The 72089-nt window shown below is 35.8% G+C and overlaps 1 protein-coding gene and 1 pseudogene across 1 annotated transcript; both read left to right on the plus strand.

Annotated features, from left to right (window-relative positions):
• The first annotated feature begins 24849 nt into the window (after positions 1-24849).
• On the plus strand, positions 24850-25772 carry LOC122478913 (annotated as a pseudogene).
• Positions 25773-67710: 41938 nt separating this feature from the next.
• On the plus strand, positions 67711-68637 carry LOC122478921 (olfactory receptor 2H1-like). The gene has a single exon (XM_043572733.1). It carries the CDS (start codon positions 67711-67713, stop codon positions 68635-68637), a length of 927 nt encoding a protein of 308 aa, XP_043428668.1.
• The last annotated feature ends 3452 nt before the right edge of the window (positions 68638-72089 follow it).

A 72089-nucleotide genomic window follows, 5' to 3' on the forward strand; every position in this document is an offset into this window, starting at 1 on the left:
TATGGGGAAACAGGAAAATAAAAACATAATGTTTCAAAACTTGGGGATGCAGCAAAAGAAGTTCTAAAAGGGAAGTTTATACCAACACAGGGCTGTCTCAAGAAGCACAAAAAAATCTCTAATAAACAACCTAACTTTACACCTAATGGAGCTAGAAAAAGAGCAACAAAGGAAGCCTAAAGCCAGGAAAAGGAAGGGAATAATAAAGAGTATAGTAGAAAAAAAAAAGATTAGAGAAGAAATAAATGGTATAGAACTTAAACGCACATACAGACATATACACACACTAGAACAGATCAATGAAGATAGGACTTATTCTTTTCAAAAATCAACAAAATTTATAAAACTTGAGCCAGACTCATTAGAAAGGAGAGATAGAAAGAGTGAGAGAGAGAACAAGAGAAACACAGAGAGAGGAAGTAAACAAACTCACAAATGAAAGAGAATAAATAACAATAGACAACACATAAATACTTACAAGTAAGAACATATAAAAATTATATGCAAACAAATTTTACAACCTAGAAAAACATGGATAAATTCCTAGAATTATAACCTACAAAAACCGCAGTAGAAAGAAATAGAAACTTTGGACAGACAGATTATCAGGAATAAAATTGTATAAGTAACCCCCAAAAACTCCTGATACAAAAAAGTCCAGTATCAGATAACTTCACGAGTGAATTCTAACAAATGTTTCAAGAAGAGTTAATACTTATTCTTCTAAAACTATTCCATAACTGGAAAAAGAAGGAAAACTTCCAATCTCATTAGATAAAGTCAGAATTACCCTAATAAATGAGAGAGAGAGAGAGAGAGAGAGAGAGGTCACAAAGCCAGAGAACCACAGTTCAAATCCTCAACAAAACACTAACAAAAATGAATGCAAGAAAACATTAATATTATCATTCAACACAAATGGAATTTATTCCTGTGAAGCAAGGGTGGTACAATATTCTCAAATCAATCATCATGATATATCACATCAATACAAGAAAAAAGAAAAAAAAACATGACTATTTCAAAATGCAATAAAAGCATTTGACAAGCTACAATCATTCATGTTTAAAAAACGTCAAAACATAGGTTTAGAGGGAAAATACCTCAATATAATAAAGGCCTTATATGATAACCTACATCATACTCAATGGAAAAACTGGAGATTATTTAGCTAGGGACAGGAACAAGACAAAGATCATTCCTCTCATTACTTTTATTCAGCATAGTACTGGAATTCATAGCAACAATCAGACAATAAGAAGAAATAAAAGACAATCAAATTGGTAAGAAAGAAGCAAATCTTCCAGTATTTGCAGATGAGATGATCCTATATATAGAAAACCCTGACGACTCTACCCAAAAAACCTACTAGAATTTGAGTAAACAAATTACTCATTTACAAAATATAATTTGCGAAAGAAATAATAAAATACCTAAGAATAATCTTAGGAGGTGAAATAAGAGATGAAAGACTTATACTCTGAAAAGTGTAAAACATTGATGAAACAAATTGAAAAGGACAGAGAAAAATGGAAAGGCATTCCCTGCTTATGGGTTAAAAGAATGATTATTGTTAAATTGTCTTTACTACCCAAAGCAGTTTACAGATTTAAGGCAATCTCTGTCAATATACCAACATCATTTTTCACAAAACTAGAACAAAACAGTCTTTTATGTTGTATTGAAACATAAAAGAACCTGATTAGCCAAACCAATCTTAGAAAAGAAAAAAATAAAACTGGTGGTATCATAATTCTAGATTCAAGATATCCTACTCAGCTGCAGTAATAAAAATAGTACAGTGCTAACACAAATATAGATACATAGATCAATAGACACAACAGAAAACCTAACAATATACCCATAGGTGTATGGTCAATTAATCTTTGACATAGCAGGACAAAATATCGAATGAGAAAAGGACAGTCTTTTCAAATTGTGTTGGGAAAACAGGCCAGCTACAAGCAAAAGAATGAAACCAGGTCATTGGATTATCATACACAAAAATAAACTCAAAATAGATTAAATACCTAAATATGAGGCATGATTGGGTGGTTCAGTTGGTTAAACATCCAACTCTTGGTTTAGGCCTGGGTCATGATTTCACAGTTCATGGGTTTGAGCCCTGCATTTAGATTTGTGCTGACAGTATGGAACCTGCTTGGGATTCTCTCTCTCTCCTCTCTCTGCCCCTCCCCCAACTCTAAATAAATATATAAAACTTAAAAAAAAGAGACCTAAATATTAGATCTGAAAACCATAAAAATCTTAGAAAAGAACAAAAGCAGTAATTTCTCTGACATCAACTGTAGCAATATTTTTATCAATATATGCCCTGAGGCAAGGGAAACAAAATAAAATATATATATATATTTGGACTACATTAAAATAAAAAGCTTCTGTACATCCAAAGAAATAATTAAAGCCAAAATGCAACTGAATGAATGAGAGAAGATATTTTCAGATGACACATCTGTTAATAGCTAGTAACCAATATATAAAGAACTTATAAAACTCAATGCTCAAGAATCAAATAATCAAGTTAAAACGGGCAAAATACATGAACACATATTTCTCCAAAGAAGACATATAGATGGCTAACAGACACAAGAGAAGATGTTTAACATCATGCATCGTCAGGGAAATACAAATCACAACTGCAATGAGTTATCACTTCACACCTATCAGAATGGCTAAAATTAACAACACAAGAAACAATAGGTGTTGGTGAGGATGTGGGGAAAAAGGAGCATACTTGCATCCTTTGAAAATGAGACCTGGTGCTGTCACTGCAGAAAACAGAAAGGAAGTTTCTGAAAAAAATAAAATTAAAATGACCATATGATCCAGTAATCACACACTACATGGAATTTATCCCAAACATACAAAAACACTAATTCAAAGGGATACATGCACCCCTCTGTTTATTTCAGCATTATCTACAATAGCCAAACTATGGAAACAACTTAAATGTCCATTGACTGAAAAATGAAGAAAGATTTGGTATATATATATATAGTGTAATTATATATATTATATAATTATATATATTAATACACCAAATCTTTCTTCATTTTTCAGTGAAAAATATATATATATATATAACTCAATCATAAATAAGAATGAAATCTGGCCACTTACAATGATGTGGATGGAAGTAGAGAGCATTATACTATGTGAAATAAGTCAGCCAGAGAAAAACAAATACCAAATGATATCACTCATATGTGGAATTTAAGAAACAAAACAAATGAATAAAGGGGAAGAAAGAAAGAGAGGGCATTCCAAGAAACAGATACATAATTATAGAGAATAAACTGCTAGTTATCAGAAGGAAGGTGATAGGAGAATGAGTTAAATAGGTGATGAGGATTAAGGAGTACACTTGTGATGAGCACCGGATATTATACGTAAGCATTGAATCACTAAATCGTACACCCGAAACTAACCTTGCACTGTATATTAACTAACTGGAATTTAAATAAAAACTTACAAACTAAAACAAAATAAAACAAAACAAAATAAGAAAAGACAAAATAAAATAAAATAAAATAAAATAAAATAAATTAAATTATTGGGATTTAAAAAAAAGAAAAAATATAAATACATACAAAACAAATTGTAACATGGCAAAATTATGTCTTTTCTTACTCGAAATTACCTAAAATTCTAACGGATTAAATTATCAAATTACAAATTAGAGATGGCAGAATGGATTAAAAAGGTCCAAATATATACTATCAATAACATGGATCATTTTGGATTGAAAGACACAAAGAGATTGAAAGTAAAAGATGGAAGAAATATTTCATGCAAGTAGTAACTAATGTTACAGGATCACAAAAATAATATCAGAAAAAATATATAATTTAAGCCAAGCATTGTTACAAGAAACAAATAATAGTATGTGCAGATAAAATTATCAATGATGAAGAAAATATAATTATTTGCACATGCATATCTACTAAGAGATACATAAAATGTGTTGAGAAAAATGTACAGATGAAAAGGGAGAAGGGAAAAATACACAGTTCTACAATAAGAGATGGAGACTTTAATAACATGACTTTCAAAAAGATAGATAACAACTATGAAAAAATCAATAAACAAAAGAGATTCTCAACATTATTGATTTATGGCAACTAACATATATACCACCTTCAGCCTCAAAACAGCACAAACTTCTCCAGTTCAATTAGAATAACATTCTCCAGGATAAGTCATATAATAGACCACAAGCTAGACTACAATTTTTTGAAGGACTGGAGTTATATGCAGTTTTTTACAATAATGAAATTAAATAGCAGGAAAAAAAATAATTACAAATATATGGAAATTAAACAATGCATTTTTAAAAACACTGTGTCAAATGAAAATTAGGAGGTAAAATGGAAAGTAACTTTAGATAAATGATGGTGAAACATAAATATCAGTACTTATCAGTTGCAATGACTGCAGTGTTCAGAGGAAAATTTAAAACTCTAAATATTTATGTTAAAAAGAAAGATGGCAAGTTAATCATTTAACATGTCACTTTCCAGAACTTGAAAAATAACAAACTAAATGAAAAGCTATTGAAGGAATAAAACAATAAAAGCTAGTGTGGAGAAAAAAAGAGAGAATAGAGAAAAATGATAGAATCATCAAAACCAAATTCTGGTATCTTGAGATCACAAAATTGACAAATCGTTATGGAAATTGACTTTTAAAAAGTTAAACAAAAGAAATCATTGAAATCATAAATTAAAATGGAGACATACTACTGAAATGAATTTTTTAATGTTTATTTTTGAGAGAGAGAGACAGAGAGAGAGAGAGAGACAAAGAGATAGAGTGCAGGGGAGGGGCAGAAACAGGACGGGGGGGAGAGGGACAGAGGACAAGAAGCAGGCTGGCACTGATGGCAGGGAACCCAACGCAGGGCTTGAACTGTGAGATCATGACCTGAACAAAGTCAGATGCCTGACTGACTGCGCCACCCAGGAGCCCTGAAATGAATTTAAAAAAAAAAGATTATTACAGAGAACCATTAATTAAACAAGATTAAATGGGGAATTTCTTCTTACACATAATCTATCAAAGTCATTTAAAGAAGAGTTAATACCTATTCTTTTGAAGCTATTCCAAAAAAAATAGAAGTAGAAGGAAAACTTTCAAACTCATTCTATGACACCAGTATTACTTTGATTTCAAAAGCAGATAAAGACCTCACTAAAAAGAAAATTACAGACCAATTTCCCTGATGGACATACATACAAATATTCTCAACAAGATACTAGCAAATCAAATCCAAAAATGTATTGAAAGAATTATTTACCATGATAACTGGGATTTATTCCTGGGCTGCAGGGCTGGTTCAATATCTACAACTCAATCAATGTGATACATGATATTAATAAAAGAAAGGATAAGAACCATATGATCCTTTCAATACATGCAGGAAAAGCAATTGACAAAATACAGTATTCTTTCTTGATAAACAGCAATAAAGAAAGTAGGTATAGAAGAAACATACTCAGTATCATAAAGACCATATATGAAAGACCCACAGCTAATACCATCTTTAATGTGGAAAAACTGAGAGCTTTCCCACTAAGGTCACGAACACAACACGGATGCCCACTGTCACCACTGTTGTTCAACATAGTACTGGAAGTCCTGGCCCCAGCAGACAACAAAAAGAAATAAAATGCATACAAATTGGCAAAGAAGAAGTCAAACATTCACTCTTTTCAGATGATATGATACTCTACTTGGAACACCTGATAGAATCCACCCAAAAAACTGCTACAACTGATAGGTGAATTTGGGAAAGTCACAGGGTATAAAATCAGCTTAGAGAAATCAGTTACATTTCTATACACCAATAATGAAGCAGCAGAAAGAGAAATCAAGGAATTTATCCCATTTACAATTGCACCAAAACCTTTAAGATACCTAGGAATAAACCTAACCAGAGGTAAATGATCTTTACACTGAAAACTACAGAAGTCGTATGAAAGAAATTGAAAAAGACACAAAGAAATGGCAAAACATTCCCTGCTCATTAATTCAAAATATATATACTAATCAAAGCAACCTACACATTCAATGCAATCCCTATCAAACTAAAACCAGCATTCTTTACAGAGCTAGAACAAACAGTCCTACAATTTTTTTGGAACCAGTAAAGACCCAGAACAGCCAAAGTAATGTTTAAAAAGAAAAGCAAAGCAGGAGGCATCACATTTCTGGACTTTAGTCTGTTTTTACAAAACTGTAATCATCAGGACAGTATGGTACCAGCACAAACACAGACACATAGATTAATGGAATAGAATAAAGAATCCAGAACTGGACCCACAAATGTATGGCCAACTAATCTTTGACAAAGCAGGAAAGAATATCCAATGGAAAAAAGACAGTCTCGTCAACAAATTATGGAGTCACTCAGTTCCCTAAGTCTATACACTTCCATAATTTTTCTTTGTCTCTTTAGTTTAGCTTCCTTATGTTCCATTATTTTCTCCTCTATATCACTAATTTATCTTGCTGCTTTTTACAGCCTACTATTCATTATAGGAAGCGTATTTACAGTCTCAGTTATTGCATTCTTTATGTATAACTGATCCTTTTTTAACTAGGGTATAGCCCAGAAGGCATTGCACTGGTCCTGGAGAGAAGACAGGCAATGAAACCAGGGGAATACAGTGTGGAAACTTAGATTTCAAGAGTGCCTTGGGCACAAAGTGGGAGATTATTTGCTCTTCTTGGAGTGTATACTTGAGAAGCAGCATTCACAGAGATACCTCTCAGTAAACAAAGGAGCCAGTTGGTCCCATATTCCCACCTTCACTCCTCAGTATAATACAGAGCCACCTGCAGGAAGCAGAGAAATTGCTACACTGGATGGCTAACTTGCTTATACCAAGCCTGACATTTTTTTAGTCTGTCTTGCCATAGCCAGGGAGGCATGCCCATTCTCCAAAAGATCGGTAGAAACCCTTTCCCACATTACATCCCCTGACCAGAGTTTTGCAGGGCCTTTGTTCGGATGGAGGTAATGACAAGTCTCTTCCTAAGCAGCAAAGCACACCTATTTAAAACTCAACACATGTGGGGGATAGGCTTAGGAATCCCCTGGGCTTACACCAATGGGTTAACAAGGCATAAAGAAATACAAAGCCGTAGAATGATCACACCTGAGTTTGGGTAACCCATATTGGCACCCCAAGAATAGGGAGGTGCAAAGGTGCCCCAGAATAGAAACGGGATGCAAAGACACCCAAAAATAGAAAGGGGGTGCAGCACCCCCAGAACAGAGAGGGAGGGGCAAAGTCTCAAAATAGGAATAGGTGCAAAGGCTCCCAATACAAAGGGATATGAAGTAAGCAAGATCAGGCATGCAGGGCAAAAATGCCCCACAATTTAGTACTATAGCAGAAAAGCTGCTTCCACAGGAGGAGAGAGCCAAGTTAGGTAAATTGGTGAATTAGACTATGGACCGCTGCACTGCAGGCAAAGCAGCCCAGAGTAGAGATGGTTAACAAAATAAAAGATGCCTTGTTAACCCTGAGGTTATTCCCTCTCTGTCTCATCCCCTAGGCTAGCTAAGTTAAACATACATGGCACCTCCTGTCTGCCATTAAACATACACGGCACCTCCTGTCTGCCCATCTGCCCAGCATCAGGTTTTTGTTTTATATTGACCCAAACTACTTTATATTTTGTTTTATATTGACCACAAATACTATATGTCTCCAAAATCCCCCTCTTCCCTCATGTCCCCATGTTAATGTTAACAATTTATTTCTCTCTTTGTGCACACCCATCACGTTTATAAGCCTTCTGATCTTAATAAATATGGGACAAGGACCCTTATTTGGGGCTCTTTTCTTTTCCTGGACATTAGCCATCTCTGCATGGCTAATCCTGCATCCCACTGTTTTGCTGGCCAAATTAGAACTTCAGACTTAGAGTTTACAACAATCACATTCAGGTCAGGGACCAAATACTTCTCAATTCAGGTAAGCGAACTCTACAGGCAACTGGCTTGTAAGATAGAGGTGTCAAACCCAGCAGCAGAATACACGCAGCACATACCAGAGTCACTCACTGAATTGCCAGGCCCTGGACACAACATGACATCTTTTTCAAAATGCCATTAATTTCAGTATCAGGAAACATAACTGGCTTTTCTATCACAGAGAAAAAGAATACAGAGATATAGAGAAAATGAGAAAACAGAAGATTTAATCCCAAATTAAAGAATAAGATAAGGCCATAGCCAGAGATCTAAGCTAAACAGACATAAGGAACAATTCTTATGGAGCATTTAAAGCAACGGCATTAAGGGTACTCTCAGTGGGCTTGATAAAATAATGGAAAACATCAAGGAAATTCTTACCACAGAGATAAAAGTATTAAAAATAATCAATCAGAGATGAGTATTGCAAGAAACAAGGTTAGAAACAATGTTGATGTAATGAGCAGAATGAACATAATTCAGAGGAAGCAGAGGAATGAATGATATGGAAGACAAAGTAACAGGAAGCAAAGAGCTGAACAAATTAAAGAGGAAGTATGGAGCTCTAGAATAAACATAGGGTACTCAGTGTCTTCTTCAAATATAATAACATTCATAATGTAGACTTAACAGATAATCAGAACATTCTATTCTAAAACAGCAGAATAAACATCTTCCCAAGTGCATATTAGGGTAGATCCAGGATAGATCACATATTAGGACACAAATCAAGTCCCAAGAGATACTAAAAGTTAAAATTACATCATGCATCTTTTTTGGCCACAATACTATGAAATTTGAAGTCAAACACAAGAAAAAAAATTGAAAGTCCACAAATACATGGAGGTTGAACAACATGCTACTAAACAATGAATGGGTCAACCAGGAAATCAAAGAAAAAATTTTAAAAAGTTACATGGTAACAAAAAAACAGAAACACAATATGCATTGTAAGTGGCAAGATTTCATTGTTTTTTATGGCTGAGTAATATTCCTTCTATTTATATATCACATCTTTATCCACTCATCATTTGATGAACATTTGGACTCTTCATAGATAGGCTATTGCTGATAATGTTGCTGTAAACACTGGGGTGCATGTGGATGGAGCTAGAGTGTATTATGCTAAGCAAAACAAGTCAGTCACAGAAAAACAAATATCACATGATTTCCCTTATGTGGAACATAAGAAACAAAACATAAATATAGGGGAAGACTAAAAAAAAGAGGTAGGCAAACAATAAGGGACTATGAACTATAGAGAACATTCTGAAAGTTGCTTGAGGTGAAGTGGGCAGGGTATTGGAAAAATGCATGATGAGTGTTAAGGAGGGAAATTGTGATGAGCACTGGGTATTTTATGTAAGTGATGAATCACTAAATTCTAATGTTATGTCATATGTAAACCAACTCACATTTAAATATAAACTTGAAACTAACTAACAAGCAAAAAAAGAAACACATGGGTAAAAAACATTGGGATGTAGCAAAAATGGTCCTAAGAGGGAAGTATATAGTATATATATAGTATATAGGCATACCTCAAGACCTCAAATAAAAAACATAACCTTACACCTAAAAAAGTTAGTAAAAGAACAAGTGAAGTCTAAACCCAGAAAAAAGAAGTAAATAATAATTATTAGAGCAGAAATAAGTGATATAGAAATTTAAAAAATAGATCAGATAAATGAATCCAGGAGCTGGTTCTTTGAAAAAATTAATAAAATTGATTAACCTCTAGGCACACTTATCAAAATCAGACCAGAAATGATCCAAATGAATAAAAAGACAAATAAAAGAAGAGAAACAACAACCAACACCACCGAAACACATGGAATTATAAGAGAATATAATGAAAAATTATATATCAACAAATTAGACAAACTGGAAGAAATGGATAATTCCTACAAATACATAAATTACCAAAACTGAAACAGGAAGAAATAGAAAACCTGAATAGATAGTAAAACAGTAAAGAAATTGACTCAGTAATAGATAAACTCAAAACATACAAAATCCAGAGCCACATGACTTCACAGGCAAATTCTATTAAACATTAAGGAAGAGGTAATATCTATACTTTTAAAACTATTCCAAAAAAACACAAACAGAAGAAAACTTCTAAATTCATTCTATTAGACCACAGTAATCCTGATACAAAATTTAAATGAAGACTAAAATGAACATTGTAGGCCAATATCTCTGATAAACATGGATGAAAAATTCTCAATAAAATATTAGCAAACCAAATCTAACAGTACATTAAAAAAATCACTCATCATGATCAAGTGGGATTTATCCATGGGTTGCAAGGGAAGTTTAATATTCACAAATCAATCAGCATGATACACCACATAAATAAAAGAAAGAATAAGAACCATATCATCATTTCAAAATGAAGAAAAACCTTTTAACAAAATACAACATCACTTCATGATAAAAACTCTCAACAAAGTAGGTTTAGAGGGCACATAACTCAACATAATAAAGACCATATACAAAAAACCCACAGATAATATCATCCACCTGGGGAACACTGTGACCTTTTCCTCCATAGTCAGGAACAAGTCAGAGATGTCCTCTCTCCACCGTTATTTAACAGTACTGGAAATCGTAGCCTCAGCAATCAAACAACAAAAAGAAATAAAATTTTCAAGAAAGAAAGAAAACATGCACTATTGCAATGACATTATACTTGATATAGAAAACCCTAAAGACGATCAGACTGGGGGGAAGATGGCTGTGTAGGAGGACGCTGGGCTCACCGCGCGTCCTGCTGATCACTTAGATTCCACCTACACCTGCCTAACTAACCCAGAAAACCACCAGAAGACTAGCAGGACGGAGTATCCGGAGCCCAGCGCAGATGAGAGGCACACGGAAGAGGGTAGGAAGGGCAGAGAGGCAGTGCGCACTGCAGGGACTGGCAGGAGGGAGCCGGGGCGGAGGGGCGGCCCAACGGCCAACCAGAGCCCCTGAGTCTGGCTTGCAAAAGCGGAGGGGCCTGACAGAGTGTGTTCGATAGCAAGCGGGACTTAGCATCTGGGAGGTCATAAGTTAACAACTCTGCTCAGAAAGCGGGAAGGCTGGAGGACAAAGGGAGGGAGAGCTGCTGAGCCCCAGGACTACAGAGCTCAGTTTGGTGGGGAACAAGGGCGCTCGCCCGCGCCATCTCCCTCGCCCATTCCCCAGCCAAAATCCCAAAGGGAACCGGTTCCTGCCAGGGAGCTTGCTCCCTCCGCGCAAATACCCAACTCTGCGCTTCTGTGGAGCCACCCCTCTGGCAGCAGGTCTGACTCCCTCCAGCTGCCACAGGGCCCCTCGTGAAGTGGATCACCTAAGGAGAAGCAAGCTAAGCCTGCCCTTCCTGCCCCTGTGCACCTTGCCTACCCACCCCAACTAATAAGCCAGATCCCCAGCACTACAAGCCTGGCAGTGTGCAAGTAGCCCAGATGGACCACGCCACCCTACAGTGAATCCCGCCCCTAGGAGAGGGGAAGAGAAGGCACACACCAGTCTGACTGTGGCCCCAGCAGTGGGCTGCGTGCAGACATCAGGTCTGACTGCGGCCCCGCCCATCAACTCCAGTTATACACCACAGCACAGGGGAAGTTCCCCAAAGTCCCGCACCAGTCCAGGGACTATCCAAAATGACCAAACGGAAGAATTCCCCTCAGAAGAATCTCCAGGAAATAACAACAGCTAATGAGCTGATCAAAAAGGATTTAAATAATATAACAGAAAATGAATTTAGAATAATAGTCATAACATTAATCGCTGGGCTTGAAAACAGTATACAGGACAGCAGAGAATCTCTTGCTACAGAGATCAAGGGACTAAGGAACAGTCATGAGGAGCTGAAAAGCACTTTAAACGAAATGCAAAACAAAATGGAAGTGATGACAGCTCGGATTGAAGAGGCAGAGGAGAGAATAGGTGAACTAGAAGATAAAGTTATGGAAAAAGAGGAAGCTGAGAAAAAGAGAGATAAAAAAAATCCAGGAGTATGAGGGGAAAATTAGAGAACTAAGTGATACACTAAAAAGAAATAATGTACGGGTAATTGGTATCCCAGAGGAGGAAGAGAGAGAGAAAGGGGCTGAAGGGGAACTTGAAGAAATTATAGCTGAGAACTTCCCTGAACTGGGGAAGGAAAAAGGCATTGAAATCCAAGAGGCACAGAGAATTCCCTTCAGACGTAACTTGAATCGATCTTCTGCATGACATATCATAGTGAAACTGGAAAAATACAAGGATAAAGAGAAAATTCTGAAAGCAGCAAGGGGTAAACGTGCCCTAACATATAAAGGGAGACCTATAAGACTCGTGACTGATCTCTCTTTTGAAACTTGGCAGGCCAGAAAGAATTGGCACGAGATCTTCAATGTGGTAAACAGGAAAAATATGCAGCCAAGAATCCTTTATCCAGCAAGTCTGTCATTTAGAATAGAAGGAGAGATAAAGGTCTTCCCAAACAAACAAAAACTGAAGGAATTTGTCACCACTAAACCATCCCTACAAGAGATCCTAAGGGGGATCCTGTGAGACAAAGTACCAGAGATATCACTACAAGCATAAATCATACAGACATCGCAATGACTCTAAACCCGTATCTTTCTATAATAACACTGAATGTAAATGGATTAAATGCACCAACCAAAAGACATAGGGTATCAGAATGGATAAAAAAACAAGACCCATCTATTTGCTGTCTAGAAGAGACTCATTTTAGATCTGAGGACACCTTTAGATTGAGAGTGAGGGGATGGAGAACTATTTATCATGCGACTGGAAGCCAAAAGAAAGCTGGAGTAGCCATACTTATATCAGACAAACTAGACTTTAAATTAAAGGCTGTAACAAGAGATGAAGAAGGGCATTATATAATAATGACAGGTTCTATCCACCAGGAAGAGCTAACAAATATAAATGTCTATGCGCCGAATACCAGAGCCCCCAAATATATAAAAGAATTACTCATAAACATAAGCAACCTTATTCATAAGAATGTGGTAATTGCAGGGGACTTTAACACTCCACTTACAGAAATGGATAGATCATCTAGACACACGGTCAATAAAGAAACAAGGGCCCTGAATGGCACATTGGATCAGATGGACTTGACAGATATATTTAGAACTCTGCATCCCAAAGCAACAGAATATACTTTCTTCTCGAGTGCACATGGAACATTCTCCAAGATAGATCATATACTGGGTCACAAAACAGCCCTTCATAAGTATACAAGAATTGAAATTATACCATGCCTACTTTCAGACCACAATGCTATGAAGCTTGAAATCAACCACAGGAAAAAGTCTGGAAAACCTCCAAAAGCATGGAGGTTAAAGAACATCCTCCTAAAGAATGAGTGGGTCAACCAGGCAATTAGAGAAGAAATTAAAAAATATATGGAAGCAAACGAAAATGAAAATACAACAATCCAAATGCTTTGGGATGCAGCAAAGGCAGTTCTGAGAGTAAAATACATCGCATTCCAGGCCTATCTCAAGAAACAAGAAAAATCCCAAATACAAAATCTAACAGCACACCTAAAGGAAATAGAAGCAATAGAACAGCAAAGACAGCCTAAACCCAGCAGAAGAAGAGAAATAATAAAGATCAGAGCATAAATAAACAATATAGAATCTAAAAAAACTGTAGAGCAGATCAACGAAACCAAGAGTTGGTTTTTTGAAAAAATAAACAAAATTGAAAAACCTCTAACCAGGCTTCTCAAAAAGAAAAGGGAGATGATCCCAAATAGATAAAATCATGAATGAAAATGGAATTATGACAACCAATCCCTCAGAGATACAAACAATTATCAGGGAATACTATGAAAAATTATATGCCAACAAATTGGACAACCTGGAAGAAATGGACAAATTTCTAAATACCCACACACTTCCAAAACTCAATCAGGAGGAAATAGAAAGCTTGAACAGACCCATAACCAGCAAAGAAATTGAATCGGTTATCAAAAATCTCCCAACAAATAAGAGTCCAGGACCAGATGGCTTCCCAGGGGAGTTCTACCAGACGTTTAAAGCAGAGATAATACCTATCCTTCTCAAGCTATTCCAAGAAATAGAAAGGGAAGGAAAACTTCCAGACTCATTCTATGAAGCCAGTATTACTTTGATTCCTAAACCAGACAGAGACCCAGTAAAAAAAGAGAACTACAGGCCAATATCCCTGATGAATATGGATGCAAAAATTCTCAACAAGATACTAGCAATTCGAATTCAACAGCATATAAAAAGAATTATTCACCATGATCAAGTGGGATTCATTCCTGGGATGCAGGGCTGGTTCAACATTCGCAAATCAATCAACGTGATACATCACATTAATAAAAGAAAAGAGAAGAACCATATGATCCTGTCAATCGATGCAGAAAAGGCCTTTGACAAAATCCAGCACCCTTTCTTAATAAAAACCCTTGAGAAATTCGGGATAGAAGGAACATACTTAAACATCATAAAAACCATTTATGAAAAGCCCACAGCTAACATCATCCTCAATGGGGAAAAACTGAGAGCTTTTTCCCTGAGTTCAGGAACACGACTGGGATGCCCACTCTCACCGCTGCTGTTTAACATAGTGTTGGAAGTGCTAGCATCAGCAATCAGACAACAAAAGGAAATCAAAGGCATCAAAATTGGCAAAGATGAAGTCAAGCTTTCACTTTTTGCAGATGACATCATATTATACATGGAAAATCCGATAGACTCCACCAAAAGTCTTCTAGAACTGATACAGGAATTCAGCAAAGTTGCAGGATACAAAATCAATGTACAGAAATCATTTGCATTCTTATACACTAACAATGAAGCAACAGAAAGACAAATAAAGAAACTGAGCCAATTCACAATTGCACCAAGAAGCATAAAATACCTAGGAATAAATCTAACCAAAGATGTAAAAGGTCTGTATGCTGAGAACTATAGAAAGCTTCTGAAGGAAATTGAAGAAGATATAAAGAAATGGAAAGACATTCCCTGCTCATGGATTGGAAGAATAAATATTGTCAAAATGTCAATACTACCCAAAGCTATCTACACATTCAATGCAATCCCAATCAAAATTGCACCAGCATTCTTCTCAAAACTAGAACAAGCAATCCTAAAATTCATATGGAACCACAAAGGCCTTGAATAGCCAAAGTAATTTCGAAGAAGACCAAAGCAGGAGGCATCACAAGCCCAGACTTTAGCCTCTAGTACAAAACTGTAATCCTCAAGACAGCATGGTATTGGCACTAAAACAGACACACAAACCAATGGAATAGAATAGAAACCCCAGAACTAGACCCACAAACATATGGCCAACTAATTTTTGACAAAGCAGGAAATAACATCCAATGGAAAAAAGACAGTCTCTTTAACAAATGGTGTTGGGAGAACTGGACAGCAACATGCAGAAGGTTGAAACTAGACCACTTTCTCACACCATTCCCAAAAATAAACTCAAAATGGATAAAGGACCTGAATGTGAGACAGGAAACCATCAAAACCCTAGAGGAGAAAGCAGGAAAAGCCCTCTCTGACCTCAGCTGCAACAATTTCTTACTTGACACATCCCCAAAGGCAAGGGAATTAAAAGCAAAAGTGAACTACTGGGACCTTATGAAGATAAAAAGCTTCTGCACAGCAAAGGAAACAACCAACAAAACTAAAAGGCAACCAATGGAATGGGAAAAGATATTTGCAAATGACATATCGGACAAAGGGCTAGTATCCAAAATCTATAAAGAGCTCACCAAACTCCATACCCGGAAAACAAATAACCCAGTGAAGAAATGGGCAGAAAACATGAATAGACACTTCTCTAAAGAAGACATCCGGATGGCCAACAGGCACATGAAAAGATGCTTAACGTCGCTCCTTATCAGGGAAATACAAATCAAAACCACACTCAGATATCACCTCACGCCAGTCAGAGTGGCCAAAATGAACCAATCAGGAGACTATAGATGCTGGCGAGGATGTGGAGAAACGGGAACACTCTTGCACTGTTGGTGGGAATGCAAATTGGTTCAGCCATTCTGGAAAGCAGTGTGGACGTTCCTCAGAAAATTTAAAAATAGACCTACCCTATGACCAGCAATAGCACTGCTAGGAATTTATCCAAGGGATACAGGAGTACTGATGCATAGGGGCACTTGTACCCCAATGTTTATAGCAGCACTCTCAACAATAGCCAAATTATGGAAAGAGCCTAAATGTCCATCAACTGATGAATGGATAAAGAAATTGTGGTTTATATGCACAATGGAGTACTACATGGCAATGAGAAAGAACGAAATATGGCCATTTGTAGCAACATGGATGGAACTGGAGTGTGCTGCTAAGTGAAATAAGTCATACAGAGAAAGACAGATACCATATGGTTTCACTCTTATGTGGATCCTGAGAAACTTAACAGAAACCCATGGAGGAGGGGAAGGAAAAAAAAAGGAGATTAGAGTGGAAGAGAGCCAAAGCATAAGAGACTCTTAAAAACTGAGAACAAACTGACGGTTGATGGGGGGTGGGAGGGTGGGAGGGTGGGTGATGGGTATTGAGGAGGGTACCTTTTGGGATGAGCACTGGGTGTTGTATGGAAACCAATTTGACAATAAATTTCATATATTGAAAAAAAAAAGAAAACCCTAAAGACTGCCCCTGCAAAAAAAAAAAATGGTAGAAGTAATAAAGGAATTCAGCAAAATTGCATGACACGAAACGCACCTGAGTGGCTCAGTCGGTTAAGCATCAGACTTGATTTTGGCTCATGTCAAGATCACGGTTTTGTGGGTTTGAGCCTTGCATTGGACTCTGTGCTGGCAGCACAAAACCTACTTGGAATGATCTCTCTCTCCCTCTGCCCCTCCCCCACTTGCATTGTCTCTGGCTCCCTCAAAATAAGTAAATAAAGTTTTTTAAAAAGTTGCATGACACAAAATCAAAGTACAGATTACTGTTGTATTTCTAAACACCAGTAATAAAGCAACAGAAAGAAAAATTAAGGAATCAATGCTATTCATAATTGCACCCAAGCAATACAGTATCTAGGAATAAGCCTAGCCAAAGTTTTGAAAGACCTTTACTCTGAAAACTTATAAAACAATTATGAAAGAAATTGAAGAAGCCAGTAAGAAATGCAAAAGAATTCCATGCTCATGGATTGGAAGAATAAGCATTGTTAAAATGTCTATACTACCCAAAGTAATCTACACATTAAATATAATCCCCATCAAAATAAAAACAGCATTTTTAACATAGATAGAACAAAGTATCCTAAAATTTGTATAGCATCACAAAAGACTCCAAATAGCCAAAGCAAAGCTGAAAATGAAAAACAAAACAAACAAAAAAAAAAACAAAGACGAAAACAAAAACAAAAGAAAACAAAGTTGGAGGCATCACGATTCCAGATTTCAAGCTATATTATAAAGCTGTAATCATCAAGATAATATGGTACTGGGAGAAAAACAGACACATCAATCAATAGAAGAGAATAGAAAAGCCAGAAATGGACTCACAACCATATAATCCACTAATATTTGAAAAAAACAGGAAAAATATCCAATGGAACAAAGAGAGTTCCTTTAACCAATTGTTCTTGGAAAACTGGACGGCAATAAGAAAAAGCATAAAACTGGAGTACTTTCTTACAACACACACAAAGTAAATTCAAATGGATAGACAACCCAAGTAGGAGACATAAAATTATAAAAATATTAGAAGGAACAAAATCAGTAGCCTCTTTGACATCAGCCTTAGCAATTTCTATCTAGATATGTCTCCTGAGGCAAAGGAAACAAAAGTAAAAAATTATTGGGACTTCATGAAAATAAAAACCTTCTGCACAGCAAAGAAAACAATCAACAAAATAAAACGGAACCTAGGGAATGGGAGAATATGTTTGCAAATGACATATCTGATAAGGATTAGTACCCATAATTTATAAAGAACTTCTAAAATTCAACACCCAAAAAGGAAATAATCCGATGTAAATGCGGGCAGAAGACACGAACAGACATTTCTCCAAAGAAGACATTCACATTTACCACAGACATGAAAAGATGCTTAACTTCACTCATCATCAGGGAAACACATATCAAAACTATAATGAGATGTCACCTCACCCCAGTTAGAATTGCTAAAATCAACAACACAAGAAACAACAGGTGTTGGTGAGAATGTGGAGAAAGGGGAAACTTCTTTCACTGCAGTGGGAATTCAAATTGGTGTTGACACTGCAGAAAATAGTAATGAGATTTCACAAAAACTTAAAAATAGAACTACCTTACAATCCAGGAATTGCACAAGTATTAATGCAAAGAGTACAAAAATGGGATACTTGTCCCTATTACATTAACAATAATAGACAAATTATGGAAACAACCTAAGTGTGCGTTGACTCATGAATGGACAAAAAAGAGAAGGGGTGTGTGTGTGTGTGTGTGTGTGTGTGTATAACTGATGGCTATCAGAAGATTAGAGGGATGGGAGGGAAGATGGAGGAGGATAGAGGGATGGGTTAAATAGGTGATGGGGATTAAGAAGTGCACTTGTGATCAGGACTAGGTTTGCTATTGAATTCCTGAATCAGTATATTGTACATCTGAAATTTACATTACACTCAATGTTAACTGAAATTTAAATCAAAACTTACAATCAAAACTTACAAATTACTGACGAGGATAAGTAAAAACTTGACTTTTTTTTGGAGAAAAAAAGTCAAAGGGGTCAGGATGAGTCATCTGCGGGCTAGAGGACAAAGAATGCTCCAGTCTTCAAGTGTTGGCTTTACAAATGAAAGTCATGGTCTGTAGAAAGGATGTCATGGATAAAGGATGGCATGAGAAAATGATCAATGTAATTCCAGAACATATATACAGAAAAGGGTTCAGAAGAATGTTGTTACTTTGTTCTTGGTTTATCTGAACTTCCTGGTACATACTATGCACCCCATAAAATTTATAGTTTGAAAGCAAAAATTGACTTTTAAATCATGATCTGGATGTACATTATAGTTGATTTTTAAATTGTTTAAATACTTTTTTTTGTATTATTGAAATATAATTGACATACAATGTTATATTAATTTTAGGTGTACAATATATTGATTAAATTTTCTTTTTAATGGTTTGTGTTTTTATATTTTCTATTATTAGCATATCAACATTTAAATCACAATTATCCTAACATGCAATATTAAGACAACATTGATTACAATGGAGTGACAAAAGAAAGAGTATAATCAGTAATCTAATGAAAAGTGACTGAGATGAAGATGTGTAAAGGATACCCCTTCAATTTTATTCTCAACCACAGTAGGGATTAGTGGTGCTTCGATACACCAATTAGTCTAAGAGTTGCAGATGCAACTCTCTTATATTTCAGATAAGAAAAAGATAAGAGAACTATATCAATACCTCACACAATAATTTTTTTTGAAAATTAAATTAAGGTAAGATATACACATATGTAAGAAAAATATTTTACAACGTGAAAAGGGCTATGACCACATATATACTGACATCTATTTCACAGATAAGATTTTATTGGTGATAGATAAATTTGAGATTACTGTTAACATTGGTTAAGACTTGAAAAAGACATGAGGAAAGAACCAGAACAGTGCAACAGAGACGCCTATTACGTTTGTTGTTGTTCATGTTAGGTCTCTTAATTGCATTCTTCTTCAAAGTCCCAGAAGGAATTTTTCAACAACAAACCTCATCAACTCCCATGATGGGCATAGTAAAACCAGGATGATGTCACTCTCCTGTTTATCCTTATACAGTTAACCATGAGCCCACTCCATTACCCATGTAGATAAGGGTTGCAGCAGTATCTGATGTTGAGTTTGATAATATAGAAAGAACTATAGGAGCAAAGGGGTAATTACTGTTTTTGACTTATTCTCTTTCTGATACAAGCTATTCATTCTTGGCCATATCTTCTCAGTTCTTCCTTATCATATATTTTTATGAAGAAAAGAAAACGTGCATTTTTAAAATTCAAGTATAATTAAAACACAGTGTTTTATTATTTTCAGTCATACAATATAATGATTCACCAAATCTATATGTTTATACTCTTAATCACCCTTTTTTGATTGATTGTTTACTATAACAATAATTTACAGCAAAATATTAGGAAATGGCTTCTTAATTTCTACTTATGTATGGACACAAGAATATGCATGCCTCCTATATTATTGAATGATGTGTTTGTTTTATTGAGGCTGAGATTTTACAGAAGAAATAAGACTCATTTTTCTTTAAGTGTGGACTACTTCTGGTAGTTAGAAAACTGAAACATTGTCTCAATTACACTTACCTTTCATACATGAAAATGACAGTGGGTGATTATAACTAAATTGTAGACTGTGGAGGGAAGATGATATTCTAGAGACCTAAAGCAGCTTTATAGGGTGAGGATTCTATCACCTGACTTGAGATTGAGACACAAATCTTCCCTCAGGTGAATTGTGTGATGCTAGGCAGATAGCTGCAATCTGAATTATTTAATTTGCAAAAGGAAAAAAGTTAAGTTTATTAAGTACTTCATTGACTTTTGGGGAAGGCAATATATAGAATGATATAGAACAATAGAATAATTTCTGGTATGCCATCACCTAAAGATTTGATATTCTACCACCACTATTAAAAAAAATAGAAAGAAAGGGATATTTTGAAGATATTTTTAAGTACACACTATGCCCAGCATGTGGTTCAAACTCATGACCGCAAGATGAAGAGACACGTCTACCACTGAGACATCCTGGTGTCCCTACCACCACTATTAATAATTCCCCAATTTAAATATGAACTTTTCTGTTTACATTCAACTCAAGCAATTGGATAGAGAAAGGTAAGAATGAACAGGGTGGCCAGTTGCTTTGCAAGGTACAGACAGCATTCCATTGTCTGTCTGGTGTGCCAGGTAGGCTGTTCAGTGTAGCTTGATCATAGTGATTCCAATTTACCAAAGTGCAACAGAGATTTGCTTCATTTGACCACAAACATTAACTCAGCAGGTATGTTTTCTTTTATTGGGCTGTTTAAAATTTTTGCACATAGGTCAGCTTTCATCTGCTAGTGAGGGTGAAAAATGACAATAATATTATAGGTTTTAATGCAATGTGTACCAGATTTGTTGGGTATTTATATTAAGGCATCAAGTATATTTTAAGTGTTGTCTACTAGTTTAGAACCCCAGAAAGTGGGACAGTTAATAAGTTGAATATCGTAATTGGTCTTTGGAATTATTACAAGAGTATACAATGTTTTGAAACTCAGATTTTATACCTGAAATATCCCTGTATCATAACCATTTCTAAACTATTCCTGAAGAGAAAAGCCAATGTTTCTTTTCTGTTGTTGTTGGTAAGGAGTTTTAAAATTTAACATTTAAATATTTTTAATGTTTTATTTACTTTTGAGAGAGAGAGTCAGAGTATGAGCAGGGGAGGGGCAGAGAGAGATAGAGACACAAAATCTGAAGAAGGCTCCAGGCTCTAAGCTGTCAGTACAGAGCCCAACACAGGGCTCAAACTCATGAACCACAGGATCATGACCTGAGTCGAAGTTGGACATTTAACTGACTAAGCCATCCAGGAGCCCCAACATTTAACATGACATTACATATCAGTAATTGAAAAGTTGCAAAGGTTTTATGTCTAAAAGAGAAAATGTAAAAGAAGCTGTTACTGATTCTTTTCAGAAAGGACAGATATATTTTACTTCAACTGTTCTTTCTTATTCATCTGGAGCAATTTTAGTATTTTACTTTAGGGATGCCTGGGTGGCTCAGTCAGTTGAGTGTCTGACTTCAGCTCAGGTCATGATCTCACGATTTGTGGTTTCAAGCCCCATGCCGGGCTCTGTGCTGACAGCTGGAGTCTGGAGCCTGCTTTGGATTCTGTGTCTCCCTCTCTGCTCCTACACACACACACACACACACACACACACACACACACTACTTTTTCCTGAATACATGGACTATGACAGTCTTCCACCTAATCAATTTATTTATTTTTTGTCTTCAGAATATAATATAGATGTAGGCTTTGAGTAGCTGATTAGGAGGGGGGAGGGTGTCAGAGACCAACTCAGTGTTCAATTTACCTCTCTACATCTCAGTTTCCATGAAAAATTGGTTGCTATAGACAATAAAGAGGTGATGTTTGTAAAAGCAACTAAAGGTTTGCCTTGTAAATAGCAATGATCTTATAAATGCTGGTTCTTCTTCCTGAGATTTAGAACAAATGGTAGAAGATTTAAGTAGATGAAGTTAGAGAAGAATATATTAGATAGAACTAAGATAGGATTTTCCATAAAGATCTGCTTAACTTGAGTAAAATAATAAATACATACTATATATTTATTATATTTTTGTATTCATATATATTCCTATGTATATGTATATGTATATGTATATGTATATGTATATATATAGTCAGTGACAACAGAAATTATCAAGTCCAAATTTTTATTTGTATGAATAGATAATAAAACTGTCAAACTAAAGTAATTCATCTTATATCATAAAACAAAATGGTAACTATCATCTCTTGCACAAATTCTGCATAAAATTACCATAGATATTAACTCTTTAAATTAACAATATATGCGCTTATTTATCTGTGACTGGTAATGTTCTAAGCACTTTCATTATTCTACATAACTTGATCCTGAACGTAGCTGAAATCTAACATTATTATCCTGTGTTTATGTAAAGTAAACAAAGGGTAGAGGATAACCTGGACCCACAGTCACAGTCCGGCTTCAAAGTTTGGGCTCCTAAATTAACAGATATAGGGAGTTGGTCATTGGCAGTGCCTTAATCTTCTCCTGTACATGCATGGATAACTCCTTTAAATCACAGAGCATCATAGCCTGGCCTGATTTTATGGACAATGATGGTTCAAACTTTTGGTAAAAATATTCCTCAAATTATCTTTCAGTTACTTTCTAAATCTTTCTTATATGGAGTGCATCTCCCAGAGCTTTTAAGATCCATTTGCATCCTTAAACAAGAAATATTGATTCAATTTTGACTTCCATAACAACAACAACAACAACAAAACTATAAGAAATTTTATTGTATTTTTTTCAGTGATTCACTTTTTTGCATTTTTATGCAGCAGTGATTCTGTGAATTTACATACATACTAATACACAACATTATCATCAGGAAATGTCATGACCTTGAACTATGGGAACGTTCCTTTAAGTTATCAATATATATATATTTTTTTCTTTGAATGTACTTCACAACAATGTTACATTTGTTTCAGGTATATGACATAGTATATCAATAAGTTATCTTTTATGCTATGCTCACAAATGGATCTTCTGTCACCATACACTATTAAAATATCATTGACTATATTTCTTATGTAATGTCTTTCATTCCCTGCAACTTATTCATTCCATAACTGAAAGACTGTATCTTCCATTCCCTGTCACCCATTGTGTCCATTATCCTACAGCTCTCCCCTCTGATAACCATCAGTTTCTTCTCTATATTTCTAGGTATCATATTGTTTTATTTTTGTTGCTGTTTATTCATTTGTGTTTTGGATTCCTTATGCGAAATAAATTATGTAATATTTGTCTTTCTCAGTCTGACATATTTCACTTATCATAATACCCTAGTGGATCCATCCATATTGTAAAAAGGGGAAGAATCTCATCCACTATTATAGTAGCTTACTGTATATATGTATACATATATATGTATATGCATATACGTATTTATACACACACAAACTATTCCTTTCTTATTCATTCATCTATTGATGGACACTTAGGTTTTTTTCATTTCTTTGTATTGTAAATAATGCTGAAATAAACACATGGGCACATATAAAATAAACAATGGGATATTACCTATAAAAAAGAATGAAATCTTGTCATTTACAACACCATGGAGCGAGGTACAGAGTAATGTTAGGTGAAATAGGTTGGTCAGAGAAAGAAATACCATATGATTTTGCTCATATGTGGAATTTAAGAAACAAAATAAGTGAGCAAATGGAAAAGAGAGAGGCAAACCAAGAAACAGACTCTGTTTGTTAATGTTTATTTATTTTTGAGAAAGACAGAGCACTAGTGGGGTAGAAGCAGAGAAAGAGGGAGACACAGGATCTGAGGCAGGCTCCTGGTTCTGAGCTGTCAGCACAGAGCCCAAGGTGGGGTTTGGACCCACAAACCATGAGATTATGACCCGAGCTGAAGTCAGATGCTTAATCAACTGAGGCACCCAAGTGCTCTGAAATGGACTCTTAACTATAGAGAACAAACTGATGGTTACCAGAGGAGAGGGGAGGGGAAAGGTGAAATAGGTGATGGGGATTAAGGAGGGCACATGTGATGAACACCAGGTGTTATATGACAGTGTTGAATCACTATATCATACACCTGAAACTAATATTACACTGTATGTTAACTAAAAGGAATTTAAAAAAAACTTTAAAAAATAAAGTCAAATGAAAATTGGAAATAAAAATTAACATAGGGGATCATACAGTGTTTTTGGTTTCTTTGGAGAAATGCATACCAGCAGTGGAATTTAAAAAGTACCAATATTTTTGACACACAGTTGTGAATCCTTGGATTTTTAGTAAATTTATTCAATTACTGGTAATTTAAAATCCTGAAATACACTAGTCCTTGGAACTTCCCCTTATTAGTTTACTGAGTTGGCATGTGTAAACATACACACACACACACACACACACACAGACATGCTCACTATACATTTATTTCAGGTGGTCATATCCCATCAGTGATCTGTTAACTCCATAGTTCTCCTTGGTGATGATGCAGGTGAAATCCAATGGAGAACAACACTTGGGTGGCCAAGCATACTCGACGATCAGATTTTGACCTAGTGGGACTCTTCAGTCAATCCAAGCACCCAACTCTCCTTTGTGTGGTAATTTTTATGGATTTCCTGATGGCCTTGACTGGAAACATTATCCTGATCCTTGTGATATGCCATGATGCCCACCTTGACAACCGCATGTACTATTTTATCACCCAGTTGTCTCTCATGGATGTGATGTACATTTCTGTCACTATGCCCAAGATGCTCATGGAGCAGGTCATGGGTGTGAATAAGATCTTAGCCCCTGAATGTGGGATGCAGATGTTTCTCTACTTGACACTAGCAGGTTCAGAAGTTTTCCTTCTAGCTGCCATGGCCTATGACCACTATGTGGCCATCTGCCATCCACTCTGTTATCCTATCCTCATGAACCATAGGGTGTGTCTCCTCCTGATCTCTTCCTCCTGGTTTCTGGGATCTCTGGATGGATTTATGCTCACACCCATCACTATGACCTCCTTCTGCAGATCCCGAGAGATCCATCATTTCTTCTGTGAAGCCCCTGCTGTAATGAAGCTTTCCTGCTCAGATACTTCCCTCTATGAGACACTCATGTACTTATGTTGTGTTCTCATGCTCCTCATCCCTGTGACAGTCATTTCAAGCTCCTATTCTTTCATCCTCTTCACCATCCACAGGATGAAGTCAGCAGAGGGGTGGAAAAGGCCTTTGCCACTTGTTCTTCCCACATGACCATGGTAATCCTCTTCTATGGGACTGCTGTCTACACCTACATGCTCCCCAATTCCTACCACACCCCTGAGAATGACATGATTGTATCTGTCTTTTATACCATACTCACTCCTGTTCTAAACCCTTTAATTTATAGTCTTAGGAATAAGGATGTCACAAGGGCACTAAAAAAATGTTGAATGTAGAATCTGTCAGGAAACTATAAAGTAGGAAATATTTTCTACTGTTTTTTCTGCACTCTACAAATTAAAACTGTAGGATACTATGCCAATGTTTTACCTCAAATTCTGATACCATGATGTGTCATCACCCATTCATCCCTTTCAGTGAAATTGTTTCCCTGTACCAGAAAGCTCTTCATTTTTACACTTCTGCATTCAAAAGATTTTGTACATTTGGATTATATCCATGTTACATTTTTCTGAAGTTTCCACTGAGATCCTGTAGAAGACTATTCATATTCTTAAGAAATATGTAATAATATATTAGAAACGAAGATCATAAAGTGTTCAACTGATGAGAAAAAGAGATAGAAAGAGGTGATAAAGCAAATGATGTACAAAGTTAAGAGAATCTAGGCAAAAGGTATATGAATATTAATTGTACTATTGTTATTATTCATACAAATTTTCTGTAAATTTTAAATTACTTAAGAATAAAACATAAAATATAAGACTTTTGGCTATTATAAAAAGTTGTCCTTGGTGCATGGTGGCAGTGTAAGTGACAAGTCTTAGATATCATGCTCATGTTAACATGGCTATCATTACTGCAACAATACATTTGTCAGCCTGCAATTAATTAGGGAAATTCTGGTCTTTAGCTTCCAAACCTCAAAACATCTTGTTACCTCTCTGAAATCATTGTTACATTGTGTTAAAAAGGTACTGTGGGAAAAATATTAACCCCAAGTAGGAGGGCTTAGGGAATTTTTCCAGCAAAATGTAGTATTGAAGCTGAGATCTGAAGTATCCAGCATTTTATACAAACAAGCAGAGGAAGATCATCAAACATTCAATCCTTCATTTATTCAACAACACATTTTATGCTATAATAAAAATAATAACTAGAGCTAAGTGAATTTAACATATAAATAACAAATGTCTACTCTCCCTAAGGATGTGATCCATAGGTGTGGTTTGTGCAAATATTTGTAATAAATAAATACTTAAATTGTTTTAAGGTGCATGTGGAGAGGGTACAGTTCATAAGCAAGCACCAGTTTTACCTATGACATATGAGTTCAGTCAAAGAGGCTTAAAAGAGACCCTAGAGCTCAGTGTTGAATGATGACCAGATGTTACGTTCATATGACTATAGAGGGCTGGGACCATGGATCTTGCTCAAGGACATGATGCCGCACAAAAGAAACATTAGGAGCAAAGTTCACGTGGTTTACCAAGCAGGAGAGAAATGTTCCAATGGCACCTCCTTTCTGGGTTCACTTTATAGCCCAATTTTTGCTATTTTGTGACCTAGGTATTTACAAATAGTAATAAAATGAGACATGGATTTTTAGAAGAGTGAAATTAATGGGAATCATTTGGAGCAGAGCAACATTGGAAGTATGGAGACCAGGTGTGTGAGGAGAGTAAGCTGAATAGTGTTTACCTAAGTGGAATGGACCATTCCAATTGGAATTAGGGGCTTTGGGGTATAAGCGGGGTTACTTGCTAATTCTTGTATTTTATTATGCATTCTAACGTGGGTGAGATGATATTTTGGAGTGATATATATATATATATATATATATATATATATATATACATTCCATAATGATTAGTGATTCTGAACACCTTTTCATGTACCTGTTGGACATCTATATGTCTTCTTTGACATAGTGTCTATTTAGATCTTCTGCCCTTCTTTAAAACAGATTGCATGGGTTTTGCTGTTGTTGTGTGGTGGTAGTGGTGATGGTGGTGGCTATAATTTTGTATGAGTCCTTTATATGTTTTGGATGTTATCCGTTTATTGAAAATATAATTTGCAAACATTTTCTGCCATATTTGGTTGCCTTTTCATTTTGTGGATGTGTTCTTTTGTTGTGAAGCTTATTAGTTTGATGTAGGCCAACATATTCAATTTTGCTTTTGGTGTCAAAAAAAAAAAGGAAAAAAAACTATCACCAATTCCAATAACAAGGATCATACTGCCTATTTTTTTATCTCTGGAAATTGTATGATTTCTGGTCTTACATTAAAATCTTTAATGCATGTTGACTTAATTTTTGTATATAGTGCTGCAAAATAGTGGTCTAGTTTCATTTTTTTGCATGTGACTGTCCAGATTTCCTAACATCATTAATTGAATAGACTATCATTTGTCCATGTTATATTGATGGCTCCTGTGTCATAAAATAATTTACCATGTATGCACGGATATATTTCTAGGCTCTCCATTCCATTCCACTGAATGGTGTGTCTGTTTTTATGCTAATACATACTGTTTGGATAACTGCAACTGTCATATAGTTTGAAATCAGGAAGGATCATGTGTTCAGATTTATCCTTCTTTCTCAAGATTGCTTTGGCTCTTCAGGGTATTTTGTGATTCCATACAATATTTAGGATGTTTTTGTTTAATTTCTATGAATTTTTACATTGGAATTTTAATAGGAATTGCATTTAATATATCCTTCAGGTATTATGGAGATTTTAACAATATTAATTTTTCCAATCCGTGAGCATATCTTTTTTCATTTATTTGTTTCTTCTTCAATTTCTTTCATCACCATCATAGGGTCTTCAGTGTACAGATCTTTCAACTATTTGTTTAAAGGTGTTCCTTGGTATTTTATTCTTTTTGATGCAATTATAAATGGAATTTTCCATTCCCTTTGTTATTAGTCTATAGAAATGAAACGCATTTTTGTGTCTTGATTTTGTATCCTGTAACTTTATGAATTTATTAATTCTAACAGATTTTTAAGTTACATCTTTAAGTTTTTGTATATATATCATGCTGTCTGCAAATAAAGGCAGTTTTAATTCTTCCTTTCAAACTTGGACAACTTTCATTTCTTCTTGCCTAGTCACTCTGGCTCAGACTTACAACACTATGTTGAATAAAAGTAATAAGAACGAGCTTCTTTGGTTCCTGATCTTAGAGGAAAGATTTTAGCTTCCCATCTTTGAGTATGATGCTAACTGTGGGCTTGACATGTTTAACCTCTATTATGTCAAGATAAATTTCCTTTATATCCACTTTGTTGAGGTTTATCATAAATGGATGTTGAATTTTGTCAAATGCTTTCTCTACAGCTATTGAGGTTATTGTATGATTTTTATCCTGCATTTTTAAAATGTGGTTTCATCATGTTTATAAATTTTTGGAAGATTAAGATTAACCATCTTTTAATCTCTGGAATAAATGCCACTGGAATTTGATGGATCCATATATTTTTGTATATTGTATTTCCATGTCATTTGTCTCTACAATTTCAATATCTTTTTTTAAATTCTTCTTTGATCTATTGTTTTTTTTTTTCAGTAGGATATTGTTTCATCTCCACATACATGTGGATTTTCTAGTTTCTTTTTGTAATTGATTTTCAGTTTCATAACATGTGGTCATAAACAATGCTTGATATGATTTCAATCTTCTTAAATTTTGTAAGCCTTTTTTGTGTCCTAACATATGGTTTCTCCTGAAAAATATTCCACATGCACTTGAGAAAAAAATGTTTATGTTGTTTTTGAATGAATTGTTCTGTATATATCTGTGAAGTCTATCTGATCTAATGGGTTATTTAAGGCTAATGTTTCCTCATTGCTTTTCTGTGTGGATGATCTAAACATCAATGAAAGTTATTAGGGATCCTTGACATAATTTTATTATTGTTTACTTCTCACTTTAGGTCTGTTAATATTTGCTTTATATATTTAAGTGACCCTGTTTTAGATGCATATTTTTACAGTGTTTTATTATCTTGTTGGATTAATCACTTTTATGATTTAGGATTTATCATTTATCATTTGTAATGTCCTTTGACTCTTTGTACAGTGTTTGTTTTAATCTGTTTTGTCGTATAAATATAGTTTTCCCAGTTTTCTTTACTTTCCATTTGCATGAATTTTTTTTTTTACCCTGAAAGTTTTTGTGTCCTTATATCTGAGGTGAGTCTCTTATAGACAACTTATAAATGAATCTGTCTCTTTTTTTCCTATCTGTTCAGCCACTCTACACTTTTGTTTGGAGAATTTAGCTCATTTACATTTAAACATATTTTGTTAATTGTTTTCACACTGGTTGGTAGTTATTCTCCTGGGGGGGGGGTGTGATTTATTTTTTTTTTAGTGGTATGCTTAGATTCCTTTCCCTTTTTATTTTTTTATCATTTATATGTCCTGCTTTGCAATTACTTTAAGGCTTACAAAAGAAACTTTTATATAAATAGTCTATTTCAAATTCATTTCAACTGAAGTTTTAACGCATTCTAAAACTGTACACTTTTATCTTTCTCTCAAATTTCTTATGCTTTTGATGTCGCAATTTACATCTTTTTAATTTTTTTTAATTTTTTAACGTTTATTTATTTTTGAGACAGAGAGAGACAGAGCCTGAATGGGAGAGGGTCAGAGAGAGAGGGAGACACAGAATCTGAAACAGGCTACAGGTTCTGAGCTGTCAGCACAGAGGCTGACACGGGGTTCAAAATCATGGACCACAAGTTCATGAGCTGAGCTGAAGTTGGACACTCAACCGACTGAGCCACCCAGGTGCCCCACAATTTACGTCTTTTTATCTTTGTATTCCTTAGCAAATTATTGTAGCTATAATTATTTCTTACTATTTTAGAATTTTAGCCTTCATACTAGCTGATGATTAACTCACCATCTTTATAATAGATTATTCTGAACTTTGGTATATTATTTTTACCAATGAAGTTATACTTTAAAATTTTTTCCTATTACTAATTAGTACTCTTATTTCATGTAAGGACTCACATTAGCATTACTTATAAGGTTTGCTTGCGGTAATGAAGTACTGTAAACTTTGTTTAACTTTTAAGCTTGTCTTTTGTTCAAGTCTTTAATCAATTTTGAAATGATTTTTATAGATGATGTGAAATACTTGTCCTTTATTATCTTTTGTTATGTGTATATTTAGTTTTACCAACACAGGTTGAAGAGACCATAATTTCCTGTGTGTATTCGTAGCTTCGAAGTGAAAGATGAGTTATATGCATGGGGTTATATTCTTAGAATCTCTTCAATTCATCAAAGTGCCTCTTTTTAATATCATGTTGTTCTTGTTTCTTTATTTAGTTTTATTTAAATTCCAGTTAGTTAACAATACAGTGTAATTTTAGTTTCAAGTATACAATTATACTGAATCAACCCTCTTTTAAAATTTATTTATTTAAACTCAGGTTAGTTAAAATACACTATAGTTTTGGTTCCAGTAGTACAACCCAGGGAATTCATCACTTGCATATAACCCCCCATACCCAACCCAACCAATGCCACACTTAAATAAAACACTCAGTGCTCAGGGCACCTGGGTGGCTCAGTTGCCTGAGCGTCTGACTGCCGCTCAGGTCATGATCTCAGTTTGTGGGTTCAAGTCCCGCATTGGGCTCTGTGCTAAAAGCTCAGAGCCTGGAGCCTGCTTTGGATTGTGTCTCCCTATCTGCTCCTCCCCCATTCATGCTCTGTCTCTCAGTGCCTCTCAAACTAAATAAAAGTTAAAAAAATAAAATAATAAAACAACAACAAAAAAAAAAACCACCCAGTACTCATCACAACAAGTACACTTGGCCTTGCAGCTGAAGTTTACCAACATTCATAGAAAAATTGATACAAATCCTTTTAAACTCTTTGAAAGCATTGAAGTAAAAGGAATACTTTCAAAATCATTTATACAGCCAGGGTAAGTTTAATACAAACAAACAAACAAACAAAAAATAATGACACCACAGGAAGAGAAAACTATAGGCCAATATGTATAATGATGGAAACTTTGTATATACATATATATATATGCATCACAGATGGAAAACTTCTCAATAAAATTCTAAAAAAAAAAAACTAAATTCAACAACCAACAAAAATATTATAAACCAACGATTTATCCTTGGGATGTAAGGTTGATTTACTATCTACAAAACAAACAATGAGATAAACCACACTAAGGTAATAAAAGTAAAAAGCATATGATTATTTGATTAAATGCAGAAAAGACATTTGGCAAAGTTCACGGTCTATTCATGATAAAAGTTCTGTACAAAATAGATATAAAAATTTCCTTAGCACAATGAAGACAATTTATGGAAAGCCAACAACTAACATCATAATCAATGGAGAAAAGCTAAAAGTGTTTTGTCTCAAATTTTGAACACTGGAAGGACATTTATTCTCACCACTTATATATAACATCTTGTTAGAATACTCAAAAGAGCAATCAGATAAAAAAAAAGAGGCCAAAGACATCCAAATCAGAAAAGGAGATATAAAATTATCTCTGATGCAAATGACATTTTTCTATGTGTAGAGAATCTTAAATACTCTTTAAAAAAACAAACAACTGTTAGTTCTAACCAAATTCAGTAGTTGTTTCAGATTACAAAGTGAAATTACAAAAACTGTTGCATTCCTTTATACTAGTAATGATCTACCCAAAAAGGAAATCAAGAGGTCAACCCTAATAGAAAAAATACTTAAGAATATATTTAACTGAAGACTTGAAAGACCTGTACACTGAGACCTGTGGAACATTAATTGAAAGAAATTGAAGAGGAGATAAATACATGGAATGGTGTCTCATCCTCATAGTTTGGATGAATTAATAGAGTTAACACATCCATACTATCCAATGTGCTCCATAGATAATTCAATTTCTACCAAATTTCCAATGACAGTTTACACAATGGAAAAATCATCTAGAATTTTTATGGAACCACAAAAGATCCTGCATAGTCAATGCCCTCTTGAGAAAGAGGTACAGATTTAGAGGTATTGTGCTTATTTTTTTTTAAATTTTGGGGCACCTGGGTGGCTCAGTCGGTTAAGCGTCCAACTTTGGCTCAGGTCATGATCTCACAGTCCGTGAGTTCAAGCCCCATGTCGGGCTCTGTGCTGGCAGCTCAGAGCCTAGAGCCTGCTTCAGATTCTGTGCCTCCCTCTCTCTTTGCCCCTCCCCTGCTCAAGTTCTGTCTCTCTCTGTCTCAAAAATAAATAAAAACATTAAAAAATATATATATATTTAAAAAAATAAAATTTAATTGTCTTATTTTACACAGAGAAAGATGATGAGTGGGGGAAAGGGCAAAGGGAGAGAGGGAGAGAGTCCCAAAGAGGCTCCATGCTCGTGCTGAGCCCAACACAGGGTTCAATCTCATGACCTTGGGATCCTGACCTGAGCCAAAATCAAGAATTAGACCCTCAACCAACGGATCCACACAGTCACACAGAGGCATCATGCTTCTTGATGTCAAATTATATTTTAAAAATGTAGTCATCTAAACAGGATGATACAAACATTAAAACAAGGGAAATAAAACAGACCATAAAAAAGGAGATCCAATAGATAAACCCAAGCATATACGATCAACTATTTTTCATAAGAACACAAAACACATAATTACATAATGGGGAAGGGATAGTTTCTTTTCTTAATGGTACCAGGAAAACTGGATATCCACGTTTAAAATAATATAAGTGGACTCTTACCTTACATGATACATAAAAACCAACTTATGCAAAATAAGTCAGAGAAAAAAATACCATATGATTTCACTCATATGTGGAATTTGAAAAAAAATCATAGGTGAAAAAAAGGGAGAGGCAAACCAAGAAACAGACTCTTAACGATAGAGTGCAAACCAATGGTTATCAGAGGGGAAGAGGTGGGGGGATATATTATAGTGGTGATGGGGATAAAGAAGTTCCCTTGTTATGATAAGCACTGACTGTTGTATGGAAGTATCAAATCACTAAAGTGTACACTGAAAGCTAATATTACACTGTATATTGACTAACTGAAAAAAAATAAAAACTTGGGGAAAAAGTAATAAGATACATATAAATAAAAAAATTCAATACCCAAAAACAAATAATGCAATGGGAATAAGAAATGACTAAATATTTTTCCAAAGAAGATGTACAGAAAGCCAAAACAAACACATGAAAAGATGTCTTTCTCTGACTAAGTAGTTTCATGTAGCATAATACACTATAGATCCATCTTCATCATTGCAAATGGCAAGATTTCATTACTTTTGATGGCTGAGAAATATTCCATTGCTTATATATTTTTAACTTTTTTATATTTTAATTATTTTTTTATTTTTTTATTATAAAATTTATTGTCAAATTGGTTTCCATACAACACCCAGTGCTCATCCCAACAGGTGCCCTCCTCAATGCCCATCACCCACTTTCCCCTCCCTCCCATCCCCCATCAACCCTGTTTATTCTCAGTTTTTAAGAGTCTCTTGTGATTGGGCTCCCTCCCTCTCTAACCATTTTTTTTCTACCCCTCCTCCATGGTCTTGTGTTAAGTTTCTCAGGATCCACATAGGAGTGAAAACATATGGAATCTGTCCTTCTCTGTATGACTTATTTCACTTAGCAGAACACTATCTAGTTCCATCCACGTTGTTACAAAAGGCCATATTTCATTCTTTCTCATTGCCACGTAGTATTCCATTGTGTATATAAACCACAATTTCTTTATCCATTCATCAGTTGATGGACATTTAGGCTCTTTCCATAATTTGGCTATTGTTGAGAGTGCTGCTATAAACATTGGGGTACAAGTGCCCCTATGCATCAGTACTCCTGTTCTCTTGGGTAAATTCCTATAAGTGCCATTGCTGGGTCAAAGGGTAGGTCTATTTTTAATTTTTTGAGGAACCTCCACAGAGCGGCAGCACCAGTTTGCAAGAGTGAGGGTTCCCAATTCTCCACATCCTCTCCAGCATCTGTAGTCTCCTGACTTGTTCATTTTAGCCACTCTGACTGGCATGAGGTGATATCTGAGTGTGGTTTTGATTTGTATTTCCCTGATAAGGAGCGACGCTGAACATCTTTTCATGTGCCTGTTGGCCATCCGGATGTCTTCTTTAGAGAAGTGTCTATTCATGTTTTCTGCCCATTTCTTCACTGGGTTATTTGTTTTTCGGGTGTGGAGTTTGGTGAGCTCTTTATACATTTTGGTTACTAGCCCTTTGTCCGATATGTCATTTGCAAATATCTTTTCCCATTCCATAGGTTGCCTTTTAGTTTTGTTGATTGCTTCCTTTGCAGTGCAGAAGCTTTTTATCTTCATGAAGTCCCAATAGTTCATTTTTGCTTTTAATTCCCTTGCCTTTGGGGATGTGTCAAGTAAGAAATTGCTGCAGCTGAGATCAGAGAGGTTTTTCCTGCTTTCTCCTCTAGGATTTTGATGGTTTCCTGTCTCACATTCCAGTCCTTTATCCATTTTGAGTTTGCTTTTGTGAATGGTGTAAGAAAGTGGTCTAGTTTCATCCTTCTGCATGTTGCTGTCCAGTTCTCCCAGCACCATTTGTTAAAGAGACTGTCTTTCTTACATTGGATACTCTTTACTGCTTTGTCAAAGATGGTTGGCCATACTTTTGTGGGTCCATTTCTGGAGTCTGTATTCTAATCCATTGGTCTATGTGTCTGTTTTTGTGCCAATACCATACTGTCTTGATGATTACAGCTTTGTAGTAGAGGTTAACATCTGGGATTGTGATGCCTCCCGCTTTGGTCTTCTTCATTATTACTTTGGCTATTCAGTGTCTTTTGTGGTTCTATACAAATTTTAGGATTGCTTGTGCTAGCTTTGAGAAGGATGCTGGTGCAATTTTGATGGCGATTGCATTCAATGTGTAGATTGTTTGGGGGAGTATTGACATTTTAACAATATTTACTCTTCCAATCCATGAGCATGGAATATTGTTCCATTTCTCTGTGTCTTCTTCAATTCCTTCATAAGCTTTCTGTAGTGTTCGGTATACAGATCTTTTAAATCTTTCTTTAGGTTTATTCCTAGGTATTTTATGGTTCTTGATGCAATTGTAAATGGGATCAGTTCCTTTATTTCTCTTTCTGTTGATTCATTATTGGTGTAGAAACGTGCAACCGATTTCTGTACATTGATTTTGTATCCTGCGACTTTGCTGAATTCATGTATCAGTTCTAGCAGACTTTTGGTGAAGTCTGTCTGCTTTTCTATGTCGAGTATCTTGTCATCTGCAAAAAGTGAAAGTTTGACTTCTTTGCCAATTTGGATGCTTTTATTTCATTTTGCTCTCTGATTGCTGATGCTATGACTTCCAATAGTATGTTAAACAACGGTGGTGAGAGTGAACATCCCTTTAGTGTTCCTGATCTCAGGGGGAAAGCTCTCATTTTTTCCCCATTGAGGATTAGTCCCCATCTGTGGACTTTTCATAAATGGCCTTTATGATGTATAAGTATGTTCCTTCTATTCCGGCTTTCCTGAGGGTTTTATGAGCAAATGATGCCGTATTTTGGCAAATGGTTTTTCTGCATCTATCAACAGGGTCATATGGTTATTGTCTTCTTTTATTAAAGTGATGTATCGAATTGATTTGCGAATATTGAACCAGCCTTGCAGCCCGGGAATGAATTCCACTTGATCATGGTGAATAATTCTTTTTATGTGCTGTTAAGTTCTATTGGCTAGTATCTTCTTGAGAATTTTTGCATCCATATTCATCAGGGATATTGGCCTGCAGTTCTCTTTTGTTCTGGTCCTCTGTCTGGTTTGGGAATCAAAGTAATTCTGGCTTCATAGAATGAGTCTGGAAGTTTTCCTTCACTGTCTACTTTTTTGGAACAGCTTTGGAAGGATAGGTATTAACTCTAATGTAATGATTTGGTAGAATTCCCCAGGGAAGTCATCTGGTCCAGGACTCTTTTTGTTGGGAGATTTTTGATAACTGATTCCATTTCTTCAGTAGTTATGGGTTTGTTCAAATTTTCTATGTCTTTCTTTTTGAGTTTTAGTAGTGTGTGGGGGTTTAGGAATTTGTTCATTTCTTCAAGGTTGTCCAGTTTGTTGGCATATAATTTTTCATTGTATTCCCTGATAATAGCTTGTATTTCTGAGGAATTGGTTGTAATAATTCCATTTTCAATCATGATTTTATCCATTTGGGTCCTCTCTCATTTTTTTTTTGAGATGCCTGGCTAGAGGTTTAGGAATTTTGTTTATTTTTTCAAAAAAAAACAGCTCTTGGTTTCATTGATCTGTTCTACTGTGTTTTTTTGTTATTATATTGTTTACTTCTGCTCTGATTTTTATTACTTCTCTTCTTCTGCTGGGTTTGGGGTGTCTTTGCTCTTCAGCTTCCAGTTCCTTTGGGTGTGCTGTAGATTTTACATTTGGGATTTTTCTTGTTTCTTGAGATAGGCCTCGATTACAATGTATTTTGCCTTTTAGGACTGCCTTCGCTGCATCCCAAAGGATTGTTGTGTTGTCATTATCATTTGATTCAACATATTTTTAAAATTTTTCTATAAGTACCTGGTTGATCCATTCATTATTTAGTAGGATGTTCTTTAACCCTCATGCTTTTGGACGTTTTCCAGACTTTTTCCTGTGGTTAATTTCAAGTTTCATAGCATTGTGATCTGAAAGTGTGCATGGTATGATCTCAATTCTTTTATATTTATTGAGGGCTGTTTTGTGACACAGTATGTGATCTATCTTGGAGAATGTTCCATGTGCACTTTAGAAGAAAGTATATTCTGCTGCTTCAGGATGTAGGATTCTAAATAAACCTGTCAAGTCCATCTGATCCAGTGTGTCAATCAGGGCCATTGTTTCTTTATTGATTTTCTGTCTAGATGATCTATTCATTGTTGTAAGTGGAGTATTAAAGTCTCCTAAAATTACCACATTCTTACCAATAAGATTGCTCATGTTTGTGATTGTTTTAAATATTTGAGTGCTTTCAAATTTGGTGCATAGACATTTATAATTGTTAGGTCTTCCTGATGGATAGACCCTGTAATTATTATATAATGCCTTCTTCATCTCTTGTGACAGCCTTTAATTTAAAGTCTAGTTTGTCTGATATAAGTATGGCTACTCCAGCTTTCTTTTGACTTTCAGTAGCATGATAGATGATTTTCCATCCCCTCACTTTCAATCTGAAAGTGTCCTTGGGTCTAAAATAAGTCTCTTGTAGACAGCAAATAGATGGGTCCTGTTTTTTATCCATTTCTATACTCTGTGTTTTGATGGGAGCATTTAGTCCATTTACATTCAGTGTTATTATTGAAAGATATTGGTGTTGACTCATTGTGTTATCTGTAGGTTTCATGCTTTTAGTGATGTCTCTGGTGCTTTGTGGTCCTTGCAACATTTCACTCACAGGGTCTCCTTTAGGATCTCTTGTAGGGCTTGTTTAGTGGTGATGAATTCCTTCAGTTTTTGTTTGTTTGGAAAAACTTTTATATCTCCTTCTATTATGAATGACAGACTTACTGGATAAAGGATTCTTGGCTGCATACTTTTCCTGTTCATCACATTGAAGATCTTCTGCTATTCCTTTCTGTCCTGCCAATTTTCAGTAGATAGGTCTGCTACTGCCCTTATATGTCTACCCTTGTATGTTAAGGCCCATTTATCCATAGCTTTTTTTCAATAATCTCTCTTTATCATTGTATTTTCCAGTTTCACTATGATATGTCGTGCAGAAGATTGATTCAATTTACATCTAAAGGGAGTTCTATGTGCCTCCTGGATATCAATGTCTGTTTCCTTCCCCAGTTAGGGAGAAGTTCTCAGATATGATTTTTTCAGGTATACCTTCAGACCCTTTCTCTCTTCTTCTTCTGGAATTCATATGATACTGATATTGTTCCTTTTGATTGCATCATTTAGCTCTCTAATTCTCCCCTCACGATCCTGGATTTTTTAATCTCTCTTTTTCTCAGCTTCCTCTTTTGCACAATTTTCTCTTCTAATTCACCTAGTCTCCCCTCTGCATCTTCAATCTGCACTGTGCCTATATTTTATTTTGCACTTCGTGTATAGAATATTTTTAAAATTCATCATGACTATTTGTTAGTTCTTTGATCTCTGCAGAAATAGATTCTCTGCTGTCTTTTATGGTTTTTTCAAACCCAGCGATTAATCATATGACTGCTATTCTAAATTCTTGTTTGGTTCAGTATTGCTTATATGTGATTTGATCAATTCTTTATCTGTCACTTCTTCCTGGATTTTTTTTTTGAGAGGAATTCTTCTGTTTCATAATTTTGGTTAGTTTTCTGTCCCTTATGAGTTTTAAAAGCTTGTTATTTGCTCTGCACCTGTGGCACTGCTATATTAAAGGGGGGGTCATACACTGTCTGGGGCCTGGTCCTTCAGGAGGTGTTTTTTTGTAGAGGGTTACTTGCTCTCTGTTGTTGTTGCTTTGGCTATTTTATTTCCCTACTCATAGTGATGTTTTGGACTCTCCAAAAGGTGTGCTTTGATTTGTTCCTTAAAATAGCCCTATAGCCCTTCAGGTTGTCCTGGTGTCTCCCTGGTATACCTAGCTTCTTTTCCTCTCAGACTCTCAGGATTCAAAGTCCTTTAGCTTCAGCTCTTCTTCGTTTGAGATACATGAGAAGTATGGATCCCCCACTCTCCCACCATATTGGCCCCTCCTCTATTATTTTTTTTCTTCCTCCAATATGACAAAAATGAAGAAATTCACCCCAAAAGAAAGAACAGGAAGAAATGACACCTAGGGACATAATCAACACAGATAGAAGCAAGATATATGAACAACAATTTAACCAAGATAAAAATTCTAGCTGGTGTTGAAAAAAAACCTAGAATCATTTTCTATGGAGATAAAAGAATTAAAACCTAGTAAGGACAAAATTAAAAATGCTATAATCAAGATGCAATCTTGAATGGATGCCTTGGCAACAAGGATGGACAAAGCAGAGCAGTAAATCAGTGACATAGATGATAAAATTCTGGAGAATAATGAAGGAAACAGAAAAGAAAAAAAAACAGCAAACCTAAGGCAAAAGAGCACAACATAGGAATTAGATACCTCAGTGTCTTTTTAAAAAGGAATAACATCTGAATCATAGGGTTCCCAGAAGATGAAGAGAGAGCAAGAGGGGTAGAAGTTTTATGTGAGAAAATCATAGCAGAAAGCTTTAATAATCTGTGGAGAGACACAGACATCAAAATCCAAGAAGCATAGAAAACTCCCATCAGATTTAAAAAAAAAAAGAAACCAACCATCAACAAGGAATATCATAGTCAAATTCATAATATATTCAGACAAGGAAAGAATTGTGAGAACAGCAATGGGAAAAGTCCTTAACCTGTAAGGGAAGACAGATCAGTTTGCAGCAGACCTATCCACAGAAATTAGACAGGCTAGAAAGGAGTGGCAGGATATATTCAATGTGCTAAATCAGCCAAGAATTCTTTATGCATCAAGGTTGTCATTCAGAATAGAGGGAGAGGTAAGGATTTTCCCACACAAACAAAAACTAAAGGAGTTCATGACCACTAAACCAGCCCACAAGAAATTTTAATAGGGACTCTTTGAGGGGAGAAAGGACAAAATGAAACAAAAGTCCAGAAGCAAGAAACTAGAAAGGCCCAGAGAACATCACCAGAAACACCAACTCTACAGGAAACACAGTGGCACTGAATTCATATCTTTCAGTACTCACTCTAAACGTCAATGGACTAAACGCTCCAATCAAAAGACATAGGGCATCAGAATGGATAAGAAAACAAAAACCCATATATATGCTGCTTACAAGAGACTCATTTTAGATCTAAGGACACCTACAGATTGAAAGTAAGGGGATGGAGAACCATATATCACGCTAATGGTTGCCACAAGAAAACTGGAGTAGCCATACTTATATCAAACTCAATTTTAAAATAAAGACTGTAACAATAGATGAAGAAGGGCATTATATCAAAATTAAGCACTCTATCCACCAAGATCTAACAAATGTAAACATTTAAGCCCTCAAATGTGGAAAACATCCAGATGTATAAATCAGTTAATTGCAAACATAAGGAAATACATTGATAATAATACCATAATATTAGGAGACTTCAACACCACACTCATAGGATTGGGCAGATCATATAAGCTGAAAATCAACCAGGTAACATGACTTTTAATGACACACTGGACTGGATATGTGGATGCAACAGATATATTCAGAATACTTCATCCTAAAGCACCAGAACACACATTCTTCTTAAGTGCACATGGATCATTCCCCAGAATAGATCACATACTGAGACACATATCAACCCTTGACAAGTACAAAAAGATTGAGACCATACATGCATATTTTCAGACCACAACGCTATGGAACTAGAAATCAACTACATGAAAAAATTTGGAAATACCATTAATACTTGGAGATTAAAGAATACGCTAATAAAGAAAGAACAGGTTAGCCAGGAAATTAAAGATGAAATTGAAAAGTATATGAAAGCCAATGAAAGTGAAAATACAATATCCCAAATACTCTGGGATGCAACAATGGCAGTCATAAGAGGGAAGTATATAGCAATTTAGGCCTTCCTAAAGAAGGAAGAAAGGTCTCAGATGCACAGCCTACCCTTACACCTTAAAGAGCTGGAAAAAAAACAGCAAACAAATGCCCAAAACAGCAGAAGATGAGGAATAATAAAGATTAGAGCAGAAACCAATACAATCAAAATCAAGAAATCAGTAGAACAGATCAATGAAACCAGGCACTGGTTGAAAGACTTAACAAAATTGATAAACCCCTATCCAGATTGATCAAAAAGAAAAAGGAAAGAACTAAAATAAATAAAATCATGAATGAAAGAGGATAGATTACAATGCAACCAACACTACAGAAATACAAACAATAATAAGAGAATATTATGAGCAATTATATGTCAGAAAATTGGGCATACTGGAAGAAATGGACAAATTCCTAGAAACATATAAACAACCAAAGTTGAAACAGGAAGAAATAGAAAATTCAAACAGACCTATAACCAGTAAAGAAATTGAATCAGCAAAGTCTCCCAACAAACAAGAGTCCAAGGTCGGATGGCTTTCCAGGGGAATTCTACCAAACACTTAAAGAAGAGTTAACACCAGTTGTTTTAAAGCTATCCCCCCCAAAATAGAAATGGATGTAAATCTTCCAAACTCATTCTACTCAGCCAGCATGACCTTGATACCAAAACCAAAGACCCCACTAAAAAGGAGAATTATAGACCAATTTCCCTGATGAACAGGAATGCAAAAATTCTCAACAAGATAATAGCCAACTGGGTTCAACAATACATTAAAAGAATTATTCACCATGATCCATTAGGATTTATTCCTGGGATGAAGGATTGTTTCAATATCTGCAAATCAATCAATGTGATACATCACATTAATAAAAGCAAGAATAAGAACCATATGATCCTCTCAATAGATGTAGAGAAAGTATGTGACAAAATACAGCATGCTTTCTTGAGAAAAACCATCAAGAAAGTAGGGATATAAGGATCATACCTCAAAATCATAAAAGCCATTTGTGAAAGACCCACTGCTAATATCATTTTCAACAACTAATAACATTTTCTCAGGAAAAACTGAGAGCTTTCCTCCTGAGGACAGGAGCACGACAAGGATGTCCACTCTCACTACGGTTATTCAACATGGTGTTGGAAGTACTAGCCTTAGCAACCAGACAACAAAAGGATATAAAAGGCATCTAAATCAGCAAGGAAGAAGTCAAACATTCACTCTTCGCAGATGACAGGACTTTATGTGGAAAACCCAAAAACTGTAACTCAAAACTGCTAGAAATGATAAATGAATTCAGCAAAGTCCTGATATAACATCAACATACAGAAATTGGTTGAATTTTTATACACCATTAATGAAGCATCAGAAAAGGAAATCAAAGAACCAATCCCATTTACAACTTCACCAAAAACAATAAAATACCTAGGAATAAGCCTAACCAAAGAGGTAACAGATCTATACACTGAAAATTATAGAAAGTTTATGAAAAAATGAAGAAGATGAAAACAATGTAAACATTCCATTCTCATGGATTGAAAGAATAAATATTGCTAAAATGTCAATACTATCCAAAACAATCTACATATTCAACAGCAATCCCTATCAAAATAACATAAGCATTCTTCACAGAGATAGAAGAAACAATCCTAAAATCTGTATAGAACCAGAAAAGACCCCAAAAAGCCAAAGCAATCCTGAAGAGGAAAACCAAAGCTGGAGTTATCACAATTTGGACTTCAAGCTGCATTACTAAGCTGCAGTCATCAAGACGGTGTGGTACTGGCACAAAAACAGACACACAGATGAAGGGAGCAGAATATAGAACCCAGAAATGGACCTACAAACGTAGGGCCAACTAATCTTTGACAAAGCAGGAAAAGATATCCAATGGAAAAAAAGACAGTCTCTTCAGCAAATGGTGTTGGGAAAACTGGACAGTGACATGCAGAAGAATGAACCTGGATCACTTTCTCACACCATACACAAAAAAACTCAAATTGGATGAAAGACCTAAATGTAAGACATAAAGCCATAAAAATCCTAGAAGAGAAAACAGGAAACAACCTCTTTGACCTTGGCTGCAGCAACTTCTTACTTGACATGCCTCTGGAGGCAAGGGAAACAAAAGAAAAAAAAATGTACTATTGGGATCTCATCAAAATAAAAAGCTTCTGCACAGCAAAGGAAACAATCAGAAAAACTAAAAGTCAATCGATGGAATGGGAGAAGATGTTTGGAAATGACATATCAGATAAAGGATTAGTATTCAAAATCTATGAAGAACTTATCAGACTCAACACCAAATAAACAAATGATCCAGTGAAGAAATGGAAAAGACAAGAATAGACATTTTTCCAAAGATGGCTAACAAATACATGAAACGATGCTCAACATCACTCATCATCAGGAAAATAACAAACCCAAACCACAAGGAGTACCACCTCACACTGTCAGAATGGCTAAAATTAACAACTCAGGTCACAACAGATTTCGTCGAGGATGCGAAGAAAAAGGAACGATTTTGCACTGATGGTGGGAATGAAAAGTGGTGCAGTCTCTCTGGAAAACAGTATAGAGGTTCCTCAAAATTTAAAAATATAACTACCTTACGACCCAGCAATTGTAGTACTAGGTATTTATGCAAAGGATACAAAACTGCTGATTTGAAGGGGCACATGCACTCCAATGAGTATAGCAGCACTATCAATAATAGCCAAAATATGGAAAGAGCCCAAACCAAATGTCCCACGAAAGGACCACATCTTCTTTATATAAATATGTGTGTGTATACATATATGCAATGGAATATTACTTGGTGATCAAAAAGAATGATATTTTGCCATTTGCAACAATGTGAATGGAGCTAAAGTGAATTATGCTAAGCGAAAAAGTCAGTCAGAGAAAGACAAGGATCTTATGATTTCACTCATATGTGTAATTTAAGAAACAAGACAGAAGAACATAGGGGAAGGTACAGAAAAAATAAGATGAAAACAGAGGGGCAGACAAACCTTAAGAGACTCTCAAACACCGAGAACCTACTGAGGGTTGCTGGTGGGTTGGTGGGCTGGGCTAAATGGGTGAGGGACATTAAGGAGGGCACTTCTTGGGATGAGCACTAGGTGTTATACATAAGTGATGAATCACTAAGTTCTATTCCTGAAATCATAATTAGCCTATATGTTAATGAACTTGGATTTAAATTTGAAAAAAAGAAGAAAAGAAAATACAGTAATTATCCTATTTGACTCCAAATAGATGGCCTGATATTTAGTCCCCAGATATTCTGGGAATTCTCAAATTGCTTGTATAGTCTTATATTTTTTCCAGAATACATAAATATTGGTCATGCTTACCAAATTTTGAAATATATGAGTATATTTTTCATTGTATTTACTTATATTTTTCAAACAGTAATTCTATTTTACATTTGAATTTTTTTTTTGGTTTTCAAATTCATCATTTGTTTATCTTTTCTTTTTTTCTGTTTTATTTTCTCAGAGATTTTTGAGCATCTTTTTCTGCTCTTAAACAGTTTTAGCTGTTATCTGTTCTTCATTTTTTAAGATAATTTTAAAATATTTATATATTTAATTTATTTCTAATCAATATTAACCTGGATTAAGGTTAATATTTTTTGTTCATATTTCTTTTTGTATATCTCAAGTATAGTGTTTGAATACTACTTTATAGAAATATGTTATTTTTAAAGAATACAATTTAAAATATTTTTGTAAATATCATCTTGTAAATTGCTAATGTGATTTTACTATTCTTCCTTATTAACTTTTACTTTCGATATATGATGTTGTCTAAAAGTGAATGTTGTATACTTTAAATTAATACACTGCTTTTTTATAGCTATTATTAAATTTTATTCAAAACTTGGTGTTGAAATATGATTAAGTATTTTATATATTGTATACAGCTTTCATATAACAATTACTGAATAGTTATACAGTACCATATATCTTCATTATCCATCATTGCATTCCCTTCTATTTTTGTAATAAAAAAACACACACTATTGCACTGCATATTAACTAATTAAAATTTAAATTAAAAAAGACATATAGATTCAAAAATGCAATTAATTTCAGACTAATAAAGATTATTGTCTTAATTCTTTCTGATTTTTTGTATCAGTTTTATGATCAATAACCAATAAATGATGGTTACACAACAGCCATTCAGTAAATATTTGTATTGTGAATAAATAAAGCAAAGACTGGCAAAACTTTTAGAGTATTTAACAAATTGCTTAGTTAAGTTGTTAAGGATCACTTTAAAACAGCTTACTAAAAACAGTTAATGTGTTACTTTGGTTCATTTACGGAAAATAAATGAAGCATGTCTTTTATTTTCTATATCTCTGCAAAATTTTGGGACTGATAGCTAATTACCTATAAGGATATATCCCCAAGGACCTTCTAAGAATCCCAGTCCCCTCTGTGCCCCTAATACTTTTCCTAAATGAAAAGAGTGCTAATACATCTTCTGCCTATCTCTTAATATCTAAACAATGTCATATATTTAACTGGGGAGTCACTCAGAATGAAGGAACCTAAGATAAGGTCTGAAGGCAGGAAGGTCCACAGGTGACTCATCAGCTGACTTATGTTTGCCCACTCTGACACCCAACTGCTTTCCAACCAGGTAATTCTATTTTTGACATAGAATAGTTAGAATATAAAGAAATAAAAAATCAGAGTTGCATAAATTCAGAAGGCATATTTCCCTGGATGTAAAGGAAACCTATGCTAATTTCTGTGGAACTTTATAGAAAAATATGTATTTTAAGATGCATACATTACAATTGTGCTCTATTTATCATTAATAATTCTGTGTTGTATATTTATTGTAAAATTTGTATGTCAAAACACACACACAAGAATCATTATTTATATGATTGCTTTGTCATAGAAATTTTATTACACTCTATTTCATTTATCATACTACAATGGTGAGTTTGTAAAAATTCTTTATATTGAAAGGCAAAAAGAATTAAGAAGTGGATTGCTTAGCAAAAATGATTTAAAAAAATAGGTTTTGATTGTTTCCTGTTTAGATATTTATATGCTAACAAGAAAAAAAAAAAACCTAAGCCTTAGAGAAGCTACATTTTAAGCTACTTAATAAATAGTACTTGAGGACCAAGGGAAGATGGCAGCGTAGGAGGACGCTGGGGTCACCGCGGGTCCTGCTGATCACTTAGATTCCACCTACACCTGCCTAAATAACCCAGAAAACCACCAGAAGACTAGCAGAATGGAGTCTCTGGAGCCAAGCTCAGACGAGAGGCCCACGGAAGAGGGTAGGAAGGTCGGAGAGGCAGTGCACGTTGCACGGACTGGCGGGAGGGAGCCAGGGCGGAGGGGCAGCCTGCCAGCCAAGCAGAGCCCCCGAGTCTGGCTTGCAAAAGCGGAGGGGCCAGACGGAGTGTGTTCCCACAGCAAGCGCGACTTAGCATCTGGGAGGTCATAAGTTAACAGCTCTGCTCAGAAAGCCGGAAGGCTGGAGGACACAGGGAGGGAGAGTTGCTGAGCCCCCTGATGACAGAGCTCAGTTTGTTGGGGAACAAACGTGCTCACCAGCGCCATCTCCCTTGCCCATCCCCCAGCCAAAATCCCAAAGGGAACCAGTTCCGGCTAGGGAACTTGCTTGCTCCCCACAAACACCCAACACTGTGCTTCTGTGGAGTCACCCCTCCGGCAGCAGGTCTGACTCCCTCCCCCTGTCACAGGGCCCCTCCTGAAGTGGATCACCTAAGGAGAAGCAAGCTAAGGCTGACCCTCCTGCCCCCTTGCACCTTGCCTAGCCACCCCAGCTAATACGCAAAATCCCCAGTACCACAAGCCTGGCAGTGTGCAAGTATCCCAGAGGGGCCACACCACCCCACAGTGAATGCCGCCCCTAGGAGAGGGGAAAGGAAGGCACACACCAGTCTGACTGTGGCCCCAGCGGTGGGCTAGGGGCAGACAACAGGTCTGACGGTGGCTCCACCCACCAACTCCAGTTATACACCACAGCACAGGGGAAGTGCCCTGCAGGTCCACACCACTCCAGGGACTATCCAAAATGACCAAACGGAAGAATTCCCGTCAAAAGAATCTCCAGGAAATAACAACAGCTAACGAACTGATCAAAAAGGATTTAAATAATATAACAGAAAGTGAATTTAGAATAGTAGTCATAAATTTAATCGCTGGGCTTGAAAACAGTATAGAGGACAGCAGAGACTCTCTTGCTACAGAGATCAAGGGACTCAGGAACAGCCAGAAGGAGCTGAAAAATGCTTTAAACGAAATGCAAAATAAAATGGAAACGACGATGGCTCGGATTGAAGAGGCAAAGGAGAGAATAGGTGAACTAGAAGATAAAGTTATGGAAAAAAGGGAAGCTGAGAAAAAGAGAAATAAAAAAATCCAGGAGTATGAGGGGAAAATTAGAGAACTAAGTGATACACTAAAAAGAAATAATATACGCATAATTGGATTCCCAGAGGAGGAAGAGAGAGGGAAAGGTGCTGAAGGAGTACTTGAAGAAATAATAGCTGAAAACTTCCCTGAACTGGGGAAGGAAAAAGTCATTGAAATCCAAGAGGCACAGAGAACTCCCTTCAGACGTAACTTGAATCAATCTTCTGCACGACATATCATAGTGAAACTGGCAAAATACAAGGATGAAGAGAAAATTCTGAAAGCAGCAAAGGATAAACGTGCCCTCACATATAAAGGGAGACCTATAAGACTCGTGACTGATCTCTCTTTTGAAACTTGGCAGGCCAGAAAGGATTGGCACGAGATCTTCAATGTGCTGAACAGAAAAAAATATGCAGGCAAGAATCCTTTTTCCAGCAAGTCTGACATTTATAATAGAAGGAGAGATAAAGGTCTTCCCAAACAAACAAAAACTGAAGGAATTTGTCACCACTAAACCAGCCCTACAAGAGATCCTAAGGGGGATCCCGTGAGACAAAGTACCAGAGACATCGCTACAAGCATAAAACATACAGGCATCACAATGACTCTAAACCCATATCTTTCTATAATAACACTGAATGTAAATGGACTAAATGTGCCAACCAAAAGACATAGGGTATCAGAATGGATAAAAAAACAAGACCCATCTATTTGCTGTCTACAAGAGACTCAGTTTAGATCTGAGGACACCTTTAGATTGAGAGTGAGGGGATGGAGAACTATTTATCATGCGACTGGAAGCCAAAAGAAAGCTGGAGTAGCCATACTTATATCAGACAAACTAGACTTTAAATTAAAGGCTGTAACAAGAGATGAAGAAGGGCATTATATGTTAATTACAGGGTCTATCCATCAGGAAGAGCTAAGAATTATAAATGTCTATGTGCCGAATACCGGAGCCCCCAAATATATAAAACAATTACTCACAAACATAAACAACCTTATTGATAAGAATGTGGTAATTGCAGGGGACTTTAACACTCCACTTACAGAAATGGATAGATCATCTAGACACAAGGTGAATAAAGAAACAAGGCTCTGAATGACACATTGGATCAGATGGACTTGACAGATATATTTAGAACTCTGCATCCCAAAGCAACAGAACATACTTTCTTCTCGAGTGCACATGGAATATTCTCCAAGATAGATCATATACTGGGTCCCAAAACAGCCCTTCATAAGTATACAAGAATTGAAATTATACCATGCATACTTTCAGACCACAATGCTATGAAGCTTGAAATCAACCACAGGAAAAAGTCTGGAAAACCTCCAAAAGCATGGAGATTAAAGAACCCCCTACGAACGAATGAGTGGGTCAACCAGGCAATGAGACAAGAAATTAAAAAATATATGGAAACAAACGAAAATGAAAATACAACAATCCAAATGCTTTGGGATGCAGAGAAGGCAGTCCTGAGAGGAAAATACATTGCAATCCAGGCCTATCTCAAGAAACAAGAAAAATCCAAATACAAAATCTAACCGCACACCTAAAGGAACTAGAAGCAGAACAGCAAAGGCAGCCCCAATCCAGAAGAAGAAGAGAAATAATAAAGATCAGAGCAGAAATAAACAATATAGAATCTAATAAAACTGTAGAGCAGGTCAACGAAACCAAGAGTTGGTTTTTTGAAAAAAATAAACAAAATTGACAAACTTCTAGCCAGGCTTCTCAAAAACAAAAGGGAGATGACTCAAATATTAAAATCCAGAATGAAAGTGGAATTATTACAACCAATCCCTCAGATATACAAACAATTATCAGGGAATACTATGAAAAATTATATGCCAACAAATTGGACAACCTGGAAGAAATGGACAAATTCCTGAACACCCACACGCTTCCAAAACTCAATCAGGAGGAAATAGAAAGCTTGCACAGACCCATAACCAGCGAAGAAATTGAATCGGTTATCAAAAATCTCCCAACAAATAAGAGTCCAGGACCAGATGGCTTCCCAGGGGAGTTCCACCAGACGTTTAAAGCAGACATAATACCTATCCTTCTCAAGCTATTCCACGAAATAGAAAGGGAAGGAAAACTTCCAGACTCATTCTATGAAGCCAGTATTACTTTGATTCCTAAACCAGACAGAGACCCAGTAAAAAAAGAGAACTACAGGCCAATATCCCTGATGAATATGGATGCAAAAATTCTCAACAAGATACTAGCAATTTGAATTCAACAGCATATAAAAAGAATTATTCACCATGCTCGAGTGGGATTCATTCCTGGGATGCAGGGCTGGCTCAACATTTGCAAATCAATCAATGTGATACATCACATTAATAAAAGAAAAGATAAGAACCATATGATCCTGTCAATCGATGCAGAAAAGGCCTTTGACAAAATCCAGCACCCTTTCTTAATAAAAACCCTTGAGAAAGTCGGGATAGAAGGAACATACTTAAAGATCATAAAAGCCATTTATGAAAAGCCCACAGCTAACATCATCCTCCATGGGGAAAAACTGAGAGCTTTTTCCCTGAGTTCAGGAACACGACAGGGATGCCCACTCTCACTGCTGTTGTTTAACATAGTGTTGGAAGTTCTAGCATCAGCAATCAGACAACAAAAGGAAGTCAAAGCCATCAAAATTGGCAAAGATGAAGTCAAGCTTTCACTTTTTGCAGATGACATGATACGATACATGGATAATCTGATAGACTCCACCAAAAGACAAATTTAGGGGCGCCTAGGTGGCTCAGTCGGTTAAGCATCTGACTTCGACTCAGGTCATGATCTCACGGTCTGTGGGTTCGAGCCCCGCGTCGGGCTCCGTGCTGACAGCTCAGAGCCTGTAGCCTGCTTCAGATTCTGTATCTCCTTCTCTCCCTGACCCTCCCCTTTTCATGCTCTGTCTCTCTCTGTCTCAAAAATAAACAAACATTAAAAAAAATAAAAAATAAATAAAACAATAAGATTCATAAATAATATGTATATAAAGAAAATGAAACTATAAACTAACTAGAAATAAAATAACTAGACGACTGTATGTGTAAAGATTTACCTAAATGATGAAGAAAGCCAATGTAGAAAATACCATGAAAAAGTATTTAGGATTTGAAAAAAAATTTTTTAAATGTATATTTCTGAAGAGAAAAAGATATCGATGATATGAAAAGATCTTTAAAGTTGGGTCTAATAACAAACCATAAGCTAAAAGTTCTGCTTTTATAAGAATCTCTTAGACATTAATCAGGAAAAAAGATTAATTTATCAAATTTTAAAATGACAACATTTTGAATAAAACATTTTCCGGTGACTTCTAAATACTAAACCACACATTAATCAGAAAAATGCAAAGTAAATCCACTATAGGGCCCCACTCTTGCTAGGTTATGAAGAGAAAAAAAATAGATGATTATCAGTGGTAACAGGAGTAAAATAACCAAATGCTTCCACCTGTGATCTGTCTGCTTAATCTTTGATGGGAAGCACCATCAATACATGAATCAATACATGAATACAATTATTTTAATTAAAAATGTAAGCACAGAATCAAGGAATTCTTTACATAGATATTCATCTCCATGTTGTTTTAGATCAGTAAAACTTTGGAAAAATCTACATTTTAAAATAATATAAAAATGTTATATAATTTTCATTACTAAGGCAAAATATTACAAAGCTTTATATTAAAGAGTTACTTCTAAATCATTCAAAGTCATGACAATATGTACATTATTATACTATTTAGAGAAATAAGAAGTTATATACAGTGTAATTCTTTTTGTTTCATAAGTATCTTTTTTTTTACTTTTAATTGTATTTTATTTTTAAAATTTACATCCAAATTAGTTAGCATATAGTGCAACAATGATTTCAGGAGTAGATTCTTTAATGTCCCTTACCCATTTAGTCCATTCCCCCTTCCCACAACCCCTCCAGTAACCCTATGTTCTCCATATTGAAGTCTCTTATCTATTGTCCCCCTCCCTGTTTTTATATTGTTTTTGTTTCCCTTCCCTTATGTTCATCTGTTTTGTCTCTTAATGTCCTCATATGAGTGAAGTCACATGATATTTGTCTTTCTCTGACTAATTTCGCTTAGCATAATACCCCCCAGTTCCATCCACATAGTTGCAAATATCTTAAATCATATTGTGCTGTTTAAAAATGCATTCAGAAAATGGAATAGGTATTAGTTTTAAACATAAGTGAATATAAGTTTATCAGCGAATAACACATAATACCATCAATCTGAATTATTTTTTTGCATGAGGAAAAACTGAACCCATGATCATTTCAAAACCAATTGAATTACTTGAACATTTTCATCCAGTGACACAGTTTAATGTAGTATTGCATTCCTGGGTGAAGATAAATTGATAAAATAAAACTGTGGAAACAGAGAACTAAAGAGGTGATACAGTCTGATGCAATAAAATAACCATTTTATATTTAATTCAGAGTGTCTTGTACAGAAAAAAATGACATCAGGTCAGGGTGTGATCATAAGAACTTAGAATACAGAAGTTGAGTTTAACTGCCATATCTAGCTACGCTGGAATTCTTGGAGCTAATACAATTCCTCAACACCAGGCTATTTGCTTTCCTCATTTCCCTAGAGTGAAATGATCTTTCTTTGGTTCTTGAATCTTCCATTGATATCATCAGTTATAATACCCTGATTCTCCCCCATCATTTATGATAGTTATTATCAGAAATACTTGAAATCTTAAAATTTGCTCATTACTTTCTGTCTCACATTAACAGAACTATAAGTTTGATAAAAACAAGGATTGTATCTCTTTGTTCATAGTATATTCTCTCATTATTATTTAGTGTGTGACACATTATAGGTATTCAATAAATAGCTGTGAAGTTGCTATTTAATAGAAGCTGCATCAAAAAAAATTAAAAAATAGAATCTATCTCCTGTAGGGTTTCAATTTTGCCTTGTTTTCTCACTTTCAAATTTAAATTTTCACAATATACAAACTCAATTTCTTTCATCAAAAAGCATTTTTTTGCATCATATGTGTCCTACTTTCTTGATTTCTCCTAGATTATTATTTGGTTTCTCAAAGACATAAAATTAATATTCCTGGAATATTTCTCCTAAATATTATTCTCAAAGTTAGTATTCTTTAGCTAATGGCAACACACCATCCTTCTCTTCTACCCATTAAGCAGAACTTTAAAATAATCAAATTTATAATTTTGTCACTTTCACGTATTTATATCTTTTAGATGATTTTTGTAAATTTATTTATTGCTTCTTACTGATTATTGGAGACAATCAATAAGGGGTTTTACGGGGTGATAATTATACAGCAGTTATAGTGCTCTATGTTATCCTGGTTTGTAATATTAAGTGTTTTAGCTCAAAGGTACAAGCACTATTATAACATTATCCCCTTTAATATGAGTCAAATACTCTGAGAGTTATTATAACCATTTCTAATATAAGAATAGTATCTAAGAATTTAAACTTGTTTACTTAATTTAAGTTAATGCAGTTAAGGTTAAACAACTAGGTGTGTCCAAACTAATCTGGCTTTAATTTTTTTTCCATTTATTTATTTTTGAGAGAGAGACAGAGAATGTGAGTGGGGGAGGGGCAGAGACACAGGGGCAGAGACAAGCAAGCTCCAGGCTCTGAGCTCTCAGCAGAGAGCTCAATGTGGGGCTTAAACTCACAAACTGTGAGATTATGACCTGTGTCGAAGTCGGTTGCTTAACCTACTGAGCCACCCAGGTGCCCCCAGTTTTCTTTTCCAGGATTGCTTTGGCTATTCAGGGCCTTTTCTGGTTCCATACAAATTTTAGAATTGTTTGTTCTAGCTCTGTGAAGGATGCCGGTGTTATTTTGATAGGGATTGCATTGAATATCTAGATTGCTTTGGGTAGTATCGACATTTTAACAATATTTATTCTTCCAATCCATGAGTATGGAATGTTTTTCCATTTCTTTATGTCTTCTTCAATTTTCTTCATAATTTGTCTATACTTTTCAGCATACAGATATTTTACGTCTTTGGTTAGGTTCATTCCTAGGTATTTTATTGTTCTTGGTGTGATTGTAAATGGGATCGATTTCTTGACTTCTCTTTCTGCTGCTTCCTTATTGGTGTATAGAAATGCAACCAATTTCTGTACATTGATTTTATATGCTGCGACTTTGCTGAATTCACGTATCAGTTTTTGATGGAGCTTCAGTCTTTCCACGAGAAGTATCATGTCATCTGCAAAGAGTGAAAGTTTGACTTCTTTACCAATTTTTATGCCTTTTATTTCTTTTTGTTGTCTGATTGCTGATGCTAGTACTTTCACTACTATTATAAACGACAGTGATGAGAGTGGACATCCCTTTCACATTCCTGATCTTGGGGGGAAAACACTCATGCACTGTGGTCTGTGAAGACATTGAGTATGATTTGAATCATCTTAAATTGGTTAGGACTTGTTTTGTGACCTAACATGTGACCTATGTTGAATATTTTTCTGTGTGTGCTTGCACAGAATTTGTATTCTGCTTCCTTAGGTAGAAAGTTTTATATATGTGAATTCATTTCATTTAGTCTATATGTTGTTCAAGTCAGGTATTTCTCTTTTTTTTTTTAAATTCAAGTTAGTTAACATACAGTATAGTATAGGTTTCAGGAGTAGAACCCAGTGATTTATCATTTACATATAACACCCAGTGCTCAACCCTGAAAGTGCCCTCCTTAATGCCCATCACCCATTTAGCCTATGCCCCTACCCACCTCCCCTCTAGCAACCCTCAGTTTGCTCTTGGTATTTAAGTCTCTTATGGTTTGGCTCCCTATGTTTTTTGTCTTATTTTTCTTTCCCTTCCCCTATGTCTATCTGTTGTGTTTTTAAATTCCTCATATGAGTAAAACCACATTATATTTGTCTTTCTCTGACTGATCAATTCAGGTACTTATCGATTTTCTGATTGGAGGCTCTATCCATTATAGGAACTGGGGTGTTCAATATCCTAGTATTACAGTATTCTCCATTTTTCCCTTTAGTATGCCAATAGTTGTTTTATGTATTTAGATTCTCTAGTAATGGGGGAATACATACTTACAATTGTAACATCATGCTGCTGCATCAACTATTTTATCATTATATACTAACCTTTACTTCTTTTGACTGATTTAAATTTAACTTTTTAAAGTCTTTTTTAAGGGTTTATTTAAAATGCAGTTAGTTAACATACAGTGTAATGTTAGTTTCAGGTGTAGAATAAAGTGATGAAACATTTCTATACAACCCCCAGTGTTCATCACGAGTACACCTCTTAATCTTCGAAACCTGTTTAACACCTTCTCCAATTACCCACTCTCTGATAACCAACAGTTTCTTTTCTATTCTTAGGAGGTGGTTTCTTGGTTTGCCCCTCTCTCTTTTTGTTCCCCTTTGCTCCTTTATTTATTTTCTTAAATTCCCACATATGAGTGAAATCATATGGTATTTGTCTCTCTCTAACTTATTTCACGTAGCATAATACTCTCTACCTCCATCCACATCATTGCAAATGGCAAGATTTTATTTCTAGTTATGTTTGAGTGATATTCCATTACGTATCACACATTCTTTATCCATTCATCATTGATGGACACTTGGGCTGCTTCCATAATTTGGCTTTGTAAAAATGTCGTTATAAACATTGGGGTACATATATCCCTTTGAATTATTATTTTTATATTCTTTGGGTAAATACCTACTAGTGCAATTGCTGGATCATAAGTAGCTCTGTTTTTAATTTTTTAATGAACTTCCATACCATTTCCCAGAATAGCTGCACCACTGAGCATTCCCACCAGCAGTGTAAGACACTTGTTCCTCTCTACATCCTCACCAACACCAGTCTATTGTGTTGTTGATTCCGGCCATTCTGACAAGTGTGAGGTGATATCTCATTGTAGTTTTGATTTGTATTTCCCTGATGATAAGTGATATTGAACATCTTTTCATGTATCTGTTAGCTATCTGGATGTCCTCTTTAGAAAAATGTTTACTCATGTCTTCTGTCCATTTGAAATTGGATTTTCTTTTTTTGGGGGGAGGGTGAGTTTTGTAAGTTCTTTATGTTTCTTATACTAACCTTTTTCCAGATATGTCATTTGCAAATAACCTCTCATTTTCCAAGGTTGTCTTTAGGTTTGTTGATTGCTCCCTTTGCTATGCAGAAGCTTTTTAATTTGATTTAGTCCCAATAGCTTATTTTTGTTTTTGTTTTCCTTGTCTCAGGAGACATAAATAGATGGCAGTTGCTATGGCTGAGGTCAAATATTACTGTATGTATTATCCTCTAGGATTTTAATACTATAGTTTTTTACATTTAGGTCTTTAATCCATTTTTAGTTTATTTTTGTGTATGGTGTAAGAAAGTGGCTCAGTTTCATTTTTCTGCATATTTCTGTCCAGTTTTCCCAACATCGTTTGTTGAAGAGATTGTCTTTCATCTGTCTTTCATACTGTTTTCATCACTATAGCTTTGTAATATAACACGAAGTCCATAATTGTGATGCCCCCAGCTTTGTTTTTGTTTTTCAGGTTTGCTTTGGCTCTCTGGAGTCTACAGGGAGGTAAGGTAGACAAAAGAAAAAATAAATTATTGGGGCTTTATCTCTTACAATTGCTTGTATTTCTGCAGCGTTCATTGTTATTTCTCCTCTTAAAATGTGATTTTGCTTATTTCATTCTTCTCTGTTCTTTATTTATTTTTAATGAGTCTGGCTAAAGGTATCTCAATTTTGTTGATCTTTTCAAAGAACCAGCTCCTGATTTTTTTTTTGATCTGTTATTCTGTTTTTCAGTTTCTATTTCATTTATATCTGCTCTACTTTTTATTATTTCCATCCTCTGCTTGTTTGTAGTCTGTTTGTTGTTTTTTCTAGGTCCCTTAGGTATAAGTTCAGTTGTTTATTTGAGTTTTTTTTTCTTTTTGAAGTAAACCTACATTGCTACATATTCTCCTCTTAGAACTGCTTTTCTTGCATTCCAAAGGCTTAGACCGTTGTTATTGTTATTTCCATTTGTTTCCATGGGTCAGAAAAGATCAATAATGTGACTTCAAACTTTTTTACTTAATTGAGACTTGTTTTGTGGCTACTATGTGATCTATTCTGTAGACTGTTTCATGTTCACTTGAAAAAAAAAAGTGTATGGGGCGACTGGGTGGCTAAGTTGGTTAAGCGTCCGACTTCAGCTCAGGTCATGATCTCATAGTCTGTGAGTTCGAGCCCCACGTCAGGCTCTGTGCTGACAGCTCAGAGCCTGGATCTTGCTTCAGATTCTGTGTCTCCCTCTCTCTCTGCCCCTTCCCCGCTCATGTTCTGTCTCTCTCTGTCTCAAAAATAAATAAAAACATTTTAAAAATTTTAAAAAGAAAAAAAAGTGTATTACTGTCTTTCTGGAAAAGGTGTCTGAATATATGCATTAGATCCATCTGATTTAATATGTCATTCAAAGTCATTGTTTCCTTGTTGATTTTATATCTGGATGATCTATCCATTGATGTAAGTTGGGTGTTAAAGTCCTCTAGTATTATTGTATTACTATCAAATACTACTTTTATGTTTGTTTTCAGCTGCTTTATGTATTTGGGTGCTTTCATATTGGGTGCATAAATATTTACATTTGTTATATCTTTTTGTTGGATTGTCCCCCTAATGATTATATCGTGTCTTTCCTTCTTTGTCTTCTTGGTACACTGTTTGTCTTAAATTCTATTTTGTCCAATATGTATAAGTATTGCTACTCCAACCTTCTTTTGACATCCATTTGCATGATAAATTTTTCTCTACTCCCTCACTTTCTTTTTTTTTTCAATATTACATTTCTTTAATATTATTTAGGGTTATATAGAAAAATCTATGATCACTCTTGACAGCACATTTATCTTGAATCCTCAAAAAATTTTTTGCTGTAATTTTATTTTTTATTTTTTTCAATATATGAAATTTATTGTCAAATTGGTTTCCATACAACACCCAGTGCTCATCCCAAAAGGTGCCCTCCTCAATACCCATCACCCACCCTCCCCTCCCTCCCACCCCCCATCAAACTCTACTCCCTCACTTTCAATCCACAAATGTCTTTATGTCTAAAATTAGTCTCTTGTAAGTAGCATATAGATAGTCTTCTTTTTTTTTATCTATTCCGTCACCCTATGTCTTTTGATTACAGTGTTTACTCCCCTTAGATTGAATATAATCATTGATAGGTATGTACTTATTGTCATTTTTTTCCTTGCTTTATGGTTGTTTGTGTAGGTCTTTGTTCCTTTCTTCTCTTGCTTTCCCTCTCATGTTTTCCTGGCTTCTTTTTACTGATATACTTGGATATCTTTCTTTTAAATTTTTGCATAGTTATTATCAGGTTTTTTAAAATTATTTGTGGTTACCATTAGGTTTATTTATGACATTTTATGAATACAGCAGTCCATATTAAGTCAATGGTTGCTTAAGTTTGAACCCATTCTATAAACTCTAAACTTTTACTTCTCCCCTTACCATGTTTTAAGTATTATATTTTGTGAATTCCCTGATTTTTCATAGATATACTTCATTATACTGCTTTTCTGCTTCCTACCTTTATTACTTGTGTTTATTGTCCTTGCTTTCCACTAAGAGTATCTGCTTTAACATTTCTTGTAAGATCTGTATAGTGGTCATAAATTCCTTTGGGGGGGGTGCTGTCTAGGAAACTCTTTATCTCTCTATTCTGAGTGATAACCTTGCTGGATAGAGTATTCTTGGTTTCATGTTGTTGTTGTTTTTTTTTCCTTCAGTGTTTTGAAGATACCATGGCACTCCCTTTTGGTCTTCAATGTTCTTGTTGAAAATCAGCAGATAGCCTTCTGGGATTTCCTTTCTATGTGACCGTTTCCTTTTCTTTTGCTACTTTAAAAGTTTTATCTTTATCACTACTTTTTGCCACCTGAATTACCTTGTGTCTTGGTGTGGACCTTCTTCAGTTGATTTTGTTTGGGTATCTCTGTGCCTCCTGGATCTGGATTTCTGTTTTATTCCCAAGATATGGGAAGTTCTCAGTTATTATTTCTTCAAATATATTTTCTGTCTCTTTTCTCTCTCTTCTCCTTCTGAGATCTCTATAATGTGAATGTTATTATGCTTGATAATGCTGAGTTTCCTTAATGTATTTTTTAAATTATTCTTTGCCTCTCTCCTGTTCAGCATGAGTGTTTTTCATTACTCTGTAATTCACATCAGTGATCCATTCTTATGTTTCCTGTAGCCTACTATTTATTCCCTCTATTATATTTTTAATTTTAATTATTGAATTCTTAATCTCTGTTTTTTCTTATCTGTTTTCCATCTCTTATTGAGGGTCTCACTGAGGTCCTCCACTCTTGTTATCAAGTCCCACGAGTATCTTTACAACCATCAATTTATACTTTTCATGTTTATTTATTTTTGAAAGAGAGCGAGCAAGTGGAGGAGGGGCAGAGAGAGAGGGAGAGTATCCGAAGCAGGCTCTGCACTGTCAGCAGAGAGCCCGGTGCAGGGATCAAACACAAACTGCAAGATCAATGACCTGAGCCACAGTTGGACACTTAGCCACTGAGTCACCTCGGTGCCCCATGACCATTACTTTAAATTCTCAGTCAGACATATTAATTATCTCCATTTCATTAAGCTGTCTTGCTGTGATTGTATCTTGTTGTTTCATTTTGGACATATGTCTGTGTATATTAATTCTCTGTTTGTATTTTTATGCATACACAAAGTCAGCTACATCTCTTGCTCTTGAATTTATTGGCCTTTTGAGGAAGAGGTCCTGTTGTGCCCTCCAGTGCAATGTGCCCCATTAACCAGAGCCTGGCATTTCATCTGTATCTCCTAGATGTGTTTCCTGCACCCTATTATTGTGGCTGAACTGCATGTGCTTCCAGTCCAGCTATCTGCAAAGACTCTCTTTGGCTGTTGTGGGCAGGGTTTGGCCCCTGTGTTGATAGTGCACCAGTCTGGGGCTGCCTTGGACTTGAGTTGAGTCAGGCAAGGCATTTGCCAGAGCTGTGGCGGAGCCAAATTGCAGAACACCCCCACTGTGTTGTCCCATGAGAAGTTTTAATTGATGGGCAGTTCTTGCAATCACTAGATGTCTGTCCAAAGCTCACTACTGGTGTGCAGTTGGAGTAGTATATGTGGTTATCTTCCCTTTTGTTCGGGCCAGGAGGTACTTTGGATTGGTGCTGACCCCTTTAAGTGCTATTTGCACATGCCATGTTTATGCCTTGGCTTTGGATAGATCCCTGTGAAGTGCAGATCCACAGAAGAGCATGGAGGCAAGGCACACAGTTACCAAGGTTTGTGAAGGTCCGCTGTGGGAAAGAACCTGGATCCACTTGAGAAGACTCTTGCTGTGGGTATGGAGGAGGCAAGTCTGAAGAAGAATGTATGTGTGTGTGTGTGTGGGGGGGGACATTGGACAAGAAAGATCTGGGCAGGTTACTGCAGGAAGGAAGCTGAAGTTTCCTAGGAAAACCCCTGCCCAGCTAGGCTGGGTGGGAGGGGGCAGATCTTCAGAAGCTCTCAGAGGCCGGACACACTATTAACAAGTTTGGTGGAAAGAGTTCTCACTATGCTGTTTCCCACAGTTGTCTGTGTATTTAGGCTGGGTGTGGGAGAGGAAAATGACCCCTGTCAACTCTTTTATTGTAGAAGTCTCCTAAAGATCCCTGTCCCTCCAGCATAAGATTTGAGATTAATAAACAACTATCCCTCACATGTAACCTGGGTGTTTTTCAAACTGATTCTTCTATGTTGTATTTTAGTAGGGTTGTTTGTTGTTCTGTCTCTTTGAGGGCAGGGATTGCATTTCCCATTGACCTCCTGGCTGTCCCAGTTCTGAGCCCACTGATTTTTAAAGTTCTTGTTGTTTATTGGGTCTTCATTAAAAGAAAAAAAAACACTTCTGCACAATGAAGAAAACAAACTAAAAAGCAACATATGAATTTGGAGAAGATATTTATAAATGCTACATCTGATAAAGGGTTAGCATCAAAAATATTTTTTAAAAAATTCTAAAACTCAACACCCTAAACACAAATATCTCAGTTAAAAAAAAAATGGGCAGAAGACAGGAATAAACATTTTTCCAAAGAAGATATACAGATAGCCAACAGACACATGAAAATATGCTCAACATCACTGATCCACCAAGGAAATGCAAATCAAATCTATAATGAGATATCACCTCACACTAGTCAGAATGGCTAAAATTACCATCACAAAAAACAACACGTGTTGTAAAGGATGCAGAGAAAAGGACACTCTCTTACACCGTTGGTGGGAATGCAAACTGGTGCAAACTCTCTGGGAAACAGTATGGAGGTTCTTCAAAAAGTTAAAAAATAGAACTATGATCCAGCAATTGCACTACTATGTATTTATGCAAAGAATACAAAAATCCTAATTAAAAGGGTACATGCACCCTGATGTACATTGTGTAACATTATACACAATAGCAAAACTATGGAAGCAGCCCAAGTGTCCATCAACTGGTGAATGGATAAAGATGTGGTGTATGTAGGGGCGCCTGGGTGGCGCAGTCGGTTAAGCGTCCAACTTCAGCCAGGTCACCATCTCGAGGTCCATGAGTTCGAGCCCCGCGTCGGGCTCTGGGTTGATGGCTCGGAGCCTGGAGCCTGTTTCCGATTCTGTGTCTCCCTCTCTCTCTGCCCCTCCCCCGTTCATGCTCTGTCTCTCTCTGTCCCAAAAATAAATTAAAAAAACGTTGAAAAAAAAAATTAAAAAAAAAAAGATGTGGTGTATGTATACAGTGGAATATTACTCAGCCATAAAAGAAGAATAAAATCTTGCCATTTGCAAGGACATGGATGGGGCTAGAGCATGTTATGATAAGTGAAATAAGTAAATCAGAGAAAGGCAAATACCATATTATTTCCCTTATATGAGGAATTTAAGAAACAAAACAAATAAGCAAAGGAAAAGAGAGAGAGATGCAAACCAAGAAACAGACTCTTAACTTTAGAGAACACACTGATGATTACCAGAGGATAGATGGGTGAGGGTATGGGATAAATAGGTGATGATGGATATTAAGGAATGCCCTTGTCCTAAGAGCCAGGTGTTGTACATCAGTGTCGCATCAATATGTGGTACACCAGAAACTAATATTACAGTGTATCTTAACCAACTGGAATTTAAATAAAATCTTAACAAAAAATAAAGTTCCTGCTGCTAAGCCATACTGAATATAAGAACTTACAAAATTGAGCTCCTGTTTTTAAAGGCCTATTTCTATGGGGCTTTGACTTTCCAGTGCAGTTATTCTGTGCCTAGGGTGCCTGGGGTGGAGTCTGTTCCTCTCCCTCTCCACACATATGGCATCCTTCTCTCCCATGGACGGTTCAATGGGTGTTTTGGCTCCTGACCACATGTCCATCCTTTCTTCCCTCTTTAATTGTGGCCTCTTCTATATTTAGCTGTGGAGAGTCTGCTCTGCTAGTTTTTGGGTAGTTTCCTGGGCTATTTACACTGATGTGGGTGTTATCTTGTTGTATCTATGAAACAAGGTAAGCATAGGGTCCTCCTATTCTGTCATCTTCCCCAGAAATTCCCCTCTGAGATTCTTATGTGCTGTTCTTCTAGACTTGTTCTGCCTGGGAGTCATAGAGATCCTGATTTAGTACTCGATAGGATAGAGAAAAAATTAGTTCTTTTGTTAGTGTTCCACACATATAAAGACTGGATTCTTATTCACATATACTCTCCACTTACACCTCAAATTAGTCTCAAGCTGTGGAAGATTTTTATGGTCCTAGGCTATGCTGACTTGGGGTATGGGTGATGTGGATAAACTCAAACTATTTCTCTTACCTGCTCCAAAGTGTCCAAAAATTTTTGTTTGTTTCAACAGAGTGCTGCAATTTCTCCTCTGGAAGCCTGCACTTCTCCCAAAGCTGTTTTGTCCATAGGTAACTTCCCAAGTCAGTGTTCCCCAGGGACTCCCAGACTATATTGGAAAAAAAGCTGATCCAGTTTACTGGCATTACAAGATCCACAGATGGGTTGAGGTCTATCTGCATATTACCTAACACATTGGTAGGCAACACTACTCCCAGATTCTTTAACTTATAATGCCCCCTCAAAGGTAATTCTGCCTGTGACTAGATGGTAAATTTTTGTTGTTGATAAGGAAAATAAAGCAATGTCTTTTGTTGCCATCATGATAATGCCAAGCCTGTAATTCCTATTCCTTCTTGCCATACATTGCATATTCTTCTGTTTTACTTTTGATATATGATGTTGTCTAAATTAAAATATTTTATATTTTAATGTTTCTATTCTTTTTTATTTTTTTTAAATGTTTACTTTTGAGAGACAGAAAGAGACGGAGAACAAGTGGAGGAGGGGTAAAGAGAGAGGCAGACACAGAATCTAAACTGTCAGCACAGAGCCCAATGCGGGACTCAAACTCACAAACCACAAGATCATGACCTGAGCTGAAGTCTGACGCTTAACTGAATGAGCCACCCAGGTGCCCCAATATGTTTATATTCTTCAATTTCAATGTGTTTTATTCAGTAATGGCTTTGAAGCATATTTAAAGATTTTCAGATCTTTTGTACATGTTACACATTTCCTATAACAATAAACTTTTAAATGACCTATGCTACCTTTCATTGCATGACTGAAATAAAATTGAGTTGTTTTTCTTCCATTCTATCCTTAATTGCAAAACCTCATTTTTGTAAATATTTTTCTCTTGTGTAAACCTTTATTTGGATTTGCAACCTCCATGGAATGTTTTTAGTTATCTAATAGCATGCACAAGCAATTTAAGACTGGAAAGGTATACCTTTTTTATTCTTTCTAATTTCTTTCATCCCTGTTATGTCTGCAGTGACTCACACATAGATGGGCACAAAACAGACACAAAACATTTGTAAAGTCAATAAGTAAACCAATGACTTTTAAATTTTTTTAATATATAATCGGTAAGTAAACTATTGAATTATGTTAATGGATAATTAGCTAAACAGTAGACTGGAAACAATTCACTTCATTGACTGGAAACAAGGAAGTAATTTTTGTTATTATTCTTCAGGTTTTTATAACATTTTGCACTAGAAGCTAATTACCTGCAAGAATAGAACCTCCAGAGACTTCCAAGAATCTTTGTTCCATCTGTGCTCCTTCTGCTCTATCTTCAATTGAAATAAAATTGCTCACACCTTTTTTGGGCATTTTCTAATAACCACAGTGTTATATATTTAACTGGAGAGTTACTCCAAGTGGAGAAGTCTGACAAAATCTCAGTGAATGGATGCTGCGTATGGGTCCTGGGCAGGCTGATAGTTTTCCAATACAGCCATTGACTTGTTTCCCTACACAAGTAAGTTACTTACATTTTTAGGTGGAATGGTTAGAAAATGAAAAAAAGAAAAAGAAAAAAGAAAACTTATGCTCAGATCTCTGGGACTTAATAGAATGAGCTGTATTTGAAGATGTACAAATTGTCATTGTGCTCTATTTAGTCTCAAAAATCCGGTGCTGTAAATTTATGTAGAATATTTATGATAAAGACACACACACACACACACACACACACAGAACTGATTTTTGAGTATTATGTTGCAGAAATTTTACTGCCCACTATTTCATTTAACATATCACAGCAATGTATTTTTAAATTCCTCATATTAAATGGCATAAAAAGTTAGGTATTGGATTAACTTGTTAAATATTATTTTACAATAATCCTTAGAGTTTAATGATTTCACATCTTTAGAATCTTTGTGTTAATATGAAACAGAGGCAGCCTTAAGAAAGTTACAGCCTATTCAGGACAAAAATACACATTTTAATCGATTTATTAAATCTATTATGAACAACAGTGAAAGTCTCTAGTGTAATAATCTGATAAAAACAGGAGAAACAGAAGGAAAGATAGAAAGGAGAGAGAGCAAGAGAGAGTGATAAAAAGAGAGATGTGTGTTCTGCTCAACATTTGGGTAACTTTGGGCTAAACTGTGAAAATAAAATTTGTGTATCTTACCCAGTAACAAATCCTCAATTATTCTGTCATTAGAGATTATTGAAAGTATATGTAGCTAAATTGCCTTTGTGATTCAGTGAGCAGAGAATACTTCTTTAACATTCCCTGAAAACTTAATAACAAATTAGTAATAATTTTTACTGTTTTTACATTTACAATATGAAATTAATCAAAAGTTTGATACAGAAAATGAAAAAATAAAATATGTAAACAAATGTATATCTAAAAATTTACCTGAGATATGAACAAAGGCAATGAGTAAAATTCCATAGAAAGTAAATTAGAATTTCAAAATTGAAAAAAAAACTTTAAAAAGAAAAAAACATCAAAACCCATACCAAAATATTGTCTTTTAATTAGGGAATTTATTTGGTTATATGACATATTAAAAGTTAAAGGTAAGTAATGTATAAATCTCTCACATGTTTAGCAGAAAAATATGAACATATCAAGTTTTTAAAATGGCACAAGTATTTTGACAAAGAAACATTTGAATAAAGAAATGAACAATAATAAAATTGCAAATGAAATTTAGATCTTCACTTTTTTTCTTGCTGAATTATAGACCAGATAAGTGAATGATTATAAGTGTTGTTGTGATGAACGTTTTAAGACCCGAAATGCTGATGATATGTAAGGGTTACTCTTTCACAGGATGCAGATACAATACATAACTCTGATATAAATAGTATTTTTTAATCAAAATAAATCATCACATAGAATCTAGGAATATTTTATATAGATATTTTTCTCAGCAGTGTTTTAGGCTAGTAAAAATTTTAAAGAATATTACATTTAAATAATGTAAAATCATTATTATATTAATAACAATTATTAATATTAATATTTGGAATTATTAATATAGCTCTTCATGTTCATAAGGATATTTTTAAGTATATAAAGAAAGGAGAATATGTGTATAATTATAAGATTTAGAGAAATATAGAAGTATACAGAGCATAGTTCTACTCTATACTTGATATATTTTATAGTCTACGTATATCTGTCTGTATACATTACTTATTAAAATATATATTAAAAGAAGAAATAAAAATTTTACCATAAATTTCATATTTTATGTTGGCATTATATATTCCTCTGTTTTTCTTTTGGTCCATATGTGATAAATTATCTATAGTATCCATAATATAATTATGGAGTAAAAATGATATTTAAAAACAATTTAAATTTATTTAAAAAACACATCATATCATTGACTTGAATTTGTGTTTTTTTCTATCCATAATGACAAACTGAACACATGATATAATTTCAAAACAAGGACAAAATGAACAATTTCAACATTCTTCTCCAAATGGCACAGTTGAATGCAGTATTGCATACTGAGCCAGGTGAATAAGCCCATGAAGTAAAACACTTAATGCTGAGAACACTAAGAAAACTAAACAGAACAGACATTATGGGGTTAAATTAGATTCTCCTACAGTGAAAAACTTAGATCAGTTCAGTTCATGATCATAGGAACTTAGAATAGAAAAGCTGAGTTTGGATGACATGTCTGACTACCTCCCATGGAGACAGCTCTGCATTTCCCAGACAGCTGGACTTCTTGGAGTTTGCACATTTTTTCAGTATCAGATTTTTTTGTTCCTCTATTTCCCCTTGTGTAAAACAATCCTCCTCTGATTCTTACATCCTCCATTGTTACCCTCAGTTAAAATACACTATGTATTTTTTTAATTTTTTAGAATTTATCATTGAAATAAGTCCTCATGATCTACTTGCTCATTTCTTCACCTGTTGTCTCTGTCTCCCACAGGCTTTGGGGTACTGGATAAACATGGAATTAATCTCTCCTGTACAAAGTATATTCCACATCATTATTCAGTGCCTCATGGCCCTGAATAAATACCTATGAGGTTGTTTCTGAATAGAAACAGACCTCTGTAATGTTCTCCAAATTTCTGCATTGTTTGGCTACTTGCAAAAGTTAATCTTCACTTAACAGCATTTTCTTAACCTGTAAATCTTACATTTTTGTATACTCTGAACTATTCCACAGTTGCTGGGAGACAGAAAATTAATATCCAGCACATTGTGCCCAGAATCTATTATCCTACCTTAGTATTTCATAGCTAACACCTCTGCACTATTTTCCTCCTGCACATGAAGTAAAAATTTAAAATAATTGTATATTTCATTTTTGTTACTGTAATTTATTTCTATTTTACAATTATTGTCTCTGATTGAAATGTATTTAGTCTAATTGATAGTTGAGCAGAACAATAATGGACTTGTGTGGGGCAAAAATTATACAGCCTATTTAATTGTTTCTTTTCACTACTTTTTTCATGTTAGCATTTTGTGCTTAAAAGTAGAAGGCAATAATATAGTTATTTCTATAATTTGGACCTGAATCCACTGATGTGGGAATTACTATAGCCATTTCCTCGATAAAAATATTGGCTGAAGTTTTTTTAAGTTGTTTACTTAAAGATGTTTGAATTACCTAAGATAAAACTTTAGTTAATACCATGTATTCAACATAGATTTTCGTCCCCTAAAAACTGGTATGTCTCCTATGGTTCTTCAGACAGAGAATAAAAGTTAAGGTCTCATTGTTTTGGCGTCTATATTGATAACAGAAAAGTCTTGTTTCTGGGATAATCTCCACTTCCTATGTTTCTATAAGCATTACCAAAAATGCAAATAGCACCACAATACACAGGGGCACTACATATTTTAAAAGTAAAACTTTATTTTCAACATGTCATCCCAAATATTTTAGAGAGCTACTACATATATTCCTGAGAGAGCAATCTAGGAGAAACATGCGCATAATCTAAAGTAATTGTGTCAGGGTGTCTACAGAGAATGTTCTGTCAGATTTGAAGATAAATCTCAAAGGCAATATCTTATGAATACCTCTTTTGTATAAAAGAAACAGTCTTGTTGAAGAGAAGTTGTATCCTATTGGTATAATATACAACACTCATATTTCTCCTGCCCTAAGACCCACAGGAGAGCTAATAATGTTTGCCTTCCCGAAATAAATAACAGACGAATCTTCAAATATCCATTCACAAAATTTTTGTTACAATTATATTCAAACTCCATTGCCAAAAGCACCAGTGATGACCAACAAGAGTTTCCCAACTGGCTTCATTCTTCTTGGTTTCGCTGAATGGCCTCATCTAGAAATGCTTCTTTTCTGGATTGTGATCATCTTGTACACAATGATCATCCTATCCAACTCAACTATTATCTTGCTTTCTTGTGTGGACCCTCATCTCTACACTCCCATGTACTTCTTTCTTAGTAATCTTTCTTTCTTGGATCTCTGCTTTACCACAACCACTGTTCCCCATATGTTGTCCAACTTGTGGGGACCTGGCAAGATCATCACCTACACAGGCTGTGTCATCCAACTCTGCATGTTACTCTGTCTTGGTGCCACAGAATGTGTCATGTTGGTGGTGATGGCCTTTGATCGTTACATTGCTATCTGCCAACCCCTGCACTATACCATCATCATGGATCATCAGTTCTGTTGGAAGCTGGTGCTAATAGCCTGGATCTCTGGCCTAATAGAATCTGTTACCCAGATTCCTGTCACACTTCAGCTTCCCTTCTGCACCCACCACCGCCTAGATGACTTTCTCTGTGAGGTTCCTGCCCTCATACGCTTGACATGTGGAGACACCTCGGCCAGTGAGTGGCAGATGACAGTCTCTGCTGTTCTTTTCACCATCATACCACTGGGGTTGATCCTGACTTCTTATGGCTACATAGCTCAAGCTTTAGGTAAAATCCAATCCAAGGATGGCAGACAGAAAGCCATTGCCACCTGCTCCTCCCACCTCATTGTGGTCTTTATGTTTTATGGAACAGTGGCACCAGTGTATACATACCCTAAGAATCACTTTGCTTCAAATTATAGCAAGTTCTTTACATTCTTCTACACTGTGGTCACACCATTGTTAAATCCGCTCATCTATTCCCTAAGGAACAAAGATGTAAAAGATGCCCTGATACAACTGCTAAGAAGAGGATCACCATAATGTGGGCTCCATGGTGTCAGCTCAGAGCCTGGAGCCTGCCTCAGATTCTGTGTCTCCCTCCGTTTCTGCCCCCACCCCCCGCTTGTGCTCTGTCTCTGTCCCTCAAAAATAAATAAAAACTTCAAAATTTTTTTTAAAAAATTGGGCACCTGGGTGGCTCAGTTGCTTAAGCATCTGACTTCAGCTCAGGTCATGATCTTGCGGTTCATGAGTTCAAGTGCCGGGTCAGGCTCTGTGCTGTCAGCTAAGAGCTTAGAACTTCCTTCAGATTCTCTGTCTCCCTCTCTCTCTGCCCCTCCCCTGCTTGTGTTCTGTCTCTTCTCTCAAAACTGAATAAACATTAAAAAAAAGGTTTTAAAAAAGTGTGGTTTTGTTTCAAAGGCAGTAATTTATTAATGAACTTTTAACCCTATACTTTTATATGTAATTTTGTTAAAACAATATATCTGTACAAATACAATGCCAGTTTTTTTTAAATATGAAATTCATTGTCAGATTTGTTTCCATACAACACCCAGTGCTCGTCCCAACAGGTGCCCTCCTCAATGCCTATCACCCACATTCCCACCCCCCATTAACCCTCAGTTTATTCTCAGTTTTTAAGAGTCTCTTACGGGAGTCTTTTGGGAATATGGCTGTGTAGGAGGAAGACGCTGGGCTCACCTCCTCCTGCTGAGCGCTTAGATACCACCTACATCTGCCTAAACAACCCAGAAAAACTACAGAAGACTAACAGAACAGAAACTTTGGAGCCAAGCAGAGACAAGAGGCCCACAAAAGAGGGTAGGAAGGGTGGAGAGGTGATGCATACTACACGGAATGACGGGAGGGAGCTGGGGCAGTGGAAGGGCAGCTCGCCCAGCAAGGCAGAGCCCCCAAAGTCTGGCTTGCAAAAGTGGAGGGGCTGGACTCCATGAGTTCTGACAGCCAGCAGGACTTAACATCTAGAATGTTAAAAGTCAACAGCTCTGCTCTCAGAGAGCAGGGAGAGCAAGAGGACACTGGGAGGAAGAGCTGTTGAGCTCCAGAAGACAGAACTCAGCTCAGCAGGGGAACAAAGGTCCTGGCAAGCACCATCTCCCTCTCCCATGCCCCAGCGGAAATTCCAAAGGTAACCAGTTCCCCTCACCAAACTTGCTTGCACCAGCGCGAACACCCAAGGAAAAGAAACTCTTTTTTTAATATAAATTTTATTGTTAAACTGGTTTCCATACAACACCCAGTGCTCATCCCAACAGGTGCCCTCCTCAATGCCCATCACCCATCCTCCCCTCCCTCCCACCTCCCATAAATCCTCAGTTTGTTATCAGTTTTTAAGAGTCTCTTATGCTTTGGCTCTCTCCCACTCTAACCTCTTTTTTTTTTCCTTCCCCTCCCCCATGAGTTTCTGTTAAGTTTCTCAGGATCCACATAAGAGTGAAAACATATGGTATCTGTCTTTCTCTGTATGACTTATTTCACTTAGCAAAACACTCTCCAGTTCCATCCATGATGCTACAAAAGGCCATATTTCATTTTCTCATTGCCAAATATTATTCCATTGTGTACATAAACCACAATTTCTTTGTCCATTCATCAGTTGATGGACATTTAGGCTCTTTCCATAATTTGGCTATTGTTGAAAGTGCTGCTATAAACATTGGGGTACAAGTGCCCCTATGCATCAGCACTCCTGTATCCCTTGGGGAAATTCCTAGCAGTGCTATTGCTGGGTCATAGGGTAGATCTAGTTGTAATTTTTTGAAGAACCTCCACACTGTTTTCCAGAGTGGCTGCACCAATTTGCATTCCCACCAACAGTGCAAGAGGGTTCCTTTTTATCCACATCTTTGCCAGTGTCTATGGTCTCCTCATTTATTCATTTTAGCCACTCTGACTGGCGTGAGGTGACATCTCAGTGTGGTTTTGATTTGTATTTCCCTGATGATGACTGACATTGAGCATCTTTTTCATGTGCCTGTGGGCCATCTGGATGTCTTCTTTAGAGAAGTGTCTATTCATGTTTTCTGCCCATTTCTTCACTGGGTTATTTGTTTTTCAGGTGCAGAGTTTGGTGAGCTCTTTATAGATTTTGGTTACTAGCCCTTTGTCCGATATGTCATTTGCAAATATCTTTTCCCATTCCGTTGGTTCCCTTTTAGTTTTGTTGATTGTTTCCTTTGCAGTGCAGAAATTTTTTATCTTCATGAGGTCCCAATACTTCACTCTTGCTTTTAATTCCCTTGCCTTTGGGGATGTGTTGAGTAAGAAATTGCTGCACCTGAGGTCAGAGAGGTTTTTTCCTGTTTTCTCATCTAGGGTTTTGATGGTTTCCTGTCTCACATTCAGGTCCTTTATCCATTTTGAGTTTGTTTTTGTGAATGGTGTAAGAAAGTGGTCTAGTTTCATTCTTCTGCATGTTGCTGTCCAGTTCTCCCAGCACCATTTGTTAAAGAGACTGTCTTTTTTACATTGGATACTCTTTAATGCTTTGTCAAAGATTAGTTGGCCATACTTTAGTGGGTCCATTCTGGAGTCTCTATTTTATTCCATTGGTCTATGTATCTGTTTTTGTGCCAATACCATGCTGTCTTGATGATGACAGCTTTGTAGGAGAGGCTAAAGTCTGGGATTGTGATGCCTCCTGCTTTGGTCTTCTTCAAAATTACGTTGGCTCTTCAGGGCCTTTTGTGATTCCATACAAATTTTAGGATTGCTTGTTCTATCTTTGAGAAGAATGCTGGTGCAATTTTGATTGGGATTGCATTGAATGTGTAGATAGCTTTGGGAAGTATTGACATTTTAGCAATATTTATTCTTCCAATCCATGAGCACGGAATGTTTTTCAAATTCTTTGTATCTTCTTCAACATCCTTCATAAGCTTTCTGTAGTTTTCACACACAGATCTTTTACATCTTTGGTTAGGTTTATTCCTATGTATTTTATAATTCTTGGTGCAATTGTGAATTGGATCAGTTTCTTTATTTGTCGTTCCTTTGCTTCAGTATTAGTGTATAAGAATGCAACTGATTTCTGTACATTGATTTTGTATCCTGAGACGTTGATGAAATTACATATCAGTTTTAGCAGACTTTTGGTGGACTCTATCGGGTTGTCCATGCATAATATCATGTCATCTGCAAAAAGTGAAAATTTGACTTCATCTTTGCCAATTTTGATGCCTTTAATTTCCTTTTTTTTTTTTTTGTCTGATTGCTGATGCTAGAAGTTCCAACACTGTTAAACAACAGCGGTGAGAGTGGACATCCCTGCTGTGTTCCTGATTTCAGGGGTAAAGCTTTCAGTTTTTCCCCTTTGAGGATGATACTAGCTGTGGGCTTTTCATAAATGGCTTTTATGATGGTTAAGTATGTTCCTTCTATCCTGGCTTTCTCGGGGAGGTTTATTAAGAAAGGATGCTGAATTTTGTCAAATTCTTTTCTGCATCGATTGACAGGATCATATTGTTCTT

The sequence above is a fragment of the Prionailurus bengalensis genome, chromosome A1, assembly GCF_016509475.1.
Source record: "Prionailurus bengalensis isolate Pbe53 chromosome A1, Fcat_Pben_1.1_paternal_pri, whole genome shotgun sequence".
Classification (NCBI taxonomy): domain Eukaryota; kingdom Metazoa; phylum Chordata; class Mammalia; order Carnivora; family Felidae; genus Prionailurus; species Prionailurus bengalensis.

What these genes read in the sequence shown, in the direction of transcription:
- LOC122478921 (XM_043572733.1), top strand. Translation starts at nt 67,711, where the DNA reads ATGACCAACAAGAGTTTCCCAACTGGCTTCATTCTTCTTGGTTTCGCT.